Here is a 70,035-nt window from a genome sequence, read left to right as displayed (position 1 = left end):
CAGATAAACACACAGAAGACCCTATCATTCCTGGGCTCACAAGCCGGCGATAGAAGCTTTCTTACAGCTCGGACGGTGTTGATAACTGAGCAGGTAAAAGTAGCTCTCTTGACTAGAGAGTTACGTCCGAAATAACCCGTAAGACCAGAGAGGAGAGAAACACTAAGAGAGGGAGAGTGGGGAAAGGCAGGCAGAAGCCCGAGTTACCTTTGTTATTGTTTTCCTTCAACTGGGAGGCACTGAGGCTGGCTGGAGAGCGGAGAGTGGAGCAGCCCACCTCCACATCACTGTTCATATCTGCCTCTGGAGCAACTTCGGAATAATGACCCGTTTTCTTCCTGCTTTCTGCCGGAGGGATTTCGGAGGAGACCGTGCTTTCGCTGCTCGGGTGCTGCAGATTGAATAAAGTGTCTATTTCGAATTTCCCTTTGGCAGGGATGTCCCCTATAGCGCTATGCAAGGAGGCGGAAGTCAGTCTCGGGCTGAGGCGACCACCGTGCTGCGAATTTTCGAGGGCCTCCAGCACCGCATTTCCAGCTGAGTCGGACAAATTCGAAAACCTTTTGCCAGATGTAGGGCTGTGCAGCCCTCTTTCCATCAGAATCATCTCTTTTCTTATTCTTTCCATCATCTCAGCTTTATAAAAAATGTCAAAGTTGCAGGGCTGGTCCTTTCCTAATGATAAGCTGCAGCAGGGGCTAATTCACATTCAGCCCCAGCGAGCGGCTCTAAATATTATTATCTCTTTTTGAGGGAGGCGTAAAAATTGTGGGATGCCAAAGCGAGGGAATGACTGGTCAAAATGACCCATACATCCTTTCTAGCCCGAAATGTCATTCATCAAAAAGTAGCGCTCGTCATTAAGGTAGGAATGACGCTGTTCGAATAATCATTTATTGTAACAGGTTTATAAGCAAATAAATACGAGCTCTTGTCAGTGGGTAATGAAGGCGGCTTCGGAGCAGACAAATATATCCAGGTGGAAAGAAAGGAAAGAGGAGAAGTGAAGAGGCAAGCTCTTGTCCTTTGCCTGATCAGATCTTGCTTCAATTGCTCTGGGGTTTGGCCTCTGGGGGTGAAATTGACAGTCTGATTAATAAAATGAGCAGCGCCACATTTCCCCCTTCATTTAGGGACATCATTATGCTCTGATTTTTGTTTTGTTGCCTTTTAGGTCCTAATGATGCAGCTTCTTCCTCATTTTTTTCTCGGACAGAGCCACATGTTAAATAATAGATAATGCTTTTTTTTTTTTTCCAGAGCAGATTGTCTGTCTAGGATTAAAAAAAAAAACCAAACCATTTACAAGCAGAACCGGGGGTGGGGTGGGGGGAAGGTTGCAAGAAAGGTTGCGTAAGGAGAGGATCATTCTCTCTAGATCTGGCTTTCTGATTGAAGAGCCAAATATGATTTTTTTCTCCAGCAAAGAGGACTCTTAAGTCTCTTCTACCCACCCTGTTTCCCACCTCACTCGGGCCACCCTTCTTAGCAAAATCCTCCTTGATGGAGAGAGTTTCAGAACACTCTCGCTGTTCACTGAAAGAGTGCATTTGCTCTTGTGTGTCCAAATGGAAATAATTACGAAAGCTCTTACTTTCTAATACATTTTGGTTACTGAATTCTGAGCTCTGGGTCTAGGGTTTTTACTTTTATAATCCTGCTGATTGATGGTCCTCTCGCCTTACGATTTGTCCTCTGGGGAAAATACACTCTGCTATATGATTTGATAGCAAGACTCGACAAATAACTTTAAACACATTTGTGATTTAAGGTACCCTATGAGCCGACCCTTTGCACTTTTTACTTTACCCCCTTTTTCTTCTCAAATCGAATAATTTTCGGTACAGTAACCGAGTTTTTAGCGCGGTAACCAAAAAATAATTCGTCTCCTCGCCATCCTCCCTCCTCTTTTCCCTTTCCTCAGTCCCTTCCCCCGCCCTCTCACTACCTTTCACTACCTTCCTCCTCCTTTTTCTCCTCCTCTTCCTACCTCCTCGGCCTCCTCCTCCTCACCTTCCTCTTTCTCTTCTCCTTCTTATTCCATTCCCGCCACGTTACCTGTAGCTTCCCGATGCTAGTCCCAGGAGAAGGGAATTAAAGAAATGCCTCCGGGCTACTCTAAAGTACGGCGGTTTCCAAGCCGAGCCTCTCTCTGTGATAAGTTTGATAGTCATAATGACGCCGATGGCAACCATCTTAAGGAAGATAAATCCTCAGACTTGAACATCACTGAAGTCGCCTTCAAGCCCACAACACAAACCACTCTCCATCCCCCAATCCCTACTCCACAAACAACCAAGCTTCACCGCAGAATCAACTAAAACTAAGTTTCCGGGGCTCCCTCATGTGCTAGCTGAAGGAGAAAATAATAGCAACATTCCACCACCTTCTCTGGGATGGTAGATGCTCGGTATGGCGACTGGTCAAGCGAAAGCTAATCTCTTGATTCTAACACGTCCATGCCCTGTCCTCCCCAGCCCCCTCTCCCGATCGTTCAAATCATTGCGGCAAATAAAAGGGCGGTTTGCCTATCTTTGTCAATTCACATCTTTCTTTTCAGCTTGGCCAAGTCAGGGATATTTCTGAAACTGGGGAGGAGATCCTGTGTACGTGTAAACTTTTCAGTAATAGACAATAATGACAAAGAGTCGATACCAAAGTGTTCTACCTGAACTTTTCCGTTAGCGACTCACTAGAAAGTCATAGGCCTTACTTTAAAAAAATCCAATCATTTTTAAAATGAATAGACCCAACTTTGTTAAAGGTGAGGAATTTAAGGAAGTGGGAGAGAACATATAAAATGGGAACCATGGGCATCTAAGTGGGGCAAAGAGAAGAAATCTCTCTCTCTCTCTCTCTCTCTCTCTCTCTCTCTCTCTCTCTCTCACACACACACACACACACACACACACACACACACACACACACACAAACGCCCCTCTGCTATCTTACACTTCCACCACACTCCTTTTCCACCCACAAATTGCCCCACCAATGGCAACCGACTTTCCTTTCTTCCCCTCCCACCCCCCACCCCCAATTCAGGCCTGGACCACTGTTACGGGCTTGCTCTGCTGAAAACCCAGGCTCCTCTTTGCAAATTAATACCAAAGCTCAAAGACTCTGCCTCGTTTCCCCAGTTGCTCCTTCACTTACGATCTTACACCCCTCCCAGATCCCCCCCCGCCCCGGGCCACACGTACATATCCCCACTCTTTCCTGAAGCCTTCGAAGTCCTGATCAGAGATAGGACCTCGAATCTGTTGATATCTGTAAGCTGAGACATATACCCCAAACAAATGATTGCTTTATCGGGGCTTGGGCTTCCTCTTATAGACCCTGAAAAAGCTCTCTCCGCTAGATAGGAAAACTTTGTCCCTTTTTCCCAGGGAACCGAACTGAAAATAACCACAGGTTATATGGTGCCCCAAATCCTTGAACCAAACAAGCAGTCCAAAGGCCATTTGGTCCAGGCTGCGAAGTGAACGACCAATTATGGTAAGAGAAGCGGAAGTCTGCGGGCAGCTTTATTGCTGTCGTTTGGCGCCCCCATCTGTTTTCTTAAATGCTTTAACTGTTCTGAGGAGCTTTTCATTTTTTCAAACCACAGCCAGAGAACCAGTCTCCCCTAGAGCCACTGGTACGTGTGCGGACTCCAAGGCCTCACAGCCTGGGAGCCCTGGGATATAAGGGGTGAGTCACTGTGCAGAGAGAGAGCACCTTTTCCTGAGCAACAGCAGGGAAAGTGTGGCCAAGCCCAATGTCTTGTGGAAAGGCAAAACAAAACCCTTCGTGAGAGCCGCCAATGCAAGATCTTTATTGGTGGTTTAAGAACTATTTTGCACCTTTTAAAGAATGCTAATATTTTGTTCTATGGGAGCATTTATTGAGAGGAATACATTCAAGTTCATGTAAGGGAAATTACTCGCTATAAAATACATCAATCATCTTGCACTAAACCGTGTTTTGGAACCCCAAATGGTACACAGAATGTCTTTAATAATCCATCCTCACGTTTAATGTCAGTTGGGATTTTAAGGAATTATGATATTTCTATTCCTGGTGACTTCCCCATGTGGGTTTTGTCGTTTTAAATATTTTTTTTTTGTTAAATATTGCCAGTCTGGAAAAAATACAGTATGTGTTTAAAGAATTATTTTTTAAAGTCCATTTGAAAGGCATTAGATTGGTGTACCCAAACACAAAATTCTCCACCTCAACTCTTTACAATTTTAGAGTCAACGTGTTCTTTTAAATCGGTACAACCATTCAGAGTGCATAAGTATATTCCCGCCCAAACCTTTATTTCCTTGGAATTTATAGGGGGATAAAATCTCCAGAGAAATGTTTCAATAACATTTGTAACATATCTGAGAAACTTCATCCAATATGTTGAAAGATTTTTTTTTCAAAACCTAAAATGCAAGCTTTAAAGATGTAGCTTTTAACTCAGTCGAAAATTGTGAGGAATCCAGACTAAATATTTGTTTCTTGGTCAGCTGCGAGTCCTCCAAGGTGAAGTGGCAAGCCATTACTGTGATTGCAGGTAATAAAACGCCCTACCAGAAGATGCACTGAAAACGAGAAGGCGCCAATAAACATAGGGGTCTTCTTTAAACGCACGAGAGGATCTTAGGATTGGACTTGACTGCTTCATTGTTTCCCCAAGGGCATTAGGGATCCGTCGGTGTACAATCCATTAACTTTAATTATTCTTTACAGAGCTGAGGGGAAAAGAAGCATTCAGGAAGCTAAGATGATGTAGGCTAATGCATCTTAGCCTTCCTGACTTTGTCCTCTACTTCGCTGCTGCAGTGGGAGTCTGTGTAACATTTTATTTACTTATTGTGCTCAAGGAATCATCAGAGGTCTTGAAAGGAAAAAAGGAACTAGGTGACGATGACTCATAACAACAACAACAATAATAAGTAGCATTTATGTAGCGCTTTGAGATTTGCAAATCGCTTTACGTAAGTTAACTCATTGGATAAGTGTATGATTTTTTTCCCTTAAAAAGCATAGTTCGATTCAATTTCTGTAAAAATTCTCCCCACTCCTTCACTCTCTTTAGCACAAAGAAGATGACGGAGAAAGCCTGGGTGGTGGTGGGAGGCTGGGGAGGACTTTCAACTTGGATACTGGAAGCTGGAAAATAATTTTCTCCTTCAGGCAGCACCTTGATTCAAAACCCAAGCATTTGCTTTCCTGAGGAAAACTTGTAGAGCCATCTAGTGATGGAACCCACGTACTGCATGAAGAACTAATATGAAATGCTGAATGAAGCAATTTAAGAACCGTTTTCCCCTGTGTGTTTGCTTATGTCTCTGCTCTTGCAGAATTTTGCTAGTGTTTCCAAAACCTTGATTCTTTATGCAACACTAACATTAATTTTTCACCACAAACAACCCAGGTCTTTGAGAACCTGTGTTGTAATCTTTCACTTGTGTTCTTATACGCACAAAATACCCACATGTGTGTTCACTTACTAACTGAAAGATTGGTCAGAGCTAGCACTTGGAGCCGGAATTAAGGAAAACCGTTTTAAAAGACCAATGATTTGTTTAGAAAAAAATTCAGAGGTCAATTATGTCGTGATGTGGTTAATAACCATAAATCAATTAGGTGCATATTATCTTGTTTCCGTGAAGCCACAAGTTGCAAAAAACTTCCTCGTCTAGCCACACCTTAATTAATTCATTTGCTCATATATTTCGTACCTCGTGTAGATAGTAATTGTAGTTCAAAATAATCATCTGCATTTAATTCATCTTGGCAATGAGGCAGTTATTTAAATGTCTACACAGGGTGGGCGATTGTAGTGTATGCTAATGTAATTTTGATATCTATAGAACACACTAATACTACAACTGCTGGGTTAAACGTCAGAGATTCTTCCTGAGACTGCCTTACTCGACTTGTAGTTTTCTTTCTTTATTCTTTCTCCCCCTTAACTGTTCTAAAATTCCAGCTGTACCTAAAAAAAACTAGGCTTTTGCCTTAAGAGAGAAAAAATTAGCTAGAACTGACTATATAGCATGTACGTAGAAGGACTCTGGCTGGCACAGTTTTCTTGAAATTACTTTTTTATTCGCTTGAGAAGTCCATAGAAAACCCCGACGTCTCCCCCGTAGGGATAATCAACTGAAATACTTCCAGAGGGAGTTAGTTGGGTTGTTGTTGTTGTTTTTTTAAATACCACCACAAGACTCTTGTGGGACTATTGTTATAATTATCTTCCTCAAATTATTCACATGTATCCTTTATCAACAGTTTGCCAGATTTGATAGAGGATATTTTAGGGTAGTTTTTCCTCCAAACAGGAAAATGCTTTGAGAGACAGTCTACAGGAAAAGAGGCGGAAATTTTTGATAAAACAGAAGTGAAACTTTAGGAGAGAGGAATGACAAAAATAAATGTGTGTATAAATGGAGGGAGAGACTAGATCGAAGACACTTGTGAAGGTAGTTTGCTTCCTTTATTAATCCTTTGTATTGATTATATTAGAAGCGTGAGCCCTGAAGGTCAAAATGAATCTCTCCCAGTTCCCAGCCAATCTTCTATTTAAATACTGCAAAGAATATCTTAGAATGATTGTAACCAAGATTATACAACAAATTAGCTCTCTGTTGATACGTCTTTATGTATATAGTTATCTATAGTTCTCGAATATACTTATAAATGTATAAATGAATACATATGTATACACAAACTAAAGAGCTACACGATTGCTCTGAGGCTGGATTTTGTTGTATTGTTTTGTGTTGTTTTCGCTAGAAATCGTGTATTTCATAACATTGTTTGCTGAGTCCTTTGGATACAGACACAAGACTCATTGTTGCAGCAAGAAACTAAAAGTAGTCTCAAATCTGTACATGGCTACATTTTGTCAGACTATTTTGACGTCTGATTTTCTTGTTAAGGCTCCCAAACGTCAATCTCAGAAAAATTACTCTGTAGTCATTGTTACTGTAGACACTGAGTTTTCATACACACTGCAAACTGTTATTCTTGTCACTGTGTTCTACACGCATTGTCTAAAACAACCAAGTTATTGGAATGATGCTGCTAAACTGAAGTCCCTCTGCCAAAGGGAAGCGATCAGAGAGTGGCCGAGAATCGGACTGGTAAATCTTATTTCATTAGAATACTAATTAATTTTTTTTGTAGGGCAATTTAACTTTCTTGTCTGGAAAATACAATTAAAAGAGATAAAATCTTTAAAATGGTAACCTTTTTTCACTCAGTTTTAGGACATAAAAAGTCATTACAATATTTATCAGAGCAAAAATATAGCAGACACAAAGGGCAAAAATGCAGCTAATGACTAGGTTTTCTGAACTTCCGAATTAGTCTGCTCTGACCAGCACGGTAGCTGTTATAGATATAAGTTGGTTCTTTGCATTCAGAGAAACTAAATGTTTTGGACCTCCCTGACCTCCCCGTAATGGCAAAGAGAGACTAAGAGAAAAAAAAGAAGGAAAAAAAGAAAAATTTAGGCGTCTTTGCTGATAGAAAAGGGTTTTCTATAGTTTGATCCTTGGGATTTCTTAGCTGCTGATCAAAATGGATGAGATTTAAGTGCTATCCATATAACCGTCTATTTCTTGCTATTAATAGGCATAAGGGATTGTAAATATTGCCACCAACTGGCCTTTCTTCAACTCATTTCCCCAAACAAGTCAATAACTTCTTTCGGAAAGAGGGCTGTCGGCATTCTAAGTACAGGTCGCCAAACTACAAATACTGTGGAATTTCAGCAAATGCGCCAAGCCCCTCCGGCCAGAGATTTGATAATGAACATGGCCAAGACTTCAAAAAGGTCGAAGAAAGTATCTACTTTCTCCTTCTCACCTTCTCCTCCCATAACTTTCCCCTTTATTTGAGTCTTTTATGGGTACTGCATTATGCGTGTCAACATACAAAATACGATCAATGTAACCAATTCCATTCTTTGAGGAAATATCTCCCTTTTTCTCGCAACTAGGGGACGACAGGAATACTTTTGGCTTTTCTTATGTCCAGGAGTAAGTAGTAGGAGTGTGCAACAAGTAGGCACCGGCCAATCAAAGGCTAGTGAAATGGGTTTGCATGGAAATGGGCTGGACTGAAGGGGGTTTATGCCAAAGTAAAGTGAAAGAAGTGGTGATATTCGGGCCGCTGACCAATATTTACACCACTACCACCATATTCCCATTGGAGCTCTTGTTTCCCTTAGTATAGTGCCTTTAAAATCCCAGCACTAGGCTGCCTATAGAACCCATTCCCGTCTCCAAAGACTGATAGCACTTTCGAGGAACAGTTAAACTAAACTTCTCAAACAGAAATCAGTCTTCTCAGCAGGCGTTTGAATCCTACCCGGAGAGCTGGTGTGTCTTGCTGTAAGCTTTAGTAGCTGGCTATTTCAGAGGCACCGAACTACATACAATTCATTTGGTGAAAGTTCCCTGCCTATCGCCTAGCCCAGGGGAAAGTAAATGTTCTTGGTCCTGTCTAAAGATCGATTTGCTAAGAGTTCTAACCCTAGGGTAGAGGGCGGTGCTGCGCCCATTTTCCTATCAAAGTCGGGCTCCTTTGCTCCAAAGTCAGAGGGACCTCCCAAACCTCACTTCAAAACCTTGGCTTCCTTCTTTGTTTACTACATACGTTGTATCCCATTCACCGCTATGAAAAGAAAGTGAAACAAGTTTTCTGAGAAAGTGGAATTTCTTATTGAATTGGCATCTGTAATGTGAAGGGATGACAAGATGCCCTCAATACAGTAGTTATGGCAATCCTCTGTAATAAATAATGTGAGAAAGAAATCCTTATGAGGTTCGTTGTACTCCTCAAATGACTCCCAGAACTGGAGACAAATGGAAACAAGCACTGAGAGAATTATCGAAGAAGGCAAAATCTGCTCCTAAATTATGGATATGCTTCATGAAGAAACTCTTTGCATTGTGTGGAAGTGCATCTCGACATGGTGAGTCTGGGTGGATATCTCTGATGCCCGACTAAGCATGTTCGCTATCTGTTCAAGTGTTCGGGATAGGGAAAGAGGGCAATTTGGCCCCCACAGGGGCTAGTGCAGTTTGGCGATTTGGGATATGAAGTCCAATAATCCAATCGGGACAAACAACATGTTGTAAAACTAGATTTTTTTTTCTCCTTGAATTCCTTCTTCTCTGTCCCTCTCTTTTATCCAGTCACTTGCAGCCCATGGAGCCAAGGAAATCTGAAAACACCGAATGAAAAATTCAGGCCTCACAGCCTCAGTTACAAAAAGGGACACGGATGGCCCACAACATAATCTGCTTTTTGGTGCTGTTAGGAAGCAAACTCCTGGTCAAGGGCTATGGGGGAAGGAGGGAGATGAGAGCTCTGGGAGAAGAGGTGGAAAAGAGAGGAGGAGGTAGAATAAGGGGTGGGTCTAGACTGGGACAGGGTGGGGGGGGGTTGGGAGCAGCTCTCGCTCCCCTGCACCGCCGCCCCCACGTGTCCTGGAGCAGCCAATGACTCAACCCTCGGCAGCCACACTCTACTCTGGAACCGGCCCCCAGCCGCAGCCCCGGCCCCCTCCCAACCTGAACTTCGTTTTTATAAACGTCCCGCAATGATCTAACCTGTTGGAGGGAGGGCGGGAGGGAGGGAGGCACGAGAGAGGGGAAGAGAGAGAGAGTGAGAGAGAGAGAAAGAGGGCGGGAGCCAAAGCGAGTGGGAGGGAGGGGAGGCGGAAAGCCGTTCATCGAGCCATGGTGTCTAGCACGGGGCCCGGGCCGGGGCCGGCCCGAGCCGGGCCATGAGCCGGGCTGTGAGCTGGGACATGGATGGGCTGAGAGCAGACGGCGGCGCGGCCAACGGGGCCGCCCCCTCCTCCGCCGCCGCCACTGCGGGGCAGTGCCGAGGCTTCCTCCCTTCGCCGGTGTTCGGCGCACACTCTGGCCGGGCGGCCGCGGCCGCGGCCGCGGCGGCAGCAGCAGCAGCAGCAGCTTCTGGCTTCTCCTATCCCGGGGCTGCGGAACGCTCCGGATCATCCTCTTCCTCCTCGTCATCCGCAGTGGCGGCGTCGGCGGCGGCGGCGGTGGCTGCAGCGCGTGCCGAAGCACCCCCTACCAAGGATTGTCCCGGCTCCACTCCGGCTCCGACTCCAGCTGCAGCGCCTCCGGCCGCCCCGGCATTGGGCTACGGCTATCATTTTGGCAATGGATACTACAGCTGCCGGATGTCCCACGGCGTGGGGATCCAACAGAACGCACTCAAGTCCTCCCCCCACGCCTCTCTGGGGGGCTTTCCCGTGGAAAAATACATGGACGTCTCCAGCCTGGCCAGCACCAGTGTCCCGGCCAACGAGGTCCCCTCCCGGGCTAAGGAAGTGTCCTTTTACCAGGGCTACACCAATCCTTACCAGCACGTCCCCGGGTATATAGACATGGTCTCCACCTTTGGCTCAGGGGAACCAAGACACGAAACGTACATATCCATGGAGGGTTACCAGTCCTGGACTCTGGCGAATGGCTGGAACAGTCAGGTTTATTGTGCTAAAGACCAGTCCCAGAGCTCACATTTTTGGAAATCTTCCTTTCCAGGTATGCCGAAAGAGAGAGAGAGAGAGAGAGAGAGAGAGAGAGAGAGAGAGAGAGCGAGCGAGCTATATATCCCTATATAATTTTTGTCACCACATCCCCGCTCCTCCCACCCCACCCCCCAATATCGAAGTAGCTATAGCGATAATTCAGGTTGATTAGTGACTTTTTTTTTTTAAAGGCAGTATAGAGTTGGTACGGTTTGTGTCAGGTTCTCCGTTAACTTCAGCTTTGAACCAGTGCCTGCGGATCTGCAGTCTTAATTCTCTCTCTCTCTCTCTCTCTCTCTCTCTCTCTCTCTCTCTCTCTCTCTCTCTCTCTCTCTCTCTCTCTCTCTCTCTCTCTCTCTCTCTCTCTCTCTCTCTCTCTCTCTCTCTCTCCCCCCCCATTCCCTCTGTCTGCCTCTATGTATTTCTGTCTATAATTTATAAATTGGGGTCACTCAGTGGCTATGGGGAAAGAATTGTGCTTTGATTGGGTCCCACTGTTCCATAGGTTGTATTTATTGTCTTAAAAGGGGAGGAAAAGATTTTCCTAGCACTTTTCAGGATAATAATTGCCCCCATGGTGTCTTCAATGCTGCTTTGTAACCAAAGCACATATACACTCACTCACATACACACACACCATAATACCAGGAAATCAAACACATAAGGACATTAAGATGTGCATTTGTGTATGTCCACATAGATATAAGAACCTACACAGAAATTGTCCATGTGAAAACTTCTTAAAAAGACACCGTAAAATTGCAGGCTTGTTAAGATAGCCTTAACTTTGAAGTGCAAATAATCTTTCTTTAATAGTGTGTAAATAATGTGTCCTTGTAAATAATTATAAAATGGAAACAACTGGATATTCTTTATCTCCCTCCCTTTCTCTCCCCGCCCCCCCTCCTTACTTCCCCACGAAAGGCAGGACTCTCGCACTTACCCATTTGCGATTTAAACGCCTGTAATAAAAGTCTAATTTTTCCACATAATGTCGTTTACAATAGGGGATGTAGCTCTAAACCAGCCTGATATGTGTGTCTACAGACGTGGAAGGAAGAAACGAGTTCCATATACCAAACTGCAGCTGAAAGAACTGGAGAACGAATACGCCATTAACAAGTTCATTAACAAGGACAAGAGGAGAAGGATATCCGCGGCCACAAACCTGTCTGAGAGACAAGTGACCATTTGGTTTCAGAACAGAAGAGTGAAGGACAAGAAAATAGTCTCCAAACTCAAAGACAATGTCTCCTGATCCCGAGCCGAGGACAAATATACTTCATTCACAAGCCTTATATTATCTTCGTCCCAGAAACTTTTGGAAAAACTTGAATATATTTAATTCCTCTTCCCACCCCTACACCTCTTCTGTCAGCGACGGCGAAATTTTGTGAATTGTTTTTCGCCCCTCACCGCATTTTGGCTCTAAAACATAATGCTGCCCAACTTGACTTTGTAACTCTTCTTCTTACTGGTTGTTATTGCTCCTGTTGGTTTCTGTTTTGTTTATTATTATTTTTAATGTTCTGTTTCTCCCTCCAGGCCAGTATAAAGGACTGAATATTTTTTAACAGTTCCCGTAATGGATTTCGGATACACTACTCTGATTTCAGTTGTTGTTATTGTTTTTATCACTTGAAATGTTGTGCCAGCACTTGTCCCTATGCGTGTTTTCATAAACCATTGTGGTCGAAGGATTTCAAATCATTCGTGACCTATCATTGGCTTATGAAATCATTAAAGCTCAGCAGTCACTGCAAGGCAAGCGGAAACTCTGCCCAGTTACGTGTTATAAATGTGAAAGTCTATTGGAAACTGAAGGTGCTGTCCTTGTTTTAAAATCACTTAAGAAATAAAACTTGGAGCAATATTGGCAGTAGGAACATCTTTCTGATTTCAGATCTTACTGTTAATTGACAATTTTCACCATAGAGCTTCAATACATATAGTAGATTCTTATGATTTTAACTTAAAATAAGAGTGAAATGTGTCCTTATAAATGCCTTTATTTTTTTTCTGAACCAGGTACAGTGATTTAAAGGGCAGCAGTTTCTAGATTTTATATTTTGCTAATAATCACTACTGTCTTTCCTTCCAGTTAGTTAAGATTGACCTAGTTTATATAAAGATGCAGGCATGTTTAATCATCATTCAGATGTAGGACATGCTGAATAAGTGTGTATACATGTGTATTTTTATCTATAATATGCCCTCATATTAACAAATCTGTTTGAACAAACGCTTTCCCCCTCTCACGGAGGTTCAAAGCTTCTAACAAAAGGGGGGGGGGGGAAACAACCCAGAACTCTAAGTTCCAAGAATAAACTGGTGTTAAGGAAAGTAATAATAAATAATGAATTTCAAAGATTGCATATTTTATATAGCTGAGAGATTATTTTTTTAAGTAACAATGACTCTAATCTGTGATACCAATGCAGTGCTTCAGACATATTGTAATCAATTTACTCCTAGGGAGAAACTTAGCAAATAAACAAACAAACAAAAATCCCATTACTTCCTTTCTATAAATTCTTACTCTATAAAATCTTCATCTTATTATAAAACCGTGTTGTCTTTCAGACTATGCATATTTATTTAATGGCCTGTTTCTCTGAACATGTTGATGACCAGTGTAAGTGGGGAAGACTCACATCAATTCCTCTGTGTTTTCTTCTTTCCTCCTCACTTTTGCTACCCTCCCCTTCCCTCACATTTCCCCCTTCAACTTTAACAGTGATGTTTGAAATACCAGGCACACTTGCCTTGCCTTTAATGATCTTTAAAAAAAAAAAAATCCAGCTCAAAAATATTTCCAATAAAAATTTTCTTCTATTTCAATAGTAACCATGACCTCATTGTTGTATTGTTCTGTATTCAATTACTGTATTTCTTTTCATCAAATAGAGATTTTACCTGGGAATAAAAACCTTCTTTGACTTAGGTCTAATTTGGACAAAAAGGTGGGTATAAATATTGAAGGCTTTTAAAATGTCCCTAATTTGGAAAGATGACATTTGTATCTCCCTCAAAATTGAGGGAATTATACTTGATTGCAAACTATAGAAGGCCCATTTCTGCCTGCAAATGGCAAATGAATATTGAAATCATAATTCAACACCTTAGAAGTGCATTCAGTTGTTAGGCATCAGCGCAACTTTCTCTTCCAAGTCAAAGATTAATTAACTACCCAGGGAAACAGCCTAGGAAGAACTTGATGGCCTTTAGCTGTTAAGCACCAGGCAGAAAATCATCTGGCTTCCTTATTTGTTTTAATTACACATGATTTTAAGGTCCTTGCCCCCTCTTGAGGAACAGGACACTGCATAGTGCCCATGAAAAACAAACTACTTTCATTTTCTTTCCCTCATTTCATTCCCTTTCAATCGACTGGGAAGCAGAATGCTTCATTACCTCTTTCCTCAATTACTGAGCACTTGAAAAAATGCATATATAAATATGTATACATATTTGTAAACAGTGTGGGGAACACACACAATCAATGTTCTACAAGGCTGTTAGCTTTTGAACAAGGCTGTCTCAGGTCCAATCCTTTCAATGAGGGAGGCCATTGATGGAAGCTTCAGAGACATTTTCTATTATTTTCCACTGAGGCATGTGTTTTCATCTTAACATCATCTTGTTTTCTCATGTCCACACTCCAACTTGTTCTTTATCTTTAGACAAAAATATTCACAGCATATATCCTTTAAAAAGGAAGAAAGCAAGCAAGCTATATCGCTTTTTTATACTTCCCAGAATATTTTTGGCCTTGCTTTAGGTTTCAGTTTCACCTCTACTCAAGATCTCTAGTTTGCATCTCAGTTTACTTTAGCAGGACATTGAATTGCAGGCTTGTCTGAGATTAAAACCGCCTTCAAAAGCTCTACAGTGGAATTTGAATTGACGGTTAAATCAATAACAGATGAAGTGTTTGCTATTCATATGCTTTTCTCTTATACCCTGAATTACAGTGGGAGGAGGGAAGGAGAAATTGAGTTAGGGAAGCAGTGGGGTAGGGGGAAGAGATTACATTTTGAATGCATATGGACTTAACTAGTATGTATAACATGTGCATATGGCTGTTAGAGGGGCAATTCTCTTGAAAGTATCCTTCTGAAAGTCTGCAGTTCGAGAGTTTAGCGGATAGCATCTAACTCTATGAGGAAATATACAAACTATATCAACGAAATTAAAGAGACAGTGGACTGTATTGTTGTGCGTGTGATGCAGTAGTTCCATTAAATGTGCTTAAGAAAGGGATTCAAGGACTCTGCAATTCTGCTTCTACAGCTTCCTGGCTACTGGTAGCTTATCTACCACCTTACAAACTTCGGACTACTCCAGCCTACGCGGAGTCTTCCTTCGTTGCTCCCACACCTCCCCCCGCTCTCCTGGCCCCTTTCAACAGTGCAACGAAGTCGAGATCCTAGGACCGATTCAGTCTCCCACCGTGAGACAGTTGCGCTGCCCTTTACCATTGATCTTGACCGACTCTTTGCAAAATCTCTCAAGACTGCGCGGTAGAATAGAGCTATTCTGCCACCTCCTGGACAACAGAAGGCATTGATTGGAAAGGAGGCTCAGTTCAGCAGCACAATTCTTTCCAATGTCTCACTGTAGCCCTAGCTCGGTCTTGTCCCTACTCCTCACCCCATCCCCGGGACCTAGGCAATCTCCCCCTTTCCCGAGAGGGAGAAAACGTTAATTTCTACCTGAAAACATTTTAAAAACAAACTCAAGAGGGAAATAAACACAAACAGAGAGTGAGGAAGATCAGGAGTGAGGGAAAAGGAGATATTTGCCGATCTCCAGAAAGAAGTTTCTGGAGCTATGAAGTCATCCTGCCTTTGTTTTACCTGTAAACTTTTAATTTCATTTCCTTGCAAAAATAATTTTTAAACACTGTCTTCTCGGGAGCTAAAATCGTACCCACAAACACACATTCCTTAGAATTATAATCAAATTTCTCCAATCCCAAATTTCTTCAGAGCAGGCCCTGCAGCTTTGTACATACACCTAACCCAGGCTTCGGCTTGGCAGCTGAGCCCTGGCCTGATCCTTTTGAGGGCATGGGACCAAGGCCTTCAAGGAAATCCCGCCTATCCTTCCCTCTTGGGCCCCTCAGCCCCTATTATCAAGCTGAGACTAACCAGCTTGGGCACATTTCCTAAGGTTGAAGATGTCAGGTCTGTCCAGGCCTTGGGGAGCAAACTGGAAGGGTGTCCTTTTTCTGAATAAGGATTGAGGGTACAGAAAGTTTCCAGACCATACCCTATCAAAATGCTGCTGAATTAAGCCTTCTGTTCCCTCACCGGCCCGAGGTGAAGGAAGGAGAAATGAGGCAGGAAGAAGAGATCCCTTCCTTCCTAAGGAGATCCGACTTCCAAAGATCTAAAGGGGTCCCCCGGACATTTTTAGGCCAGGCCTCACCCAAGCTCTGAAGACTGAGGAAACCAATGAGTTCCCAAGAGCTGCCCAATTGGTCGACATAATAAACAATAAACGAGCTGAATGGTGGTCAACCGTGCCCTCCAGCGACTCCTGTGTGGTCTTCGCCTTTCATCTGGAACTTTTAACCATTTCAAGCTTGGTTCATGATGAAGCTGTGCCCGGAAAGGAGGTCCCGAAGAGAGCCCTTGGGACTGCACCAGCTTCTGAGCTAAGCCCTGGAAGATGAAAAGGGAGGTGGGGCGAGGGCGGCTTTGTGACAAGGAGATCCCCTTCCTGCCAGAGTGGATCCGACTTTGACTTGGTGGGTCCTGTCCATCCCTTCCTGACCTGGCCCACACACAGGCACAAACAGGGGCAGGGTGGTCACTTTTGGGGGGAACTAATCTCTGCTGGCACATTGGCCCAACTGTCTTCTGTTTAGAAACTGATGTACACCCCAATCCCAACCACTAGATCCACCCTTTGGTTTTACAGATGTAGCTCCATATCATGCAAACCCAATCTTGAATCGCTGGGATTGGAGAGTAATATCTTGAAATTGCCTTATTCCTCGGCTCACTGCCTTTCTTCCCACGGATACCGTGCGGTTCTGTTTTGTTTGGACCGATTTTCTTACCCTCCAGCCACAAGTAAATGCCGGTCCGGATCTTCATTCTGATCACCTCGCTTCTCCCATCAATCAAAGCAAGCTGCAGTCCCTGTACCTTAGTTCGTACCGCGTCACTGCCTGGGGTCTTCCACTCCTGGGCGGCTTCCCATGGATTTGACCATCCCAGTCTCTCTTATTTCTGGGACTCTCCGAATCTCACTCATCTCAACCCTACAAGCCAGAGAACTCTTCCCTGAAGATTCTCGCAAGCCAAAGACCACCCAGCCCCATAGTTTCCTCAGCTTTTCAGTTCCAGCTCTGCCAAGGTGAGAGGAAGGCCCAGAGCAGAAGGTGGAAATGAAGCCGTTTGGAGCAATTAGTGGATCCATCAGTCATCCGTGAGAACTGCTTTGGTTCTTTCCTCTCGAGTTTTTATTTCCCCTCGAGCTTTGGAGGACTTGATTTTCTGGTTTTGTTTTAAAAGCTGACCTGCCTGAGAGATACTTTCCCCCTCTAAAATCCAAAGGAAATTCTGGTGTTTGTGCAGCTACATTCATGAAGGACTCTTTCCAAGACTGGGGCAACAAAGAGATTTCCAACCACACTGGGAAAGCTTCAAATACTCCCAATTTCCCAGTTTGGTAAAGAAAACCCAAAATAGACGAAAGCAAATCCATTTCTAATGTTACAAAGCGTCATTAACTATACGCTGTAAACTTTGGTCAGACTAATGACCCCGGGCTAAGAGAACGATCGTTTGAGCCTTTAAATTAATTAACTTTATGCTGCCTAGCATTAGATAATGAAAGGGAAAATGGACCAGATCGATCTTTTCCAGAATCTCCCAGAAAATGTGCAGATGGTGACTTTTAAAGTGAGGTGATCACCTCGGCCCAGCACACTTTGATGCCACTAATAATGGTTTTTAAATCACTCCTGCGCCCTCTGCTCTGTGGTGTGTTTTGATGTGGATCAGGGCCCGATGGCAGTCCTTACAGAGTAGGAGAGGAAACAATATGGGAAAGCCATGAAAAGAAACACAGGCTCCAAGTAACTAGACTGGGATGAAGAGAAAATAACGCCAATCAGAGGGCCCAATGAAAGTGCCTCATGGAAAGTTGGGCAAATGGTTGGGCTCGCTTTTTTACCCCCCAGTCTTGGGGTCTCGAGACCCAAAGGAGACTCCCAGAACCCTCTCTTTCCACATCTGAAAGCCTCATGTCCCTTTTTCCAGCCGCAGAGTATTAGAAATATCTAATATTCCAAGTGTTATCATAATACTCTTTAAAAAAAAATAGGGTCAGGGGGATGTAGGCGGTGCTGAAATGACCGGCTTTGAAGAACCTGTAACGCAAAGTTTCGTCCAATCGTTTGAGCCTGTCCTCTTATTCCCTGTTGTAACTAAATACTGCTGTTAAGACCAGCTGAAGTCCTTTGTTGGAGATGTGCGATCGCAGTCTCTACAGATCCGGGTATGTGGGGTCTCTTCTGAATTTGCAATCGCCGGATTCCTTCTATTTCTCCAACCTTCGGGCGAATGGCAGCCAGTTGGCCGCTCTGCCCCCCATCTCCTATCCCCGAGGCTCTCTGCCCTGGTCGGCGGCCAGCTCTTGCGCCGCTCAGCCCCCAGGCCACGCTGCCTTCGGCAGCTATACCCAGCCTTACCTCCCAGGTTCCGTACCCCTCAACCTCCACCCCCCGGGCAGCAAAGAGGGCCCAGAAGATCAAGGTAAATACTATGGTTCCGAGTCTGGTTCGAGGCCGGAGGAGCGCAGCCGTCCCAGGCCGACTTTCACCAATGAGCCTAGCCTGGCTCCGGGCGTTGGCCTCAAGCCGGCCAAGTACGACTACTCAGGCATGGCGCGGAGCTTGCACGGGTCAGCGGCTCTTTTGGAAGGGAACCCCTGTGCCGCAGGCTTCAAGGACGACGCCAAGAGCTCGCTCAACTTGAACGTGACAGTGCAGGCGGCCAGCGTAGCCTCCTGCCTTCGACCTTCGCTACCCGACGGTAAATTGCTTTGGATCCGCTCCCCATTTTCCTCTCTTAACCTTCTCAATAGCTCAGGATCCCCCAAATTTTCCTTGCGCCTTGGGGTCCAGGTTATAGGCTGGGTTGCAGAGGGAGGGATGAATGGCGAATGTATTACAGTATTAGTGAAGGGGGAAGAGGGAAGAAAGATCAAGTAGGACTGGGACTAGCTTGGATACAATGTGGGCTGCGGGTGGGGAACAGGACTCCTCAAGTGATAACCCCCCGGGTCTATGTGGGGGGGGACTGTGTTGCAGGATTGCCCTGGGGGGCGGCCCAGGGGAGAGCCCGCAAGAAACGGAAGCCCTACACTAAGCAGCAGATAGCAGAATTGGAAAACGAATTCCTTCTCAACGAGTTCATCAATCGTCAGAAGCGGAAGGAGTTGTCCAACAGACTGAACCTGAGCGATCAACAGGTCAAAATCTGGTTCCAGAACCGGCGGATGAAGAAGAAGAGAGTGGTGCTGAGAGAACAGGCCCTCACTCTCTACTAGCCCTGGTCGCCTCCCGCCCACGGACTTGGCACAGGCTGGGAGCTCTTCACCTCAGAGGTGGGAGTACGGGTGGGAAGGAAGGGAGAATGGAATTTTTTTGGTTTCACCTCGTTCCCTCCCCCTTCTCCTTGAATGATTGTAAAGGACTCGTTTCACACTCATTTCTCCACTAGTAGGAGTTAGACGTGTCTTGGCCTGGCACAACCTTGGCCTTTCCTCTCTTTGCCTTACCCCCAAATGGTTGTGCTGGAGGGCTTCTCGAGGTAGGAGCAAGGGAAGGGAGAAGCTGATCAGCCTCCGACTGGAGGCAGACACAGAAATAAGGAAACCATAAGTCGGGAGAAATCACGGGCTTGGGAATTTCTATCAGGAACCTGCCTTTGAGTTTCGTTGTTCCTGTGCAGTCTTCTCCCTCCTCCCCTCTTCCCACCTGGCAGCAGACGTAGCCATGGCTAAACATATGAAAACCAACGAAGGAAGCCTTTCTTCTCGAGCAGAAAGACCTCCTTGTAAGATCCTACCCCTCCCGAGAGCCTGAGACCCCTGCTGGGGGAGAAGGAGGGAAGTGAGCTGAACATTAGAATTGTTAGAGCAGAGCGGGCCCGGCTCTCGAAACTCCAGCTTCTCTTCCCAGCCGCCTCCGGTCCGACCCAGCCCAGTTAGTGACACAAAAGCTTCCTCCGTATTCAAGGGGCAGTAGGACAGAGGCGGGTCCGAGGGGAGGTGGGGGAGGGATCAGGAGAGAAAGCCAAGGGCGGGGTGTGTAAGGGGTGGGTGGGAAGAAGCAAACAAAACACCTGAAAGATTTAGGGAATCTCTTGATTCTCTTTCTGCTCTTGGGTTTGTGTTTGTGTGTGTAGGTGGAGTGCTTGTGGTAAGACCTAGATAAGCTCGAAGGCTATTATCCACCTCCTTCCAGAGCCTGGGGGCCTGGGGAGGGGAAAAATAGCTTCAATCTTCAGTTCCTGCTGGCAAGAGAGCTACTCCCAGGCTTCCCCCCCCCCATCTCAAGCAACCTAGGCCCACAAGTCAAGTAAAGTCTTCCAGCCTCTGTTCCAGGGCACTGCTCCTCTGTTCCATTAACATGGATGCAGAGTATCTGCCTTAACTGTAAATATGGTTTTCCAGTCACAGTGAGGAAAGAAAGTGCCTCCTTTATTTTTTAAGTCGCTATAATGACTTAAGTCACTATAATGGGCTATTACAAGGAGAGGGAGAAATTAGCCTCTGCAGTAGGGGAGGTGTTAGTGAGGCCTCTTAGCACTCCAGCGTTTAGCTAGACCTAAAATAAAGTCCCAATTACCCACCCATCCTACCCCCTCTCTTAGAATCCTCTCAGCTACTCACAGGCCCCGTGAAAGACAGCTTGCCTGTGCCCAGGCTTTCTCTCCCAGTAGGTGTCTCTGATCCCATTATTCCACTCTCCCCAAACCAGTAATGCAGCCTGGCCCTGGGCCCTAAGCCTTTCTGTCTCTTCTGTTCGCTTTCTCTTGACAGAATCTCTTGCTCTTTCCCTCTTGTAACTCTTATTCTCATAGCTCTCTCTCTCTTTGAGGAGAAAAGCTTTCTTCGTTAGTTTCCCTGACCATATGTACAGTTAAGTGCTACCTTTACCCTAATGTCCTTTCCCAGTTCACCTCCGATAAACTGTGCAGAAACCTTCTATGCCTTAGCAAGGCTTGGGCCCAAGAGCTGGAGAAAATCACTTCCATCCCTTTGCTCCCTCCTTTTCCTTTTCCTTCTCAGACTCTTTTTCCTCCACCTGGGAGGAAGAAAAATATCTGATGGAGTGTAGGGGCTTCCTTCCAGTGGTCCAGTGATTTCTTTTCAATGTGTTGCTCAGCTGCCTAAATGGGGAGTGTTAACCTCAAACACGCTGAGACCCGGGTGATAACGCTCTGAAATCTGTGAATAACCTCAGCTGCCTAAGTAGAATAGTTTAATTTGTTTTGGCTATCTAATAGTGGTTTTGCATGTTTTGTAACGGAAACAATAGCTTGTATTTAACCGGACGAATAAAAACCGTTTCCAGTGGAAATAAATACATGGCGCCAACTGGAGCCCCTCACGGGCTGCTGTCTTTTTTTTTTCCGAAAGGATTTTGATCCCTTTTTAATATTTTTCAGACTCATGGACTTGTTTTCCTTCTCTGGCTACGTCTTGGGTGTTTACTATTCATTAAATGTGAAAATGGTTTCCAAGCCATTGTTGAAACTGTATATTAAGTCAACAGGAGGGAAATCGCATACAGATTTTTAGCGTATATCTAGGCAGAAGAAAGGATTATCAGTATATTTAGATACGTAAATAAAAATAGGCACCTACCCTACATAATCTTAGGCTTTTCATACATGCTTATGGGTCACTTATGGTCACGGTGCCAGGGAGACCAGGAAACGGGCTTCCTATCCTTTAATATGGTTCTGATGTGGATGGGAAACTTCTGAGCCCTATCTCTTGCAAAGCTGTTCTCTAACAATGGCAAGCCACAAGGCTAAGCTTGACTGGCATATTCTGCTACAATATACATCCCCAATAATGGGGGGGGGAACATAGAGATCACATTGGGGAAATGGGGACTGAGCTTTCAGAAATAGTCTGAATAGGAAGACAGATTGAATATATAGGTCCTGACGGAGATTAACGTACTTACTAATCACACCCAAATTCTATGTTACTTAGTGCTGGAGTTCAGGGAGAACATTGAAATGATATATTAACAAGTGAATGAATTAGCAAAATCAAGAGTTCCTGATATGGAAGGCATAAATTGCAGACTCCCACTCCGACTCCCTTCTTAAAGCCCATTTGATATATTTTAAAACTGTTTTCTTTTCTGCATGCATAATGTCGAAGAAAGAATGTTGAGGCAAACCCGGTTTAGGAATATTTTCATAGAGCAAAAATAAAGGACAAGCGACAGCGTCCAAGAAGGGGCAGTCGTCCAACTGCCCCTTGTCCGTATTATTTGGTTTCCAGCAAGGAGACCAAATGAACAAAGACAGAGGCAGACAATAATGCACTGCACTTGGTTTATATAGAGAGCACTTGTGAAAAGACATGGAAACATGGATTTATTCTAATCCCAGTCCCAGAGCTAGCAAGGAGCTCTTCTTGAGGGAAAAAAAAAGTTTCCAAAATTCAGCAAACAGCTTCCTTTCAGATTCTTGTGGGGTTGAGAGAACACTGAAAAATGCACATCTTAAGGAATTCCACAAGTCCCGGACCCCACCCCAAACAATGCCAGAAACAATTCTAACTGCAAAGCCCTGCTTTTGTCTGGTTTGGGTTTCTTTCTTTGTGTGTGTGTGTGTGTGGGTGTGGGTGTATGTTTTCAAATCTCTCTTTCTCCAGAGTCCACAAAGACTTTGTCCTCTCTTTAATCTTGGGTACACGCTCCGTAAGCCTGGAAGAAATTTCAAATAAAAAAAAAGTAATAATAAACAAAAGATTACCAAATGAAATTTGAAAAATGAGACCAATCTGGCCTCTAATCGCTTCCCATACATAGTGGAAAAACTCTCTCCTCAGAAATCTTGAGGTCTTTTGTTTGTTTGTTTTTAAGGTAGATTTTTCTCCTTATTAAGTATGATCCCAAAAACCCATCGAGGGGCTTCTGGACTCGGATAACGGACTTGGTATCTCTAAATAGATTGAGAACAACTCAGGAAACAAACAAACTGGGGCTCTTCAGTGCCTCCAACTCGAAACTATGGCTGCTTGGCATAAATAGACACAGGGTTCTACACTGTGTACAAATTAGTGGATCCCTAATGCCGAAACCAAGTAAATATTAACATCCGCAGGTCTTTCTCGGACTCTGAAGATGTAATAGATGAGCACCCTGTCACAAATCCTCACCCAGGACTCCCCAAAGCTTATCTAAAATTCTTGATGGGGGAGAAAAGGGAGGAGGAAGCGTATAAAACATATTTACATTCGGATAGAAAAACCAGTTGACATAAAGATTATCTTTGCACCAGATATTTCCTCTTCCTCTCCGTTTAACTCAAGAAGCAATTCAGAAGCACAGAAATGGGTTTAAATGGCTCTGGGTGCTTTTCTTTCTTCTTCTTTTTTCGTTTCCTAAAAGAGCATAAATAATTAAAGTTTGGCAGCGAGGAAAAGCTTTCTTGCAGAACTGTAGTGGCAATAAATGAAATGACTCAGAATCTCTTCCCCAGTCAGTTTTTACGAGAGCTGCCAGACAGTGTCTGTTCACGTTCTCCAGATACTAGGGGCGCCATAACAAAGTTAAGGTCAAGTTAGTGTCTTATCTTGGGTGGCACAAAAATACCGCATCTTGTCCAGGCGTAAAAGAGAGAACGTCCCCTCTGCGAGAACTGCGGGAAGCCGTAATTCGCCCCCGAGGGCTAGCGGACATGCCAGTTGGATTAGGATGCAATCGATTCCCGCGGATCTGGAGCCAAGGGAGCCAGGATCCTCATGGTAAGGTCCGCGGTTCGCGTCTGTTAGAAGGCTGTGGATTTTTCAGGGGGATTGCTGTGAGGACCTGAGGCAGAGAGAGAGACTGCGGCAGCTGCAGTGGTCTCAAAGCTGAGAGATGGGCGGGGGGCGGGGTAGACTCTGAGGGAGGAAACCAGCGAAATAATGTTGTGGAGGGTGAAGTTCGAGACGGATTGCATCTCTCTAACGGATGCCAGGGGTGATCTACCTTAGGGAGAACGACTGTGACCCAGCCACCTCGCCCTTCCCTTCTGCCAGCCTTTGCAGATGGCGCACGGTCCCCGCCTAAAAAACGGGTTTCCACTAACCCCAGAGTCGCCATGTCGTTGAACTTGAGTTGCTTGCTCTGGTCGAATTTCTTCCGCGATGGTCAGCGACCTCTGTATTTTTGAGGGGAGGGAGGAGGGGTAGTAGTGGAGAGGGGCATCTAGGGTCTCTAGTGAGAGCTTGGGATCCCTATGCCCCACCCAGAGGAATCTTAGAGAGAAGCTGGGGGGCCCGAAGTTAGATTTCCCACAGTCAGAGAAAGGAACCTCCTAGAGTCCCCGGAGAAATAGCCCTGGACGCAGAGCTCGCTGTTATTCCGCTACTGAGTATCTGGGGAGCCATTTTAGGAACGAGGTCGGGGGCACAGCAGAAGAGTCCAAAGAAGGGAAGGTTTGGGATGAGGCTAGCAAACCGGGGAGAGTACCGCCTTCCTGGGGGGTCTGAGCTTCAGAAGATAGGGGAAAGAGGAATTATAAAGAGAGAAGAGGGGGCGGGCAGGAGACCTGGATAGAAGCTGTCGGGGAGGGGAGGGGGATACCGCAGAGACACCCCCAGGGGGCGGCTCTGTCTCGAGGGAGGACACTATGCCCTCCAGGCTTACTCTCCACAGACCTGTTTGCGCAGTGCGTGGGAAGGAGGGGACAGGGGGCGGGGAGGGGGGGGAATATGGAGGAAGGGAAAAGAGGGGTGGGGAGGAGAGAGATATCGGCCAGAAATTAGATATGAGCTTCGACTACCTCTTTCCTCCCTGGCTGTCGGCACAGTGGGCAGAAGAGGTGATGGGCATTGAGGCCAGCCCCGTGAGTTCCCAGGAGCTGCTGCCCACGCCCCGCCGAATTTGCCGAAGCTTTAAGGCCTCAGCGTTTCGGGGTGAGATCGGATGGGGGGAGGGGATCCGCTATCAGAAGTTTCCCTCCTGCCGCCCAGTTCCTCTTTGATTTAAAAATCAAGATTTTTTTTGAGGGGGAGATTGGTCTCTCTCTCTCTCTCTCTCTCTCTCTCTCTCTCTCTCTCTCTCTCTCTCTCTCTCTCTCTCTCTCTCTCTCTCTCTCTCTCTGTCTCCTTTCACTTTGGAAAGCACCCTACCCTCTGGGAGGTGAAACTCAGGTAGGAAGTCTTGTTAGTGGCCTCTGGAGCGGGCAGATCCAGTTCTAGGTTTCTGAAAAAGAAACCGAGGGGGATTAGAGACGCTGCGGTGGCAATCAGAAAGCGCTTGTGTCTTTGCGGCAGGAGCGTAGGGGCTACAGTTCTCTGATCGACCCTCCACCAAGAGCTTTCGGGCCCAGGCTGCCAGAATAAATAATAGTTTCCAAGGCTGGGTGACGAGGCACGGGGGGGTGGAAGAGGGGGAGATTTTGATGATAGAGTGTGTGGATTGGCTTCCAAAAAGCCTCCCACTCCACGACATATTCGGGTTGGCAAGTCTGAGTGAATGCATTCAAGTCCCTGGATATGCCCCCGAGAGGGAGCGGGGGAATTGGGTAAAGATGAGTGAGGATTTACCTGGGGAGCTTGAATAATCAGGGGTGAAAACGTGTGTCTTCACCTTGTAAATTGAACTCCTCATCCCTTTGTTCCTCCAGAGCCCTAGAACATCCAGGTTCCAGAAACGTCAGAGCCAGAGAAGCACTTTTGGTGGATCTGTTTGAGCAACCACCTCTTGCTTTTAGCACGCTGGAGTATAGGGTAGTGGTGGTGGTGGTGGCGGTGGTGTGTGTGTGTGTGCGTGCTCACGCGCTCGTGTGTGAGAGACAGATACAGAGACAGAGAGATAGAGACAGATGGAAAGATACAGAGAAAGGCAGAGACAGAGAGACAGAGAATCAGAGAGACAGACAGAGTGAAGGTGTGTGGGTGCATATGGGTAGATACTTGTCTGAGTTCCATGGTGAGATATACCGAAAGGGCAGGCTGGCCCTTACTTTATTTCGAACCTTTGTGCTGTGGCTAGCAGAGGACTGGGTGACTGAAGCGAATTCGCCGAGCAGACTTAACATGTAAATCAGGGCTTTCCTAGCCTCAGTGAGTTGCTCCTCAGTTACGCCCACTGAACAAGAAGCAACAAGCTTTGAGTGAGACTGTGAAAGAAGTGGTGGTCATTGGGGGTGAGGGACGCTGGGCGAGGAGGGGGCGTTGTTTGGGTTTTGTTTTTTTTTTTAAAGAGAGATTTGAGAGTCTCACACCTTCACACCTCGTTCTTACGCTTCCTCCGGACTTTTCTCCTCCTTGTTATCTCCGTGTATTTAAAGCAGAGCGGGGAAGGAGGGCGCCCGGGAGGCTGAGGCTGAGGGGGGCTGGAGGCTGACTGCAGACGCACCCAGCTGTCTCTCTAGCAATGTGGAAGCCAGAGCCCTGAACAGGCGCCGGCGCTCAGGTGATTCGCCTCCAGATCTACCTATGCCTCCTCGCCTCCCAGGGCTGGGCGGAGAAAACCGTCCCCTCCCCCTCCTTTGGGCTCCCCCCAAGTGTGTGCCTGCCTCGGCGCCAGGAGAGATCCCGGGAAGTCTTGGTGAAAGACTGATATAGATATAAGGACATTTCTCCATGGAGTCACGTGACATAATTACCACCAGAATCAATCAAGATGAATTGCACGTCAGCACACGGTGGGGATTTTTTCTTAGTTGATCCTGTCCAAAGCCTCTTGTGCAATAGATGGATCTTGTTCAAGGCACGGAAATCTCCCGGTCGCTCACCATCGCCCAGAGGAAGACATGACTGAGTTTGACGACTGCGGCCCCAGCGCAGCCAATATGTATCTGCCGGGCTGCGCTTATTACGTGGCCCCCTCGGATTTCTCCAGCAAGCCTTCGTTCCTGTCGCAGACGTCGTCTTGTCAAATGACTTTCCCCTACTCCTCCAATCTGCCTCACGTCCAACCGGTGCGCGAAGTGGCGTTCCGCGACTACGGCTTGGAGCGCGGTAAATGGCAATACCGGGGCAGTTACGCTCCCTATTACTCGGCGGAGGAGGTGATGCACAGGGACTTGCTGCCGCCCGGGAGCCGGAGGCCGGATATGCTATTCAAGGCTGCCGAACCCGTTTGCGGTCCCCACGGCCCCTCGGGCGCCGCCTCCAACTTCTACAGCACCGTGGGGCGCAATGGGATCCTGCCCCAGGGCTTCGACCAGTTTTACGAGGCAGCGCCTGGACCCGCGTACCAGCAACAGCAGCAGCAGCAGCAGCAGCAGCCTCAGCAGCAACAGCAACAGCAGCCGCCTCAGCCCAGCGGCGAGCCCGAGGGGGACGCTGAGAAGAGCGGCTTGAAGTCTCCGGCCAGCGCGAGTCCCTGTGGCAAAGCCCCCTCGGGGCCGGAGCCCAAGGGGGCAGCGGAGAGCGGCTCCAGCGGCGAGGCCCCCCCCAGGGGAGGCGGGGGCGGAGAAGAGCGGAGGCGCAGGTAGGGACCTATATTGGGGGGGAAGGAGGAGGTAGGGAAGGAGGTGGGGGTGGGGGTGGGGGTGGGGGTGCAGCCGAGCCCGGGCCCACCCTTTAGCAGCCGGGGTTTTATGTGCCATTTTATAAGCATTCGAAGGAGTTTATATATCCTATAAGATTTCTCTACCCGTTGTAAAGCGTGTTTACGATAGGAAACCAATTTAGGTGGGCTTAAGGTATTCTTCGAGGGAGATATTAATTGTTGCAAAGAAGATTTTGTTGGGGGGGACGGGGGACGACGAAGAGAGAAAGAAAAGATTTCTTGCAACAGTTGCTAGCAGAGCCACTAATGGCATCTTCGCTCCGTCTTGGTTTCTTTTAAGTGGGGGAGGGATGGGGGAGGTTGGTCATTAAACTGGACCTTATCCAAGTAACTGGAGGAAAGGCACAGAGAGATCTAAACAGCTCTTTCTGCACATGCACATATGTGTACACATATACATATGTAAATATATGTCCCTCCATATGCATGTGTGTCTATATCCACGCACACACCTATTAGATCTATACAAGCCTGCACTCTAATTTCTCCTGGCCCAATATATCATTTCTATAGAGACACAGGGTCTTTTCAGAAGAATGAGGGGATGTCACTAGCTATAGAAGGGGAGTCCGGTGTCCTGCCCTGGTCCCTTTTCCCTAGTAGAGGAACTGACCAGAGGCCAGTACACAGTTGGCCAAGTACAAGAGAGCTCGAAGTTGTGGTCTGGGTCTGGGTAGCGAAAGAGAGCGCTGGGTGGTCTCAATCTAGTCCTCTAGTTTTTTTCCCCCCTTCCTTTCAGTGGTCCCACAGCGATCGAGGAAAAAGAGGTGTCCCTACACCAAATACCAGATCCGAGAACTGGAACGGGAATTTTTCTTCAACGTGTATATAAACAAAGAGAAAAGACTCCAACTGTCTCGAATGCTCAATCTCACTGACCGACAAGTCAAAATCTGGTTCCAGAATCGCAGGATGAAAGAAAAGAAACTGAACAGAGATCGACTCCAATATTTCACTGGGAACCCCTTATTCTGAAAGATCAAGAAATCTCTCCCCCTCCCCCTCCCGCAACTCTCACTCACACTCACACTCCTCCCCTCACTCTGCCTGCCCGCCGGAGGCAAAAAGTCATTGGGTTTACATGAGTCATCTTCCCTTCGGAACTCCAAGCTTCATTTTCACATTCAACTCGGTCAACTCGGTTACTTCCCAGAGATCAATGCCTGCAGAAGATGCCGGTGTCTTGGCGGATCGGATGCCTAATGAGGGGAAAATGGTAAATCCAAACATCCGTTTACAATTTTACCACCAAAGTGTTTTTTTTTTGTCTCCCCTCTCCTCCCCCCCACCCTAAGTCTTCGTGGTGATGCAGATGGACCTGTAGTGCGTTTGGCCCTGTTGCTTAAGGTGTTTTGTTCTGAGCTTAGAGTCAACTGTTTCCTTTCACTAAAAAGAATGGCGATTATTTAAACTCTGGGAAATGTTCGGTCTCTAAGTTTCCACTGTCATATAAACGCATGGGCCACTGTCTTTTTCATGTGAATAAATGGTTTCTAGTAAAACGAAGGTTCCATCCTCAATGCACTGTATGGATTTTCCTCTTTGAAGAACTTTAGCGTCTGAACAGGACATTTGAGGGAGCAAAGAGAACTGGCAGGAACCCCTTACCCCCATCCCCCAGCCAAAATGGAAGAACATTTGCAGCAGAGTTAAAATCAGGGTTGATTTCTATCCCCAGATGGCTCCTTTTCAATGTAACTTTCAGTTAATCCCTTCAGTGTGAGACACCAAAAAATGGCTCTCCTGCCTTCTATCAGAGCTGATGGGACAGAGGCGGCAGGGATTTCTAAAGGACTAATAATTCGTTCCTCCAGCTTGAAAATTTGGAATTTCTGAAAACAGGAACTCCCCCTCACCACCATTTTTAGTAGATATAAGGAAAATGCAAATTCACTCTTGATCCTTTGTACAATGAAAGAGAGAGACAGAATCCCTTAAAAAATTAAGATCACCACCCTAAAAAGTTCAAGAGATACCAGTGTCCCCTGTTTGTAGAGTAGTGTTGCTTATTTCCCAGTCAGGATAAAGTAAGTAGACAAAGGTAATCCCCTGCTCAGAACCCAGTGCTAAAGATCTCCTTGCCTTTATTTCGTAAAGTGAAAGAATGTAACTGAGGTCTTCTCTGCACTTTATGTTGCATGACCTGGCTAAGCTGTTTACAAAACCTTGAACTGTCTAGACAACACCATAAAAACCAAAGTTCTAAACAGCTTAATTGGGTTATATTATACACCTTCTGGTGGGCGAAAAAAAAGATTTCCGCAATGTGCAATAAAGTGGAGTGAGAAAGGGTTGTTTTTTTAAGACAAAGTAGATCTTATGACTCTGGCTTCTTATAAGCCCAAAGTCGAAAAATGAATCCACAACAGCAGTAAAACCTACTAAAAGATAGCCGAGAATGCTATCTCTAAAGGAAAAATAAAATTAAAATGGCGAAGTCTTTTTCGAGAAGCAAAAACATAAGTGTATGCCTTTGAACTTCCAAAATGTCAAGGTCATCACCTTTAACCTTTCTGAATAATTAGGCGCCCTAAGGTTCTTCTGTTTTTTTCAACCACCACCCACTATCACACACATACACCCACACACGCGCATTTATGACTTTGCAGAGAATCATATCAGGGGAATTGCCATAAATCTCTGAGCAAATTCCTAATTTCAGGATCAATACTCTTAATTTCCTTCCAAATATTTCTGTAAGCTTAATGGCAACAGAGTTCTTTGCAAAGCTCTATTCGATCACAATGTCTCAGAACAATGTCTCCAGAACAGTTATGAAACACCATTTTGGGGGGCTTAGATTGCTATCACCTTTCCTCCAATGATAGACTGTACTTGGGGGAAAAAAAGGGAGCCATTTGAAAGGGGAAAGTTATTTCCAGACAGTTAGTCTTTCATTATATTTTAAACCAATTTGTCGCCCTGTCAAATAAATTATTGCACCTTCAATAATATTAAACCGCAGGATTTAATAGAATTTCTATATGCATTTTTGAAAACCTCTCAGCCCTGGTTGGGGCGGGGGGGGGTGGGGAGAGAAGAGTCAATTAGAGGGGAAAGCACACGATCGAATTATTAGCTTTTTGAAGGTTTGGCTTTGTTCCTGACATTGGAAGGCCACTAAAATCCCAGTGCCCTCATACAATCACTCCAAAATATCAAACCAGTCAATGGCTTATTTCTGAGTTTTTTTTCCCCCACCCCAGGGTTTAAATGTAGCAAGTTTGCCCCTAGAAAGAAAAATCTTGAGGGAAACCAATTCCAGGTTGCATTGTGAGAGAGAGCCACGCGAGGGCGCGCTCATGTTCTACAAACCTCACTTTGGTTCGATTGGTGCAGTACGTTTTCTTCCAAATACTGTAATATGAATTTCATTGATAGAGGCGCCACAATAGGAGTATTCTTCTAAAAATCGGCTTTATCTGTAGTAAGGAGGTGCAGGGATTTTTATTAAGGGAGTGAAGAGAAAGAGAGTAAGAGGAGAGACAAGGTTTTTGAAACAAATGTCTAACGGTTTCAGAGAAATGAGGCGTTTAAAAGGAATTATTTTTCTTATAACCCGGCGGATCACAGGAGAGATCTTAAAGGCCAATAGGTGCACATTTTAAAAGGGAGATGCCGTATTTAAAATTCCTTAAGTAGATGGAAATATTGTTTTAATATTTCGAGGAAAATGGAGATGAAAATAAAAGCCCACCATCTTTTATTTTCTTCAAGCTTCTAGAGATTATCGAGCTTTTGTTCTGAATTGACATGATGCCATCAAATGGGATAAGATTCAATTTTATTAAAAATATAGGAAACCTTAGATTTGGGAAATTTATTTGTGGTGTGAGAGTAAAAAACAAAAACAACTTGAAACCTTGTAATGATAGTAAGCTGGTAGGTTGGCTATTTGAAATGAATAAAACTGAAAAGGAGGAACAAAACGTGTAGAAGCTGGTTAAGAAAACGTGTATTCTATATAATTCTAGGGAGAGTTTTGGAAACAAAAATATCTCATATTTGCCAAAAGATTTCCGTGAAATTTCCGAGTCCTCTGGGCGGCCTTGGGGAAAGTCAATCGGTTTCCCAAGCGCTTTTTCCTCTTCCCCTCCCTTCCATAGAACCCGGCCTCACTCCTTGCCCTTTGGGGATAGGGGAGAAAATTATCTTAGTGTTAGGGGAGGTGTTGGTCTCCTGGGCTCCCATCTACCGGGAGCTAATCCAGGCAAAGTGTCTAAAGGACCACTGGGATTTTATCAGTTTAACTGAATTGACTGGAGAGTTTTCTCCCCTCCTCGAAGTTCATTGTTAACGCAGAGAGTATCTCCCGTAATAAATACCATTCCGCCGTCCCTGTTCATTAGGGTGATTCCCCCTATTGCCAGTCCCTCCTCCATCCATATCCTTCCTGGCCCTTGGTCAAAGGCGCGAGGAATGGGGACGCCCTTTCTCTAACCCTGGCTTAAGGAAGTAGACAGCTTGGTTGGGAGGGGGAGCGGCGTGGAGGTGACCCAAGCTACTCCATTGGGGTTCTGTGGGTCTCTTCTTAAAATATCTTTCGTCTCTCGCCACTGGCAACTTGTCCCTCAGAACTCTCGTTGCCGGTCAGGGCTGCCCCACTTGAGAGCAGAGGGAGAGAGGGTGGCGGAAACTGAAGCTTTCGAATTTGATACAGGAGGGCAAATACGAGACGTTGGCTTGTTGCTCGAGAAACCTCGGGGTTCTGTCTGTCTGGCTGACCGGCCCTGGATTTGTTGAGAGAACTGCCCGAGAGGTGACTGGAAAACCTCATTCGTGGGGATCCTTTCTGTCTTTCTTGACCACAGGTCTCCAATTGCACAACCCCACCCCCCCCTAGTTTCCAATGGACTGGAGCTTGACTCCCAGTGTCCCAGGGCTCGCTCTCTGACCCCTGGATGGTTCTAGGGTACTCGAGAAGTGTACTGAGAGTAGGGCATCGGCGTCCAAGTCAGGTAGTTGAATTAAGTTAGAGACACCGGAGGCTCCGCCAACCCATCTGGATGGCCAGCAGCCCCTTGGCCTTGGGCTGGGTGACGGAGGCCAGAGAGGCAGCTACTGTTCAGGGCAGTCTGTCCCAATTTCCATTCCAGAAGAGCTTAGTTGCGTTGGCTTGACGCCTGGGAGAAAGAAAGGGTCTGGATTTCTAAATCCTACAGCCTAGTTAGTTAACGAATTATTGCTTCTTTCGAAGTCAAGCACTAGGTGTAGAAATTCGAGTGACCTACAGGATCAGGGAAGCGAGGTCGAGGGGCGGGAGAAGAGGATAAAAAGCAAGATCTCCTTTAATCTAAAGAAAAGCGTTTCCTATTTTCACGGATATTGGATGTTTGACATTGGCAGAAGGCAATACCTGGTCTTAGACTTCTATTTGGAGGGAAAATGAACCAACTTGCTTCATTTTTTTGTGTCTGGAAAAGAAGGAGACACTCCTTGGTCTCTCTGGATATTTGAAAACCGCTAATTTTCTCCTACCCCTGTGCTTGGTGGTTGTGTCTCTGAAGAGCTCCCTGAATTCCCCTTTAACCCCCTTCTCCCTTGGCCATGAGCTTTCACCCCGAAGAACAGAGAATTGGGAAGGGAGGTGGGGAGGGAGGATGGCCAGAAGACTAGAGTCTCGACCTTGGTGCAGCCCCGAAACTTTCCCGAAGGCTAGAGACGGTTTAGGGCTTAGAATCCAGGGCAATCCCGGTCGCAAAAAGGTCTCCTCTCAGCACGGGGTTCCTTCCTCATTTTCCTTGAAACAGGAAATCGAGGAGACAACCTACCCCCTTGATTACAAATGCTAATTTAACTGTAAAGCTACTCCTTTATTTTTCCCTGGGAAAGTAGTATGGCTTTGGGGAGCGAGCCTTGCGTATGAATGTAGGGTGCGTATCTAGTTTATAGCTCAATATTGATTTATTATTAATGTTAATGACTTTGCCCTATCTAAATATGATCTAAAACTATACTTACATTAAATACTCATAAGCGAAATAACTGCTTGCTCCCCAATACGGCCACATTTTCATTCTTCTCCTTGTGCAGATCAGCCTCCGATTCCTAATGATTGTCTCATCCTTTCCTTCTTCCAGTTCATTTGTTCTTACTATTTCTAGTTTGCTTAATTTTTTATTTTAAAATCGAGAAAGCCAAAAATCCCCATCTGCTCTTAGAGCATGCAGACTATTTCAAGTTAGAATTTGGAGGAGAGGGGGAAGGAGAAATAATTGGATCTAGGCGAGAAAATGTCAGATATTCATTTTGAGGAGAGTGAGGAGAAATTGAAAATGAAAGCTGACTCCGAGGTAACTGGGTCTTTCACAGCCACCTGAGTAAATATCCGATACACCCCAAATGCAAGAATAAGACCTCAAGTTCTTCTTTTAGGAGAACTCTTACGAAACCCGTAGGCAGACCTGTAAGCTAAAAACTTGCATCGGATATTTCTGACTGCCCTATTTTCTTCAAGTGTAAATAAAGATTATGAAAGACCATCTGATGGGCATAAAATTCCTGATTAGATTTAGCAGTCGGAGTTTAGCCGAAGCCCAGGAAAATAGTATTTGACTTCTTTGCACTCTGTGGGTTGCCCGGCATTAGTGTAAAATAAAGGGGGGGGGTAGTGATGGAGGGATTTCTAGAAAGCAAAATAACAGCTCTCAGTGATCAGCACCGTGAAGTCCACGGCACTTTGTTTGTGACTTGGGCAAAGCCTAGCATTGGCTCTGATAATGATTTCAACTGGGAGAAAATGCCCTTTGAGAGCCTACTACCCAATTGCCCCTAAAATAGTAACGGAAAAGACTGTTTCAGGCAGCGTTGGAGGAGAGAATGTTAAAAAAAATTATCAAAATAAAAACGTTCTTATTTATTTGTTCATAGCTTAAAACAGCTACTCCTCCATAAAGGTAATGTTTAAGCTCTCTGGCCAACACAGAGCTTTAGACTGTAGCTGTTAAAGGCGTCGGGGCTTTTAACCTGACAATGATGTTGTATTTGAACAGCTGCGATAAGGTTTTAAAAGGTCTGTCTCATGGCCACAGCGGAGATTTTAAATGGGGTTATTGTTTCTGACAATGCCAGGCTATGGGGGAAAGGAAAACAAACTCATCCCAGAAAATAATGTAAAATTCTAACTTCCACTAGGGACAGAGGAGATTTATTTGGGGGGGGGCGAGGTGGTTTGTTGGGAAAGAAAGATTTGAATCGCCTTTTCACGTGGAGGTCTGCGAGGCACAATCTAGCTTGCATCCCCCAATAATACAGAAACATTGAATGCGCTTTGAAGCTGTTCAGGCCCCAAAGACATGTTCAGCTGAACCGGAAACAAGATTTATCCACAAGTTCAGTGTATTCTCCTGAAATCCAAGTCCAGGGAACCTCCTCAGAAGAGGTTGAGGTTTAGAAAAAGAAAACCCCTTCGAAAGAAGGAACTGGTTCACGGTCAGTGTTTCTTTCCGTGCTTTATCCCCCACCCTCTTAAGAGTGGGAGAGGGAACTGTAGCTTCGGAGGGAGAGGACAAGTTAATGCCTTCTAAGACAAGTCTTTAGAAATCCAAGTTTAAAGCTCCCTACTGCTGCCTTCCTGTAGCTGGAAAGAGTGGCGGGGATCAGGGCTGCCTGCTCCCAAAGCCAGAGAAGGAAGTTGCCAGAACAGTTTTCTCATAAAACTCCGAGTTTCTGCAGTGTTGTCGTTGTCTTTTTGTCTTGTTTTTTAATGTGCACGACCACAGCTCAAGACCAAGTCCTCTTTGTGGGACCTCGCTTACCAGAGGAAAACAGAGGATTGAGATTTTCCTTTCCTCTCCTCTCCTCTCCCCTCCTCTCCTCTTCTTTCCTTTCCTTTCCTTTCTTTTTACTTCCTTTCCTTTCCTTTCTTTTTTCTTTCTTTCCTTTCCTTTCCTTTCCTTTCCTTTCCTTTCCTTTCCTTTCCTTTCCTTTCCTTTCCTTTCCTTTCCTTTCCTTTCCTTTCCTTTCCTTTCCTTTCCTTTCCTTTCCTTTCCTTTCCTTTCCTTTCCTTTTTTTTCCTCACAAAGCAAAAGCTCTTATCAAATAATTTTAGGAATCTTAGAGAACTATAAAATTCAACTTCTGACAAAAGTATAGCTTTTAATACTTGACGATTTGTGTTAAAACAAAAATTGACCTCCTTGGTTAGTAGCGAGGGGAAAAATCAATAGTATAATTTTCAATAATTCATAACGCGAACGCCATTATGCTAAATCTTAACTATTAATCTTATCCTTTACAAAGTCTCGATTGATTTGTTAATAAAATATCTTCCCGTGTGTGGCAACAGAGGGTATAACTCTTTAAAAACCTTCAGAAGCAAGAAAATTACCAAGTAGCCCAAGAATGTAGATGAGAATTTTATTGATCGCCCTGATTCTTCTTAATATGTATTAATAAATTCCACAACCTTTTGTACCTTGCACTTGTCAGAAACCAATGCTTTTACAAAATCCATAAAAGGAAAACATATTTTTCTTTGCATAATAACTGAATGACACCTTAGCATTTCCCTCCCCCTCCCCCAGCCCAGCCAGTTACTGAAAACTTTCAAAGTCTGGATTGTCAGGGTTTTTTGTTGTCCCCCCATTTCCTTTTTTTTTTCATTTTCTTCTTCATCACCCTCCCCCCTTTTAAAAGTGTGTGGGGATGAAGATCCCAGCTTCATTCTCCTGTAGGAAGCCGGAGGGGTGGTTTCTCTGACAGCACATTGCTGGCAAATAATTGTCTCCTGTATGAAACCACACAGGGTCCCAGAGTGCATGCGGTCAGGAGAAATCCCCTATTTCCGCTGGGGAGAAATGCTTATGCTGAGTCCCACAGCGAGCAGAGTCCTGAGCCTAGGATGGAGAGGACTTGGAGAATGGGGCATTACTTCTGCACCACTTTCCCCTAGACTTCATGTCGAACGGATCCTTGGCCTGTTTGCCCTTTTCTTCCCCCTTCTGTTTTCCCTTCCCACGTTTACTAACTAGGATTATCATCACCACCATCATCATTATCATCATCACATCATTCTAAAGCCTAGAGACAGGAACTCAGGATCCCAGAGAATTTTGACTCACCTCTCCGAGAATACCAGTCCTAAATAAATCAATAACTGGCCCCCATTCTGTCTGTCTTGTCACATGTCTGTCTTCCTCTCTCTCTGTAAGTATGTATACATGCATAAGTACATACGCATATATGTATAATACATAATCTCCCTCCACTTCTCCTCTCCTTTCCTTTCCTTTCCTTTCCTTTCCTTTCTTTCCTTCCTTTCCTTTCCTTTCCTTTCCTTTCCTTTCCTTTCCTTTCCTTTCCTTTCTTTCCTTTCCTTTCCTTTCTTTTCCTTTCTTTTTTCCTTCCTTCTTTCTTCCTTCCTTCCTTCCTTCCTTCCTTCCTTCCTTTTCCTTCCTTCCTTCCTTCCTTCCTTCCTTCCCTTCTTCCCTTTTTTCCTCTTCCCCTCCTGTCCTCTTTCCCTCCGGCTCGGCCACCGGACTGCCCGGTCGCCGAGAGCTCCGTGTTTGCCGTGGGCGTAGTGCACCAGGGCTGCCTGACCGAGACCAGCTCCAGAGGAGCGCCCTGCTCTCCTCGCACTATCCCTTGCGCGTTGTAGATGTCGCTGTTGTCCGTAGTTGCTCCGCGGACCGGCCGGGCCCGGGGAGCACGTGACCCGCGAGGAGGCAGCGGCTCAAGGCCATTTTCAAATCTCATTGGCTTGGTTGTCATGTGGTCGGGCAGAGGCATCCACAATTACACAGGGAATGTTTTCCTAGAGATGTCAGCCTACAAAGGACACAATCTCTCTTCTTCAAATTCCTCCCCAAAATGTCCTTTCCCAACAGCTCTCCTGCTGCTAATACTTTTTTAGTAGATTCCTTGATCAGTGCCTGCAGGAGTGACAGTTTTTATTCTAGCAGCGCCAGCATGTACATGCCACCACCCAGCACAGACATGGGGACTTATGGAATGCAAACCTGTGGACTGCTCCCGTCTCTGGCTAAAAGAGAAGTTAATCACCAAAATATGGGTATGAATGTGCATCCTTATATACCTCAAGTAGAGAGTTGGACAGATCCGAGCAGATCTTGTCGAATAGAGCAACCTGTTACACAGCAAGTCCCTGCTTGCTCCTTCACTACCAATATTAAGGAGGAAACCAATTGCTGCATGTATTCCGATAAGCGAACCAAACTCATTTCTTCCGACGTCCCTTCTTACCAGAGGTTGGTCTCTGAATCATGCCCCATTGAAAATCCCGAGGTTCCTGTCCCAGGATATTTTAGACTGAGCCAGACCTACGCCACTGGGAAAACCCAAGAGTACAATAACAGCCCCGAAACGAGTTCAACTGTAATGTTACAGTTAAACCCTCGCGGCTCTGCCAAACCGCAGCTATCTTCTGCCCACCTTCAGATGGAAAAGAAAATGAGTGAAAACCCCAGCAACCAAGACTCAGCTAAAGTCCCTCAAGTGGAAAGCCCCGAGCCCAAGTCCACTTTGCCAGAGGAGAGGAGCTGCCTAGCTGAAGTGTCCGTGTCCAGCCCAGAAGTCCAAGAGAAGGAAAGTAAAGGTCGGTATGATCAAAGTTTAAACCATAGCGTGGTGTAACTTGAACACGGCAGCATCATAAAACACAGTATAAAATACTAACAAGCACCACAGCCATAACATTTAATGATAAGGAGGCATCGGGCTGCAGGTGCTGGCTCTCTGGAGCTCCTAGGAGGAGAAAGAGAGCAAAAATCAGTCCCCATAGAGTGCAGCCATCTCTTTTCCTGTTTTACCTTCTCTTATTGTGTTTACCTTCTACACAGACTGATGGGGAGACGGAGGAAGAGGTTGCTTGGATTTGTTCTTTGCTAGGCTAGTCCACGAAAAAACAACAAAAGGACTAGAAGGAGTTCTGGAGGTTGTAAACATAACCAATTACTCTCCTTTATCCTGGTAATATCTTAATTAAATATTTTAATTGCATCCAATTATGATTTTATGGCATTTAGAAGCATTGTGTTGATATTCAGATGTGTGTGAGATGTGTCCTGCGAGCTTGTTAAAGCTTTCTGAAGGCCGAAGGCTGAAGCCAGGAGACCAGGGCAGTAGCAATGCGCCTGGGTTTCCAGGGGACACGGCTGCTCTCCTGAGCTGTTTCCAATAATCTTGGATTTGTTGTTGTTGTTGTTGTTGTTGTTTTTAAGGGTATCAGGCTCTTAAACTCTCTTTTCAAGATTGAAAATATGGAGAGTTAGATGGTGGCTCCCATTAAAGAAGAGCCAGAGTTTGCCTTGGGAACAGGCAGAGGGTGAGGCGACCAAACCCCGGGAATTCACCTTGTGAAAATGGACTTTGCAACCTCTCCCTTGCCTTCTCTTCTCATACTCATGAAATATTGCAGGAGGCAGCAGTGTATACATTTACCCTGAACAAATGTCTTTATGGGGTGGTGTTGGAGGGGGGAACATTCTAAAGGAAACAATGCACAGACAAGTATGTGTGTGGGGGTGTATGTATGGGAGAGGTTTTTATTTCCAAGAGATAATTTATTAAGAATAAAATGTACTTATACACCTATAAATGTGGCTGGGGTGGGTGGGACTCCAAGTCTGAGAGATCGAGGGGAAAATGATGGAAAATAGAATGTGTGAATACTGTGGAACTGGCAGGTTTTCTTAGGAAGTCACTCAGTCCCAGGTTGTCACGAGCAACCCCGTTAAAATGTGACTGAGGAGACCCTAGCAGGTTAAATATTGTTTAAATGTTGTGTGCGAGTTGGAAACTTTAGCGAGAAATCAAAACACAGGCGCAGAAGTCGAGGGTGCCCTCACATCGTGTCGTTGGAACTATTTAGCACTAATCTGGCAACAATTAGAAATCCTTTCCAGTGTACACACCTCGTGTGAGTAATGTTTAATACCAGCATTTCACTGAGCTACCAGACATTATAGTAGAGGGGTCATGGCCAAGGGTACACTCTAACAGACTGAGAAAAAAATTTTTTTTTGATTTTTTTTCTTCTCCTTTTGATTTTGATAGAGGAAATCAAGTCCGATACTCCAACCAGCAATTGGTTAACTGCAAAGAGTGGCAGAAAGAAGAGGTGTCCTTATACTAAACATCAAACACTGGAATTAGAAAAAGAATTCTTATTCAATATGTACCTCACTCGCGAGCGCCGCCTAGAGATCAGTAAGAGCGTTAACCTCACTGACAGGCAGGTCAAGATCTGGTTTCAAAACCGCAGAATGAAGCTTAAGAAGATGAGCAGGGAGAACCGAATCCGAGAACTGACCGCTAATCTGACCTTCTCTTAGACTCTAACGCGGGGACAGAAACAGTGAGGATATTCGGCACAACATTCCCCGGGTGCAAAATGCAGGAGAGACTTGGAAAACACAAACAAAATCTTCATTTTTTTCTTTCCTTTTTTTTTTGTTTTTGTTTTATCCTGATAGAATGTGACTTTGGGGTCATTATTTTAGTGCTGCAAGTGAATCTGTATACCTATGGAGATATATATATATATATATATATATACATATATATATAAAAGAAAACTAGCACGTGTAATTTATTTTTTTTTCATCGTAATGCAGGGTAACTATTATTGAGAGTTATCATTTGGTCTTAACTTATTGGAACTGTGGAGTATCCAAACAATGTGACTTTTTCATGTTTTTACTCACAAATATGGTCTGTGCGTGTGGCTTTCACATTAGCCATGGCATTATTGAATAATCCAATAGTTTAACAATATTAAGATCACCCACAACCTTCTGGGGGGAAAAAAGCACATGACAATGTAACTATCCTCGCAAATGAACTTAGAGATTGTCTTTCGTAAAGTGGATTCTTGTCTACTTATCCATTGTAGATATGTTCTTGTGGTGTATATGTGGTATCTTAGAAGTACAAACAGCAATCTGTCCTTTCTGTGCATGTTCTGTTAGCATGTATAATGCAATAAACTCTGTAAACGATACTGGCCCCTTTTGTTGTCTAAAATGGAAAGATCAGTCTGGATTTGAGAGCCTTCACTGGGAATATCAGCTGCAGCCTGAAAGACTGCTTGAAGGGGGAGGAGGGCATGAGGAGTGGGAAGTGGAGTGGAGGGGAGAGTCAGAGGAGGGAGAGAAAAGGAAAAGCCCCCAGGAAATGAAAGGAGTGGTACCAATGATTAATCCGGGAAATGTTGTACAGTTGTTCACAGTTTGGGAAAAGGGAATCACTGCCCCCTTTCCCTTTCCTAAGGATAGTAAAATATCATGACCTAAACTGGATGCCTGCTTCCTACCAACTTGAGACTGCTGAGTGCCCCCAGATCCCTTCTTCCTTCTATTCCTGGCAACACTGAAAGAGCCATTTTCCTGGACTTTTGGTAGATAAAAATGCCATTTAAAAAAAATTCTTAAGAAGGTTTGATTTGTGTTTCGTGGTAAGGTTCCAGATTTGAAACCAATGTTCCCCATGGTCGGGTGAGGTGAGGATAGCTTGTAGTTCATTAATAACTGAAGGCTATAGCAAGCTGCCTAACATTTAAACTCGATCTCTTTCCTCTCCCCCCCACCCCCACCTTAATGGCCAGGCACTTATCCTGTAATGTAATTTAGGAAAAGAGTTTTGCAGAAAACATTTTGTTGTTGCTTACTGGAGAAGGAATTTTATGTGTAGTAATTACCTTTTACTAGTTGAGAGAGAGAGAGAGAGAGAGAGAGAGAGAGAGAGAGAGAGAGAGAGAGAGACAGAGACAGAGAGACAGAGAGACAGAGACAGAGACAGAAAAGGAGCAAAGAAGTTTGCACAGTCATTCCTCTCCCTGCTTAATTGCAAAATACTGCTGGGAGCCACCATATAGGAGACGGGAAGTAAACGCACTAAAAGGAACTTTAGGGGATTTGCAAATGAACATGACTCTGCGCTGAAGTCCAATGTTCGAATAAGCCAGCACTTTCTAGCAGGGTTTGAAAGAAAACAGTGTAGCCCTTCCAGCTCCTATTCAAGCAGGATTCTAATCTGAGAGGACCCCCAGCATGATTAACCACCATCCTTTAGACAGGGCACAAGAATATGCCTTGGACAGAGTCTACAAATTTTTTGTTGTCTCAGGCCTTGGCTGTAGTTTTAAAGAGTTTTTAATATCATCGATTACACTAGACAATTCCTTTTTGATTTCCTTTCCTGGAAGGGGAAAGCAAATCCATTTAGACATTTTAATTCACTGCATTCGTTCAGTGAAGGATTCTAGACAATCTGCAATTAAGTAAATTAAAAACAAACAAACAAACAACTCCTTGCTAGGTCCAGGAATGTTCATCAGTTTAAAGCACTACTATTTTTAAAACTTCATTTGAAGAAGGGAAGGGTCCTCTTACAGGAAATTGTAAACATGATGGCTATGAAAACTGGGATCTGCCAGCCTCACCACCTTTAAGTAGCCAAGTGAAAACCAATCATTTCTGGGGTGCCAGTTCATGTAGTGGAATCTCTTTGCTGAGAAGGGAGGAAAATGTTTGTTGTATGGAGGAAAAAAAACCAGCCTGACCTGTCCTAACCCAATGTAGAATTTTGGAAGAAGAAAAAAAAGAAAGAAAGAAAGCCTTAGAAAAAGGTGATCAACCATCAACCAAATAGTAATTTCTCCTCCCCCCCCACTCCGCCCCTTTTATATTCCTTTGGTCTATGTAGAATGCATTTCCAACACGAGTAAAAAGACTGTAGAGACGAACCTTCGTGGACAGAAGTACAGAGAGTAAAGGGAGATTTAAACACACACAAACAACAGAGCTTGAAGTAAAATTTTGATACAGCTATATTATGAATTTTGGGAAAACAGTTGGTAGTTCCCTCAGATTCAAGGCTATTCAGTGTCGCCTTTGAAGAGAGGAAATGCTCATGGGGGAGGGGGAGAGAGGGAAGGCCAATATTTCTCAGATATCCCCTGAATACTCTTAGCAGTCCCTAGTAACAACAGAGTTTTTCCCTGCTTCGAGACATGCTAATATTCATTTTTCCTTCAATAATACAGGAGAGAGAGAATACACCAACTGCCCTATTTGCACGTTGAGGATGAAGGGGAAAGTTTGGCCCGAGTGAGGAGGCTGGCACTTGGGTCTACAATCGGTTGTTTGCCATGCTCTCTTCCAGGGCAGATTTTTCTCTTGCGCTCACCAGGAGAACATCTGCGTTTTGCCCGCTTATACCATCACGTCTTCCTCCAGCAAAAGCCCTGTGTAAAGTTCACCCTCTCTGATCGTGTTTGGAAGACGCCACTGCAGCTAAAGACCCGAAGCGCTACCCAAGTAGGGGAAAGAAAACTCCGGAGTTTCACCTTTGGGGTAGTTGTGTGTGAGCAGAGAGAGCAACACGTCGTTGCTGTGTGTAGATATCTGTTGGGGTTGGAGGGGAGAAGCTGTCGGAGCTGCTCCATCCGTCCGTTTTATTAGGGACACATTAATCTATAATCAAATACACCTCATAAAATTTTTATTGAAAGGCATAATATCATTAAAGAGGTCTTCCACCTGTTTTAAACAACACGACAAGCATTTTTTTTTTTGTTAGGTAGGGGAAGGGAGGCGTTGAAGGGGAAAGGAGGAGAAGGGAAAAGAATATTCCTTCAGTTAGGAAGGTGATTTCCACAAAAATACAAGCACATGCATTGAAATGGGGAGGCGTCCTCCCCTCCCTCGGTGGCTCCGGACTGACTTTCTTTTGAATCCCCCCAACCCTCGTGTTACTTCCCCATTTCTTCCCAGTGCCTTGCCCTCTCATCCTCCACCCCAAGGCCACCAGTCTGAGATGAGGAGACGGAAAGTGAATGGGGGGCTGCAATACAGAGAGTCCCCAGAGAGGATGGGAGTGGGGGTACCGAATGGAGGGCAGAAAGCACAGAGAGGAAGCGAAGAAATAGTCCCCACTGTCTCCTGCCGGGACTCCTCGGCACGACCACGCCTGCCTGGGTTCCATTCACACCCGGTGGAAGACAGGGAGCCTGGGCTTGCCCCGCCGGCGCCCTCCCCACAGCTCCAGTTGCCTTTTTTTTTTTAATTGTGGTGTTGATGATGATGATGATTTTTTTTAATCACAGCAGCCCCCAGTTTAGCGGATTGATTTACTCCCCGTATTGGTAAATATGATCACGTGGGCCCCGCAACCAATGGTGACGGGTTGCAGTCTGCAAAATACTCGGATTGCGCTCAGGGAGGGGAGCCGCTACAGTTAACAGTGTAACCTTTTATATGAGGGAGAGGGGAGCCTAAAAAATGTCGTCCAGTGGCACCCTAAGTAACTACTATGTGGACTCTCTCATAGGCCACGAAAGCGATGAAGTGTACTCCGGGCGCTTCGGGCAGGCGGGGCACGGCACGGCAGTGAGGCCGTCAGGTGTGGCCGACGGGACTGAATTCTCCTCCTGTAGCTTTGCCCCCAAATCCACCGTGTTTTCCGCCTCCTGGCCCACCGTGCCCCCACAGCCCTCGGCGGCTATGACAGGGATCTACCATCCCTACGTACATCAGCCCCATTTAGCAGCCTCCGAGCCCAGTCGGTACGTGCGCTCCTGGATCGAGCCCTTCCCGAGTTTCCCCAGCAGCACCACCGGGAGCAGCGGCACCGGGAGCAGCGGCAGCAGCGGCGGCGGCGGCGGCGGCGGCGGCACGTCCTCCACCGGGCGCCACTACGGAATTAAGCCTGAAACAGGAGTAGCTCCTGCCTCCTCCTCCTCCTCCTCCTCCTCCTCCTCCTCCTCCTCCTCCTCCTCCTCTTCCTCTTCCTCCTCCTGTCCCTCCTCCACCACCTCCTCCTCCTCTTCTACCAAAAGGACTGAGTGCTCCTCGTCCCGGGAGTCCCAGGGGATCAGTGTCCCCGAGTACACGTGCAATTCCTTCCTGCAGGAGCCCCGGGAGAAGGCGGCAGCGGCAGCAGCGGTAGTTGCTGGAGTGGCCAACAGCAAGGAGCCCTCGGCTTGCAGCGACCACCCCAGCCCGAGCAGCCAGCTGAAGGAGGAGAAGCAACAGCAGCAGCAACAGCAGCAGCAGCAACAACAACAGCAGCAACTTGACCCAAGTAAGTAAAAAAGAAATTGCCCCCTGATTTATTGCCGAAACCTGTAAGGCTCGAATGTGCAAAACTGATAGTTTTACTAACCTATAAAAACGTCTAGACGCCTACTCTAGCGCAGGCGAGCAACAAACGTCCATAAAAAAAAAAAAATAAGAGAGAGAGAGAGTTCACATAACCACCTACCATCGGTACACAGTTTGTACAGTAAACAGAGCGGGGGCATTAAGGCTTTTTATGATAATTCCGCCAAAGTTGTGAAAACCGTCCATCCTTAGTTAAATTAATTTAACGACCTCTCTCTCTCCACCCCCTCTCTTCTCCCACCCCGACTCCCCTCCCCTCTCCTTTCTCTCCCCTGCTCCAAACCCCCCTCTTTGCAGATAACCCTGCAGCAAACTGGATCCACGCACGTTCCACCAGGAAAAAGCGCTGTCCCTACACAAAATACCAGACCCTGGAGCTGGAAAAGGAATTTCTCTTTAACATGTATCTCACCCGAGACCGCCGCTACGAAGTAGCTAGGATTCTAAACCTCACAGAGAGGCAGGTCAAAATCTGGTTTCAAAACCGAAGAATGAAAATGAAAAAGATGAACAAGGAAAAGGGCAGTAAAGGAGACTAATGCCCCTTGGAAATGAATTGATTTTGCCAATGCATATTACCCCTTCCTTTTTCAGAAACTCTTCACCGAGCAGGTCTTTTTAGGTAGAAGTGAAATGTTGTCTCTGTAAGCTATTTTTTGGGGGAACTCGATTATTTGCTCTCTGGTGTGTAAAAAGTTGCTTTGACCTTTCCTTTCCCTCCCTTATTCCGAAAGGATCTGGTTCCTAGGGGAAATTGTCTATTGTGAGTGCACGCTAGCTTTTCGGAACCCTCTAATGTGTAAATGTCTGACATGTTTCTGAAGTGATGTAGTCTAGATTCCCCCTTTGCTAGAGTAAAGGCGAGGATATATAATAATCACATTAATAATAAAATTATAGTAAAGGCGCAGTTACTTCCATCGATGGCAGTACAATGTTGTTCACAGTTATTCAGAGAAACCATTCCCCCTGCCTCAGCTTTGCCTTAGGGATTTCTGCATTTACTTAGTTTGCGTTAGGTGCCAGCACCAGGCTAGGAGAGCCTGAAATTGATGTGTGTATGTGTGTGTATGTTTGTTTTCTTCTGCACTTTTAAAGGGTCATCTCATACTTGAAAGGGTTTGTCGTGGGCCTGACATTATGCTGGACTGGGCCCAAAAGAGCTTTGGTCACTTGTATTTGCCTTCTTATTTTTCTAAATGGAGACCAGTTGTAAATGTTGTCAGTTATTACCAATAAAGCTTGAATTGACCAAAAGAAAACCATCCACAAGCTATGAAAACTGTGAGCGCTTCCTTCATTTCTCTATTTTAATTTTGCTTTTATTTAAAAAGGATCATCCTCCCCTTCCTGGTTCCTCATGGCTGTTTTTGGTACACCATTTGTACATTCCCTCATTACAGGGAATTTGTAAAAAGTACTCCGAATACAGAAAGTCTTTTAAAAACTAAACCTAGGCTGTCTCCTCTTATTTTGGAGACTGAAAGCGGGCACTGGACACAGACTCTAGAAGAAATCAGACTCAAAGTTTTTAATCCTACTATAAGTCTCTAACCTAATTTCTCACAGACCAATAAAGAGGGGTTTTTGTTATAGTTATTTGCTGGTTGCTGTTTTCAAGCACCCAGGAGTATGGCATCAAGGTATTGAAAAAGGTGAAATTCAGCGAGAAGCCATTCAATATTCGGAACTTCTCTGTAAAGAGACACTTATTTTAAGGCTCACAGAATAATTCTTTGTTGGTAACTTTACCCCGTCAAAAGGAAATTCCAAAAAGGAAATAAACAAAATCCTCTATAATTTAGAGAATTCTGTAAACGATTCCTAGGACGACACTTGGATAATACCTTCATCTTCTCTCCCATCCACTTTTGGCCCCCAACACACAGACACACAGACAGAAACACACAAGTTCCCAATTGACCTTTTCCAGATTAAAAATGGTCAAGTCTTTCCTGCTCAGCCTCTCAGATACCCACCACACCACTCCCCATCCCCTCCACCAGCCCCAGTGTGTTTTTAGCCCCTAGTTCCGCCATGCTCTAATGGCATTATTCAGTTGGCTAAAATGAAGTTCATTGTAAAAAAGGTTTTGTCCAGAATTGAGCTCATTGAATGGAAGAGGCCAAAAGCACCAGGGCATAAGTCTCCAGTTTTGCTTATTTCCAATGTAAAGAAAATCTTTCTGAAATCTTGGGGGTCATGATGCTTCTTCTTGGAAAAAGAAAAAATAATAAAAGAAAAAGAAAGGGGTAAAAGCCAAGGCCCAGAGGGCAGCAAAAGGTGTTGCCTTGCATCCCCCATTCATTGTCAATCCTATACCTATAACTCTTTTAAAACAGGAAGAACCAAGGTATAATAAAGCCATTGAGATGGCTAGACGTCTGGACCTAATGAGTTTACGATATGCCTGGCGCTTTGCTTTGAAACCATCTTATTTTGATGTTTGTGTTTGTTACAGGGGAAGAAGAAATGCAGACAAAACTAGGTCTTAAAATCCAGACAATAAAATATAAATAAGTCAGAGTTGGACGAGGATAGCACAACTTAAGGAAAGCTGGGGTTGAGGTGTGGGCACTTACAAAAAAAATAAAGAAGGAAGGAAATGAAAAAGAGGTGGAGGACACTGAAGGCTTTTTTAAAAAACGAGTTTATTGCTAAGCATAGACCATCAATAGTTCCTATATTTTTGACAATTGCCACCATGCTTCTGGTACATTTAAATCTAACACACCGTCAGTCATTTCAAGGATGTAACCCTAATGTGAACTTGGTTTTTTATTTGTTTATTTTTGTTTTTAAAATTAAGGCCATCTAGTCCACTGACAAGCAACTGTATTGGATAGCTGAACGTACAGTCTCCTGTCTCTAGAAACATCTTGTCCATAATTTGGATTCTTCTCAGTTAAAATACCCTAAATTCACCGATATCCATTCAGCTTTCACCTTGATTAAGGGGGAAATGTTTAAACTAGTAGAAAACATTAAAACTTGTGACAGCTTTTGTTCTTCAAGTCCAAGAACTGCATAGAATTTCAATTCCATCTGTGCCTTTTGGAATTATTACAAAAAGCATATTGTTATGCATTTAAGTCCAAACATACAAATGGGAGAATGGAGCTGTTCAGCTGTTCTGTTCATCAGTCCTATATTAGAAAAAAAAGTTTTAAATCTAGCTTAGAGGGCAAGGAATCCTTCAACAAAGGAGGCTCAAGGAAGTAAAATAATAAGAATTAAAATAGCAGAATTCATTATCGACTACCTTCAGTAGCAACAGTTTCTTAAGGAAGAAAGTTAAGATTTTTTAATTGTTTATAATTAGTGGTAATCTTCAGTCTCTTTACTTGAGGGGAAAAAAACTCATGCAAACAGTACTTAGAAGATTATGGACTTTTTTAAAAATTAAACCCAGTTGATAAGTGTGCTTGAAAAGGATAGTAGGGCCAATATTTAATCAGAAACTTTAAAGCCTGCAAGGACTGTGTCAGAGCATTGTATAAAGTTTGAACTCAGATCAATCTCCATTCAGTCCCTCCTTATTTTGACTTAGTTCTCTGTTCACTTCACTTGTTATCATTATTAACCGAGAGAGAGAGAGAGAGAGAGAGAGAGAGAGAGAGAGAGAGAGAGAGAGAGAGAGAGAGAGAGAGAGAGAGAGAGAGAGAGAGAGAGAGAGAGAGAGATTTAAAATTGGCTTAAAAGAATGAATAAAGACCAAGGTGAATTTGGACTGATATAGATTTCATTTGGGCACTAGAGAGCGCTGTTGCTCCACTTTCCGAACTCATAAAGCTTCGGGCTCCTGCCCAGAAACATTTTTATTAAAAGTATTTACATTGCTATTTCAATTCCAAATTAGGATGATTTTAACCAAAAAATACAAACTGCACCATTCAATCCTTCATGCGTATTTGTGTGAAATAAAACTTTGAGTCAGTCAATATTTCTTAAAAGTTGGAAATTGCATCGTTGAAATGATAAAACAGGAAGGTATTTGAACATATTTTATCAAAATAGAAATGTGTAAAACAATATATCCTTACTTACAAAGCTAACAGGACTATATTCTATTCTGATTATAAATATAATTATTTTTTAAATGTGCCCTCCAGTGTTTTTTCTGATGGAAATGTAAATGAAAATCTGGAAATGTTTTCTGAATTAGGCCTAATTGTATAGAACGAATTCTGTGGGGCTCCAGTTCAGTTTCCAGAAACTCCGAACTCCTGGAAAGTACCGAAATGCAATACTTCCATCATGTATGCTTTTAATTTAATTTGGACACATTGATCCATTACGAGGCTTAAAAATACACACACACACACACACACACACACACACACACACACAGCTAGAGAGACATGAAAAAATAGACAGCTGATTTTCTAAGTCCTTTTATTTTAATTGAAAATTATTTCTGAATTTGTTTTGCTGAAAAAAATTTACAAATTGGTAAATGTTAGAATCAGGCTTTAGGATTTTCAATGTTCAATGGAAATATATGAATAATTACTGCTCAAAATTAAATATCTCTTCCTGAATACTAAAAAAATCCATAAAATTTATTTACAACTTGTACATTCATACAGCATCAATCTAGATAAAAACTTCGAACTACATAATTAGAACAATCTAAGTGAAGCTTTTTCTATAAACTTGAACATGTTTTTTTTTCTATTTGCAAAGTATAGAATCAAATATTCCAGGAATTACTTTAAGACCATGCTAGCGGTGTGGACCAACACAAAAGGAGTATCGATATAGTTGGAAATAATTTCCCTTAAGTCAATTTGGGATCGTCTCCTGTTTTAAAACCACATTTCTTCTTTAGTTTGCAACAATTCCTGAATGCATTTTAGGGTAAACTGGAAACTTCCGTGGTGGGTTTTGTGAGTCTTGGATTTCTGTTCAAAAGGCCGGTCAGCTTGAAGCGCTTGTAACATAAATTTATACGGCAGAAAAAAATTTGCTTGGTAAACTAGACAAACCGGGGGGTGGGGGGAGGGGGAACACCCATTATATTTATTGGACATTTTAAAAAGGGGAAGAGAGAAAAAGAAGAGAGAGAGAGGTGGGTGGAGAAGGAGGTTGACTGTAATGCGAATCAGCTTTGGATTATGTTTTCTGGAATCATAAATATTTTTGCGGATTCACACCAGACTTCGCCACATGGCCCAAACTGCTTCTCCTTACAGCCTAGATCACAGCCCAGGCGTCTTTCTGCCCCCTTTTCTTTCTTTCCTTCCTTCTTTGTTTTCTTCCTCCTTCCTTTTCTTTCTTTCTCTTCTTTCTTTCTTTCTTTCTTTCTTTCTTTCTTTCTTTCTTTCTTTCTTTCTTTCTTTCTTTCTCTTCTCTCTCTCTCTCTCTCTCTCTCTCTCTCTCTTTCTTTCTTTCTTTCTTTCTTTCTTTCTTTCTTTCTTTCTTTCTCTCTTTCTAACAAAGAAATCCACATACTTATGCCTTTATATGCGGCACATCAAAGACTTCGAAGAACTAAAATTTTAGATAAATGAAAGACCCCTTGGAGCAGATTGGAATTAGTGGTATCCTGAACACAGGACCCTAATCCCTTTTGTTTCCAGAACTTTATCACAGTTCTGTTTCATATGGAGGGGACTTGGGGAAGGCTTTAGGCACCCCACCCAGCCTGAAACAAAGCCTAGCCATGCTAGAGCTCTGCACTTGAGTCGATTGAGAGCAGCGTGTCCGGTACCTGGAGAATTACCAACAAGCTGGAATGTGAGTTCTTTTCCTCTTCTCAGAACATTTCTTTCTTATTTTCTATTCCATCCTCAAGCAATGCTAATTTCTCACCCACACATTTTTCTGTCCTCCCCGCCTCACCCCCTTGCCTGGAGAATGACGTCCACCACGGGTGAAATGATAGAAAGTATATTCATAGGCATGATTTCCATTAAATATCAATTAACCTGAGAGCTTCAGCCATGCATGCAATGCGTCAAGGGTAAATGTACATCTCATTTCCAAACGACCTGCTGGGCTGGAAAATAGTTTTGATTCGCTTTGATAACACCCAGGATTTTAGACTGCTTGTGTGCATTTTAATGAAACTACTTTTAAATTTCCAGGCAGAAACTCTTGTCCACAGGATACAATGAGCTCCTTCCCTCGGATACATATTAGTTTCTGGCCTATGTGCCGGGTTATTTTGTGTACATTTATAGCAGTACAAAATAAACAGAGGGCTCTCGATGGCGTGTTCCGAGAGTTCAGGGGACAGTTTACTTTGTGCCCTCTGGGAGTGACCTACTCGCCTCTCCCAAGTGTAAGGCTCTGCCTTTCCCCCTTCTCCTGCCTCTGGGACTTGCCATTCCCGTCCCATCAGGGAGGGACAATAAGCCCTTGGCAGTGCTGCTTTATGGGCCTCCTTTAAGGCCAGCGGAGGTATCCCGTCGTAAGGGAGTGAGCTGTCCCGTTGAGCTTCAGTGGCCTTCACTCGAAAACTCTGGATTACTCCGCGATTATTATCTCGGCCCCCATCTCTCTGCCTCTCCGCTCAGTGGCGTTGTGTAAAAATGCCTTGCCAGAGCGCACTGAAGCGGCAGCCGCGGCGGCGGCAGCGGGGGTTGTGGGAGGGGAGAGCGGGGGGGTTATGTGAGGGAGGAGATGAGGGGTGGCGGTGAAAGTTTTTTCTTTTTTTTTCTTTTTCCTCCGGTGCGGTAAATGTAAACTGAAGCCAAAGATTCCCCCCTGTGCTTAGGTGCACTTTTTTTTCCCCCTGGTACGCTCAGGGCCGCCTTGTGCCTAATAGGAAACAGTGGAGGCAGCGGGGCAGGTCACCCGGGGCGCCGCCGATTATATTGCAGCCCCGGCCGCGGCGCGCGCGGAGAGGCAGAGCGAGTGGCGCGCGGAGCAGAGCCAGGAGGGCGCGCGGGGGCTGGGCGCAGCCGGGCGGCGCACTGGGGTCCCAGACCTAGAGAGCGAGCGCGAAGGCCACAGCGGCGCGCAGCGGCGGGGTCATGAGCGCCCAGGCTTAGGGCCCTCCGGCTCCCCGGCCCTCGGAGGTGGCAGCGACGTAGCGGCGGCGGCGGCAGCAGCATAAGAGGCACTCGGTCGCTCCCTCGCGCTTCCTCCTGCGCGCTCTCCCCTCCCTGCTCGGGGCCGCCCTCTCGCGCCTTCGTCGCCGCCGCCCCAGCCCCAGCCCCAGCCTCAGCGCGCGCCGCTCGCTCCGATGAGCTCCTACTTTGTGAACCCGCTGTACTCCAAGTACAAGGCGGCGGCGGCGGCGGGCGAGGCCATCAATCCCACTTACTACGACTGTCACTTTGCACCCGATGTCAGCGGCCGCCACGCCGCCGCCGCCGCCGCCGCGCCGCCGCCGCCCTGCAGCTGTATAGTAACAGCGCCGCCGGCTTCCAGCATCACCACCATCACCACCACCACCACCAGCCGCAGCAGCATCCGCAGCAGCCGCAGCAGCAGCCTCACCCGGGACCCGCTAGCGGAGGGGGCGGCGGCGGCGGGGGCCCAGACTATTACCACCCTGCCGGGGGGAGTCCGGCCTCTGCCTACCAGCCGGCCCCCCCTCCTCCTCCGCATCCTCCTCCTCCGCCTCCTCCTCCGCCGCCGCCTCCCCCCTGCAGTGGGATTGCCTGTCACGGGGAGCCCGCTAAGTTTTACGGATACGATAACTTACAGAGACAGCCGATTTTTACGACCCAGCAAGAGGCCGAGCTGGTACAATATCCTGACTGTAAATCGTCCAGTGGTAATATTGGCGAGGACCCAGACCACTTAAATCAGAGCTCGTCTCCTTCTCAAATGTTTCCCTGGATGAGACCACAAGGTTGGGATGCAGTTTAAAAAAGAGAAAGTATGAGAGAAAGAGAGGAAAAATTTGTTTCCGTATCACGTTTTAGCTTTAAACTCCTTTCCCCCTCCTTGGCTTTTTTCTTGCCGTAACCTCAATGGCTTCTGGTTATAAAGTAATACAGTGTCTATATGCACATATATATTAAAAATAGAATAGTGTAAGGATACAGTTGCCAGAATAACTTGTGTATACTTTCTCACCCTTCATACACACACACACACACACACACGCACACACACCTATTTATTACAGATCTAGAACATAGCAATATAGGTGTTTCCCTCATGCATAAGATAAATCTCAACCAACATGCAGAGGCACCAACAAACTCTGTGCTTTTAAAAACTGTTTTTTTTCCTTTTTTGTTTGTTTTAATCAGCAGCTCCTGGTAGGAGGAGAGGAAGACAAACGTACAGTCGTTTCCAAACGCTAGAGCTGGAAAAGGAATTCCTTTTTAACCCTTATCTGACCAGGAAGAGAAGGATTGAGGTTTCCCACGCTCTAGGACTCACCGAGAGGCAGGTAAAGATATGGTTTCAGAACAGGAGAATGAAATGGAAAAAAGAGAACAACAAGGACAAATTTCCCGTATCCAGGCAGGAGGGAAAGGAAGGGGAAACAAAAAAAGAAGCACATGATCTGGAAGAGGACAGAGCTGGGGGCCAGACAAATTAACTTATGCCTTTAAAATTTTACCGTAGACTATTAAAAATAATGATCAACATATGCTGGTGAATGCCACCTGTTTTCTTTATTGTAAAGGATTCTACCTGTATTTCAAGCTACCATAATGTCACTGCTCTTGATGTTTCTGTGCTTGAGAGGTGTTTGGGTTAAAAAAAAATTCAGGCAGAGCATAGAAATAATTCAGCTGGGTTTTTTTTTTGTGGAAATTTGATACCGCCTTTATAGCAATATTTTTAAATTGTAATTTTTAATATCTAAGTTGATGATTGCCTCAACAACATAAACTTCCTAATGATAAGCATGAGTAGTTGAACCTAAAATGCTTTATTAATCGAAACAAGTGCACTTGAACATTTTAAAACTTTTTTTCTTGTGGTGAGTAAATTAAAAGAAATCTATTAGTTTTTTTTGAAGAAATTATGTCAGCAGAATATTTACTTTATATTATTTGATTAAAATAAATGTAAAATGTTTTATTTATGTTTTTTTCCCTTACTGCTTTTGTAATGAATGGCTTTGGTGCCTTTTGTTTACTCTTAAAGATTCTTTTTTGGCATTTTTATATATGTAATATCTCGGGGAAAAGTTTGGGCCAAATATCTTAAAAGCACAATATAGTTGCAAAAGGGCACTCTATATATGGTCTTGGGACTTGGAAAAGCACTTAAGTTTATGGAAACTGTACCAGTGACTAAAGTTTTACTACAATGTCAAAATTGACAATTAATCTTTTGTTAAAGTCCATGCAAATTATGGCAACTAAATCATCTAATGAATGAATACTTGAAAAGCAAATGATATCATTCTTGATCACTATTCATGCCGGGCCAGTTGCTCGGTCAAATACTGCTTATTTCTCAACTTTCCTCCTACTTTCAGTTTGAACCACTGTTGTAATTTCCTTAAGTCACTTATTTGTACCAACTCCATGATTTTTCTTTGTTTATAGAGTAGGTGCCATATTTATTTGTATTACCTGCACTCTGTTCATGAAATCATGTTGAGCCAACTAAAAACTACGTCTCCACTTATGTTGGCTGGTACGTCTTCATGTTTCATCCATGAAAACAATGGCTCCACCTATTTGAAATGAACACTGTGAGCAAACATCTAAAATGCTTGTGTAACAGCCGCTAATAGAACATATCTATCCCTTCAATAAAAACAAAATAAAAGAGGAAGGATCTCCTTCAGTGAGCCTGTGTCTGTAATGCCGCAAAGACTTTCCCATAAGCCACAACGCTTCAGCTGAAAGCAAAATTAATTTTGGTCATCCATTTTATTTTCGCACACACGACCCCGAAAAAAAAATACAAGGAAGCTTTCAAAATGATGTTGTCTGGTGCCCCCAGTTCTTCTCTCTGTAAGTAATTTTTCTAAGATTCCATGAAAGGCTTGAAATTACTCAAACAATACATTATGAGCTGCCTGAGTCATACCTAAAAGCGTCCTGGGTTCCTGGTTTTCCAAGACCGATACAGGAACTACAACATGCATTATTACAACATACTGAATGTCTGTCTAAAATAAGTGAAACTACCACTCACACAAAAAGGACAGTCGTGTAGCATTCCTATATTTACTTTTTGAATAAGCCACAGTTTATTTTCATCATTTAAAAATTTCCCCTGTGATTAATTTCCATTGCTTTGGACTTAAGTATAATCTTCGAATTTGGGAAATCTAGGTTACCCACAGGGAAATGCTTACGTTGACAGCAGATGAACAAGAGGACATAAGTATCCTAATAGGAAAAAGAGACTGTGGGGCTCATTGACATAAGCCCAGGAGAAGACAAGTTTAAGTCATGGTCAACCCTGGCTTAAGGAACATTTGCACGAAAAGAGACAGCTGCATAAATGTATGATGGATTTATGAGCATTTTTTCTCTTAACTGTGCCAGATTTTGTTCGATATGATGAAAATGTTCCTTGAACAGAAAAAGCTTTCTAATGAATTTTCACAGATGAGAATTTTTCATAGTTTTCTGTTATCCAGACCCCACTAGCCCAGTATTTAGGGGATTTTTCTTCACATCATGAAGAACATTAGGTTGTTGTATTTAATGATTCTCCCAAAGAGATACAACCTAAAAAAGATCTGATTTAGGCCAGCAACTGACTTAAAACAGGAACCCATATTAAAAGAGAACCATTTGTCGAATGGAAATGTTTGAATGAACAAGTTCAGTAATTAATGCATGCTCTAAAAACATACAAAGTTGAATAGGAGGGATTCACTGAAGTGGGAAGGAAAGGTCAAAATACACCAATTTTCTAGCAATCTAGGTACTGAATCTAATCTGCCATGCTAAATACTGCCTTTTCAATCCTCCTCACCTTCCCTCTCCTATATATAAAAAAAAAGTCCATTTTGACCTCACGTATAAAAATCTAGTTAGTGAGCTACTTTGGGGAAATATTGGAATATATATATATATAACATATATATATATATGTATATATAGATATATATATTTCCATATGTGAATATATACATACAGATACATTTGATAGATACAAGGCAGGTAATTACATAAATATACAGGAAGAGAGATTGCACCTATGTACACAAAGAGATTGAGAGAAATCACGCACTCTGCCTGTGTGTACATTCATATACATATCACGTTCTTTCTCAATGCAGAAGGTTGCCCTTGGACATCCACCTACAGTGGTATTTCTTTCAGAGAGACTCAAAATGACAGGCATTCAAGAAGCACTTCTAATTGGTTAGAATCTGTAAACATCAGAGCACTGCGGCAAGCTACCAAGCAAACATTTTGCTGCAGAAATTTGCATAAACCTTCAGAGAATTCCTAGCCTACCAAGCAGTACTTAGTAGCATTCAGATACAGTAGTTTCTTATGAGAGTTTTATATAGTAATATTTTATTTCTTTAATCATATACTATAATATTAAAACCATATTTTTAAATGCTTTAGATTCAGTACCATTTAGGACTTCAGGGTGAACATAAGGGCACAAAGGCAGATGGGAAACTTAAAGATCGTTGATTGAAAAGCAAATTCAGCAACAGCCACTTTGTAAGCCCTCATGCAATCCAGGATGTTACTTAACACTTCCCAGAAATAAATGTGCAATTGTGGAGACCTTTTTGGTGAGAGGAATTGCCCCCACTATAATCTGAAAATGAGACAGGTGGAAATGTGTCTTCTTTTAATAGAAAACATCTAACCACACCTAACAGCACAAAAGGAAGTAGATGAACTGGTCTTTGAGATTATTTCACAGAAAATTTTGTAAATGATCATACTTTGGTTCTTAGTTTCAGCATATACAGTCCACTGTCAGAGAGTTCAAAGCCTTCTTAAGAACCCTTTCCACTTGTTTGAATGCTCAAAAGTATTTTTTTTTAAATGGTCTCTGTTCTTATGTTGGAGTCCAGTGCCTATTTTCATCACCCTGTGAATGTTCATTGAGTCCCGTGGGTATGTAGAAAGGAGACAGGGAAAAGGTTATTTAATAAATTAATGGATGCAACTGTAATTACTCCCTCCTCAAGTCCCTCAAGCCAATATATAAGGTTGTTAGTTGGTACTTTTTTTTTTAAGAGCTGAAGATTTCATGTCTGATGGAAACAAAGGCTTTACATCTATGTAATACAAGGTCAACCCAGTTGCAGACAGGGAAAATAGACACATTATAGAGGAGGATCTTTGTATAAATGTATATTTAAATTGCATAGATTAAGACATTTAAGCTTATTGGGTATGCATATATAAATGGTGGCTGTGTGCACATCAAAGACATATCTAGCATGGCACTTTCTATAAACTCCATAAAAATAACCCAAGAGAAATCACACTAGTAGAGTTGGGGATGGGAGTGGGAGGAAAGGGCCATATTATGTGTGAAATATTTTGAGCTGATTTTGAGGAACTGATGGTTATTTCTGCTAATGATTGGAGGACTGCATCATGAAATCTAGGCTCAGTTTCTCCTACATTAGTTTTATGCACACATGTACATATACATATATATTCTTAGATATGGGTATCTGTATATGTTTTCTATTAAGAATCAGAAGGATTTATGCCTCTTGCAATTAAGGTGGAAGGAATCAATTTGGGGTTGATGTTTAAAGAACTGATGGTAATTCTCTTTAAAAGGAGAAACAGGCTTCTCTCATATTTTTTTCTCATTTCGGTGTTACGGCTGTTGTTGTTGTTGTTGCTGTTGTTGATTTTTAAAAAATGGGAGCGGAGGAGATAGAGTTATTTGACTATAATTAAGTAGGCATGAGGCCTTTCCTCAGCAAAGAGATAACACGCACACACAGAAACAAAAAAAAAAAATTAAAGAGTCGGAGATACCTGTCCATCCTTAAATATTAAGTCGCTTAGGCTGACATGTTTCCTGAGATAAACACAGAAGCAGATTTCCGTAGTGAGTGCTTAAATCAATATCTTTTAGAGTTCGACAAGAAAAAAAAATTCCTACCCTTTGGCCACAATATTAACTTCCCTAGGGATGATCTTATACCCCAATTTAAAACAAGGTGTTGGGAGGTTTTCATTCTCTACAGAGCTATGGTTTGGATGAGAACCTAATGTGGGGGGTGTCATTGCTTTTAGTTGAGGGCAGTGAGAGCAAACTACTCCACAGTCTTTCAAGTGGCTTCCTTGGGGTTGGGGGAGGAAAGAAGGAGCTTAGGCAGAGAGAGGGAGGGGGAAAATGGGATGGCATGAATTTAATTTCCTCTCAGCATCTAGATTGAACGGGCTCAAATCTCTCATTGAAGCTGTGACACATTATCCAACTGGTCAGAAATGTTGGGCCAAACAAAAAAAAAATTCATACTAAGGGAGGGGTGAAGAGAAGAGAAGGGAAGGGAAGGGGGAAGGAGGAGGAGAAGATAGAGTGAAAGGTGGGGAGAGAGAGAGAGAGAGAGAGAGAGAGAGAGAGAGAGAGAGAGAGAGAGAGAGAGAGAGAGAGAGAGAGAGAGAGAACATGGCGCTTGTGAGCTGTATGTGCAAAATCCGCAAGGAATTGCAGTAAATTCCTTTTTGTTTGAAGAAAATTTACAACTTGGTAATAGACCTTTTTATGACCTATTTGCGGTCGTCATTGGCTGCGGCTGGTCATGTGCAGGCTCCGCTTGCCTTCATGGCCTTTTTCCTGATTTCCCTGGCGAATTTCCCCCTGCATTCTGCCTTCCAAGAGCCTCACCCCCTCTTTTTCTAACCTTTGTCTCCTCAGAGGTGTATTCCAGTCGCTGGGATGCGTGTGTGCCGATTTCGGGGCGGCCAGCACCATTAAATCCCTCCCGCTCCCAGCGGCTGGCTGCCTCTTGCTGACTCCAAGCTCTTAGAAGACTCACTGCGGAGTATCTCGCCACCCGGTGACTAGCAGCTAACCAGCCAGCCGGGCGCCCATAGCGAGGTTGCTCCGCAGTCCAGCGCTTTTAGTCCACTCCGGACCCTACCTGTTTGCTCCTCGCCTATTTTTACTTCCTTCATTCTTTTTATTCTTAAAAAAAAAAAAAATATTATTTGGTTTCGGTTGCTGGGATTGTCTTCATCCCGATGCCTAATGGATTACAGCAGCCGCCGAGGTGTTTCTCCGCCTCCTCCTCTCCAACAATCGGGTAAGAGTTGCTTTTATTCTTTCTTTTTAATTTTTATTTCATCCCCTGCCCCACTCCCTGACTACCCCCACCCCCCTTAATCCTGGCGCCCCACTGCGGCGCTTCCCGGCTAGGGAGGTGCTGTTGAATGACTTGAGAAAAGTCATAAAAGTGGCTTTTAGGTTGGATTCGCCTGCCTACGGATTTGTCCTTAGCTCCCGGACATAGAGTTTCCGAAACCTGATTGACAGTTCCCCGCCCCCTTTCACCTCGGCCAAAAAGACCCTAGTCCCCACCACCTGTCCCCGAGATTACTTCCTTTCCCTGGGTGGAGTAGAAAGGCAGGGTACTGAGTCTGGCCTGTAGAGCAGTGGTCCAAGGTGTTAGAGTGCCCGTGGGCGCTGCGCATACTGAGAGTGAAGGTGCTGCAGAATGGATACCCCCACCCTTGGCTGGCGCGCGTTAGAAGAGGGGGTGCTGAGATTTTCTTGTAAGTCTAAAGCTTGATTTTGGTATAATAAAGCCCTTTCGACGCATTGAATGATTGTAAGATGTTTTTGTGATTTGTCCGTGATTCTGAGAAGTCAGCCCCAAACCGGAAAGGTTAACAGGTGTTTTATCTTAGATTCAGGGTTAGATTGGTGTGTGTGTTAGTGTCATTAACATTTTGCAAAGCTCGATGTCACTGTAACGTTTTGGAAACTGTTTTAGTGAAAGATGCTATCGGACTTCAATGATTTTGCATTTATTTACACAGTGGCTCTCAGATGGGCCGAAAATGGTATTGTCTCCTTATTTCCTGATAATACTCAAAGGTTCCTCCCTGATATTTTGTAATGCAGCCTTATATTTATTCTACAAACTCAACCTACGAAGTTTTCATTTTCTTCTAATCATGAAAATATGGTTTAGGACTCGCATGAGGTCCAATAGATATTTTTAAAATGCTAAGCATCTTTATGATTAAGGGACTCTTATGTTTCAGTGTATAGCAGAGTAGATTTTTTGCTTTCTATACACATTGTCAATCTTGTCTAAGAGCAAACACCGTTTATAAGATTAAAAAACTCAACCTGTTTTAGAGTTATTGAACATTGAACAAAATGTTGCAGCCTTCCCTACTTATGCTATCTTCCCATTACTTCCCAAATCCTTACTGCCAAAAGTACTAAGGTGGTTTTTAAAAAGATTTTAGGATTCAATTTTCAAGCACTTATATGGTAACCTTGTAATGCAAGGACAACAAAAGATTCGAAATTATGCAAAATACACCCTGCATTGCGTAATGTACCTTACATCGACATGTTGCGGAAAAGTGGACATTTTCAACTAGCCTATATATTATGCTTTCTTTCTAATACTATAATTTTCCTAAATATCTGTATTGACATTATCCCCTTAAACCTTTGGAGGAATGAACATATTTTTAGAAACGTATTTATTAGCAACGAACACCGAAGTCACTCTGATTTCAAAATGGGTGTTAACAATTTGTTGGTGAGGTAGCTGAGGAGAAATGACTGTCATCGTTCAGACATCTCAGGAAATAATTTGTTTCCTGACCTACTTTATAAGCAGTTCTTATTCTGAGAGAAACGCAGACACTAATATTTTTCTTTGATTTTAATAACATAATCCTTTGGTTATAAAGAAGTACTGAACTATGTCATTTCACGCTCTCTCCCCTTCCCCATTTCCACTCTTCCACCTTTAGTAAGTTATATAACAAGACCAGAAAGGTCTATAGAGGAATATTTCATAGCTATGTCTAAGTCCACTACATATTGTACTAGTTTCCGTTATTCATTATCACCGAACTCCTCTATAGATGTGTATCCATAGAGGAATCAGTGATGGAGGCATATGGTTTCACACAGCTGAGGATGATGTCATGGATTCAGACATGGTGGACCTAGAGATAATTTCAAGTGCCACAATACATTTTCAACCGCTTAGTTGAAGTAAGAGACCAATTGCATTTAGGGAAATGAATAATTTCTAAAACGTGTTTGGATGGAGGCTCTTAAGTCAATCAGAAACACATTTAATACCTTTGCTGCAGCCAAAAGAACCACTTAGCTCTTGGTCTATCAACCAATGCAAAAGGAAACGAAACCAAAAATGTCTGGAAGCTGAAAGCAAATGCTTGCTTTGTAAGAAACTCCCTTCGTGCTTGGCCAAAATTTCTATCTATATATAGCCCATGTAAACGGAATGAATTTGTGCTTTAGCTCTTTGTGGGGGTGTTTCACGGGTTGTCAGCACAGTAGAAAGGGGGCAAAAAGAGAAAATAAACGTGTCTAAGTTACAGGATCCAAAATTCAGCTTATTTCTTTGCCAGAATTCCTTCCAAATAAGCATATTTTGCATGAGTTCTGCTTTCTGAGTCCTGGAAGCAGGGAAAATCCGAACAAAGACAGTATTTCACCCCTTGGTTGGCAGGCAGCTGTTAAAGGTATTTACAACTCTGCTGCAGTGCGGCAGGGAAGGCAGAATTTGAAGGGGGTGGGGGAAGGACAGGAAGTTAAAGGAAACGCAAAACGTCATAATGGTCCTAATTCCAATTTGTATCCAACTTAAAACCCTTTCCAGTGCAAAGCCCTTCTCAAGAGATAGTCACATATGTTTGGTAAAGGTTGGAGGAATCCGGAAGAGAAGCATTCACCTCAGTAGGGTTGTATGGCTTTAATTTTCTAAAAAATGGCTCTGAGGCAGCTGCAACTAGACTTCAGATCGCTTATATAAACGAGAGACTAGAGTTAGACTGCAGCTGTCCTCCTTACATGGAAACGTAAATTGGGAAGGACGAGGTTTATAATTATTTTTTAAATTTTCTTTGTTTTTTTGGAGGGGGGACAGGAATGTATGTTTCCTGGATTTCTGGGGTTGATTTAAATTTCAGTTGTAGTGAATGACATCAAGCCTGTATTTTTTCCCCCCATTCATCGTTGTGGTGCGGTGTAGGCGCAAGAACTTTGCACCACAACCAGATCTAAGACTAGGGCGCAGAGCTATAAGCGCATGCGCAGTGAAATGACTAACCAGTCAAACACAGATGGGGGAAGGGGGAAACGGGGGAGGGGAAAAGAGAAGAGGCTGAGGAGAAAGATTAAACTTGATCTTTTCCCCTCTACTTATTGGAGAGTATTTGCAATTCATCTTTCCTTAACTCCAGGCTTCCATTTACAGGAAAAAAATCTTTCCCACTGGTATTCTTAGGATTTGGTCACGTTACTTTCAATCATTTTAATATCCTTTCTCTTAGTCTACTCATTGCAAACCTATACTTAAAAAAAAATCAGAACAGGCTTGGTGCCAAAGGAAACCCAATCTTCTTTCCAGGTGTTTAAAAAAATATATTGGACTCTCCAAATATTTATGGGCTCATTCTGTCTGCTTCATCTGGTTTGGGAAAATGGGTTTTCTCTTGGCCCAAGTTCAAACCACGTAATTTAAGACCAATCCCACCATCTCGAATCTTCTCGACACTTACCACCGCTGTGTAGCAAGTTGCAAAGCTTAGGAGGCGAGGGTACAGCTCAGCTGATATCGATAGAAATAAATAAACAAACAAGTTGTAGACATCTCCTGGAAGGGTTTCCTATCTGCCCACTGTCTTTGGAAACAGTGGGGCTGCTGTGGTCAAGATGTAAATGGGAAATCTGAGGGAATAGCGGGTAAGAATGAAGAGGCTTGATTTACCAGGAGCTTTTCTGCAGAAAACAGTAGTATCTTCGGTTCAAACGAGCTGCAATCTCCCAGTTAGAGAAAGTCACAGGCCTTTCTTTGATGGTTTCTGGATATGGGTGCCTTTTTTTTTTTTTTTGTGCTGTCTGGTCTCTTGTCCAGGAGAAGGCGCTGTAGGACAAGCCTCACGCGGTTTCAGCTCTGCACAAAGTGCCCTGAGTTAGCAGCCGGGGCGGCGCGGTCTAGTGGGTGGTGGGAGGGGCACGTGACTCACCCCCAGCGAGCTCCCTGGAGCCATACAGAAGCTGCGGCAAGTGCACCAAGTACCCGGGCTCTGCCCAAGCTGCCTGCTGGAGGCCTCCGGAGGAGGCTGCTTAGAGTCAGTGACCGACTGGGCTACAGGCTTAATCCCTCTTTGGTCTGGACTGAGAGCTGGGGGTATTTGCATGGATACAGACATCTTCATTTTATGTCTTCCTCCTTTTCCTGATGGAGGTAGAGAAATTTTACACAACAGCAGTGAAAAATGTGCTCCCAGGAGCAATTTCTGAGGATCTGCCTTTGCCTTGCCTACGCCCTCCTACAGGGGGCGCGCTTTCCTGCTGCAATCCCCAATGCCCCCAACCACTTAATCCACTCCACGCACACTTAACATCAAGACAACGAAACTGATAGGGGAGGATGGAGACAGTTTACAAACTTAAAAGAAACAAAATCCAAACACAAATGTGTCTGTATTCCTTTCCCACTCTGCACCATTTGTTGCTAGTTTCCTAGTCTTGTGACCACTTGACCACATACAAAAAAAGAACAATACTAAAACCAAACCTAACATGGTTTCTGAGATCCCATAGGAACCCTGTTCATCTTAAAAACCGTGCCCAATACTGTACTAGGATTCCCTTGGGTTTCAGATCCCTAGAAGAGTTCCCTTATTTACTCTACATATGTACTCTATGGCTCAGATATCTCTAAATTGCATCCAGAACCATTAATGGAAGTCTATGCTTTCCCACCATATGTTCCCCTTTCTTCCCAGATTCTATCCTGTCTCTGCTTTAGGCCAGTGTATACTGATGATACTCAGACTTGATAGGTTTGTTAACTTGTCCTAGTCTATTCAGCCCAGAGTTTCCTAAAAGCTCTGCCACAGCATCATAGCTGGAATGGAACTCAGAAATCATCAAGGAACACCTCTCTGGGCCTCACTTTCCTCTTTTGTAAAACAATATGGCTACATTTGAAAATCTCTAAGGTCTCTTTTAGTTCTAACTCTATAAGTACCTAGAATAGTGCCTGACAAATTAACAAAAGCCTGTTGAATTGATTTGAACTATGATTCTATAACAAAGTTCCAAGGGAAGATACTGGATTCAGTAGAATTGGGTCAAGACAGCAAACCCATTACACATATGTACCATGAGTATGTGTCCTTAGTATATGACTAAAGCCTAAGAAAAATGTGTATGTTTCCATTCTTTTCACCTGCACTGCTGCCATTTCCTTTTCTTTCTCCCTCCACCCCTCCCCGGCCTGGTGTAGCCTCTATCTCTTTAGGTCACAGAATCAGAGTCCTAGAACTGGAAAAGACCTTCAGGCACCATATAGTCCAGACCATGTCAAGCTACCAGTGAAAAAAACTGAGGCTTATAAAACTGAAGGCACTTGCCCAGGATCATGCATCTACTTAATGACTAAAACTTAGTAGCAGAACTCAAGTCTATTGAATACCAAGCCAGACTTTCCCTTTACACTCTACCACCTCCTTGTCTATAGACTTCCTCTCAACTAGTCAAATGCTTTGATAATTTGATGCATCTCACCAATGTTGGTCTTCTTTCTAGTGAGGTAGAATAACAACATATCCATTCCAATACCTCTCCTGTTTGACTGTTTTCCATGACCTCCTGTAATCCTCTATAGGAAAGTCACCCAACCTGCTAGGGGCCTTTGTTTACATCTCTTAATGTTGCATGGTGACCAGCAGAAAACATTTGATGCCTATTAGGGCAGCTAGGTGGCACAGTGGATAGAGTGCTGGGCCTGGACTCAGGAAGACTTGAGTACAAATCCAGCTTCAGACACCTCCTAGCTGTATGAGCTTTAACTACTCTCTGCCTCAGTTTCCTCAAATGTAAAATAGGAATAATAATAGCACTTACCTCACTGAGTTATTGTGAGGATAAAACGAGAGCTTACTTCTGCACCTGGCACATAGTAGGTAGTTAATAAATGCTTATTCCCTTCTCTTCTCCCCCATAGACTATCACTTACTCTCTTGTTATCACCAGCCCATCCTCCACCCCATCACATATTTCTCTGAAGATATCATTTATAGCACTATAAAAAAGAGAGAGAGAGAATTAATCTTGTTTTAGGGATATCTACTAAATCTTCCTGAGAAGTTTGTCTTTCTCCAAAGTTTCTGTTTCATGGAACTATGAATTTATAGAGTGTTAGAGTCAGAAGGGACTCTAGAGCGCATTTAATCCAAACCCCTCATTTTGCAGGGCCCTGCTTTCTGAAGCACAAATTTCCTCAGTCTTTATAGTAGTATTTTTTTTGTAATAGCAGCAAAACACTGGAAACAATGTGGGTGCCCAACTACTGGGGAATGACTGAACAAATTGTGGTATATCAATGTAAAGGAATATTATTGTGCTGTAAGAAATAATGCATATGAAGAATTTAGAGAAATTTAGGAAGACTTGTTAAAACTGATGCAGAACTAAGTGAACAGTCAGAAGAACAATTAACATGATGACCACAGTAATATAAAGGAAAACAGTTCGGAAAGACTTCAGTATTCTGGTCAATGCAGTGACTAATCATGACTTCAGAAAACTGGGTGGCCTTCACTTCTGGGGAAAGAGGTGGAGGGCTAGAAGTATAGGATGAGGTATACATTTTCAGATAGGAATAATGTCAATTTCTTTTGCTTGACTATATGTACTGGATAATAGGGGATTCTTAGAGAAGGTGAGACAGTAGGAAATGAAGGGTAATTTTAAAAAAAAGAAAAGGGTATTTTAAAAAAGAAAACATCTAAAGAACATTTCAAAAAACAAGAATAAATTTTCTCTGTCTCTATGTCTCCTTTTACTCCATTTCCAGGTAGGAGTTTTCAAAAGGAATCCCTACTCATGATAAGTTTCAATTTTAGTTGTCTTTTGCTCCTACTTTTCTCTTTGAGATTGCATTTCCTTCCTGCTTAGCAAGCAGGTTCCTGCATCCTTGCCTTTTGGGGCCTAGTGAAGGGGGAAAGCAATAGATCCCACCCTTCCCTTCCTTCTTTTTAGTTTTACATTCTCCCAGCCTATTGTCCATATCCTAGGGACCCACAGAGCTTATGGGGTCCTTGATGAGTTGAAGCCTTCTGTGGGTTGTAGAAGTCTGACATCAGTGGGATGTAAATGATACCTAGTCTTTCACCAATCTGAAAGGCCTGAAAGTCTCTGGTGCAAAACTGAGGCAAACCACGTGCCAAAAGAAAGAGTAAAGATAAGATAAAAAAATCACAAGGTTCAGAGCTAGAAGGGAACCTTAGAGATCTTTTAGTCCAAGACAATGATGACACACTGCATTGTGATTTGGGTTAATGCTCTAACTATTCACATTAAGAATCTCAGTCCTCCAGCTAATTTGTATTTAGCTACTTCTTATATATTTGTACTTACTCTCTTAATAGTTACTGTATATTCATGTATATGTACTTGTTGTCTCTGCTTTTAGAGATTGTGGATTCCTTGCAAATAGGAATTGCTTCTTCTTCTTCTTCTTTTTTTTTTTTTTTGTATTTGGATCCCCAACAGTTAACCCAGGCCCTTAATAAACATTTGATGTTGGCTTGATTGAAAAAAAAATCCCAATCCTGGCTCCTCATTTGTGATAGTTCTTATGTTTTAGGTGGGAAAGGGGAAAAGTTAATTAAAGCTCTATACCCCAGAAAGCATAGAAACCTACATTCACCACCTCAAAGCATTTGACCCCAAGTCAACCTTGTCAGTGTGCCTCCTCTTCCTCCTCCCAGACAGAACCTAGCTTGACATAGCCTCTCTGATGCAGTGCTAAAAAGTGTGGGCAAATATTCTCTCCTCAATGTTCTCAAGTTTTAGGAACACAGTTCCCAATGTAGCTTAGGAATGAAGAATGAGGACTAGAAAGGATAAGGAAAGATGATTTAGGAGAGGAAAATGACCTTTGAAATGACCTTCTCTTTCTTCTCTCTAGAATCTTCTTTTAGTTCAAAAGCAAATGCCAGTAGACTAGAGGAAGGGATCACATTGAATCTCAGGCTCCAGGCCCTATGACTTCCATTTCCACCTTCTGCACAGTGCCCCCCCCTCCCATTCCTGTCCCCTATGGTCCTCTCCCTATAGAGGGAATCTCTTCTCCCATGGAAGTCACTTCTTTTCCAATGTGGCTTTCCTTTTGTTTCTTCATAGGGTTGTCTTCCCTTGAACTTTTCTAGGTGCTTTCTGCTGAGAATCTAATTCCTTTTTACTGTCATGTCTTGCAATAAAAATCAGTATGTCCCTTTTCCAACATCCCTCTCTATTTCTTCCATTTCTCTGTCTTAAACTGGGTTTTGCTGGTAAAGTCAGAGGACTTTCCTTAACTGTTCTTTTATTCCAACTGCAAAAATATTTGCCAGTCCTTTGGCTTAGCCATCTAATATTCTCTTCGTGGTTCCATCCTCCTAAAATGCTTCGTCTCACAGTACACATTCATTTCCTCTTGGTGTCTTTCCTCCTAAAAGACCCAATATTTTGTAACTCTAGATAGCTAAACCCAAAGTCTACACCATCAGTAGAACTAGATTTCCCCTCTCAGGGAAATATCAATTCCCCAGGAACATTCTCAATATTTGCCAGGAATCTGGAGTAGGATTTCTTTCAACCCTGGGATTTACTACCTTTTTTTTTTGTCAGACAACCTTTTCATCACTACACAATCCATCCCCAAGTAAAATCCATACCTTGCCTCTTTTTTTTCAGAACGTAGAACACATCTTCACATAAGTGTTTTACCATGAAACCCCTATGTTTACCTATTTCCCTTTTTCAGAGTTCCCTTAGAAGGAGCTCAACACCACTTCTGATGATTCCACTTTATACATAGCTGTAAAGTCCTTGGATTCTTAGTTTGTGGGACCAAAAGGGCTAGGGAGCAAATAAGGTGCTGATTAGAATAAACTGTATTTAGAATGCTTCTGATTCCTTGGTCATTGCATAAATCAACCCTGACTCAACTCCCTGTTCCCACCTCTATGTAATCTGTTAAATCTTCCTTGTTGGGGAAGCAAGTGGTGTATTAGTGAATCAACTTCAAAGTGTTGGGTTTAGGGAAAGGCACAAACCGTGAGATTTAGAATTTAGACATCACATAGTCCCGTGCCCTTCTATGAATGAAAAAATTGAAACCCAGGGAGGTGAGGTGATTTGTTCAAAAACACACAACTGGTGAATAGTAGAGGTGAGATTTGAATAAAGTTCCTCTGAATCCAAATCCTCAACTGTTTTTACTACACAATACTGCTGATAGTAAGCATGAATTTCTAAACCAGGCCAACCAACTGAAGAGTACAACTCATTGTTCTTGGATTGTTTGGTTCGAACAAAACCAGGAAGGATAGTTCTCTTGTCTCATGAAGATACCAAGATTCAAGTCTCACTTCAAAAGGAAAATGACTATTCTAGATTTTCATTCAGTTTCCTCTCCTCAATCTGCTGTCTTCTAACCTGCAGTGCCCAGTTCTAGGGGTGAACCTTTGGTCAACTTTCAGTACATATGATACTTTCTGAACCAGTTCTGCACCATTTTACACAGTGAACTGAAAGTTCACCCTTTTCATGATAGAGGGAATAGTGTTGCCTTTGTCTTCTCCCCTCTCCCTAGTCATTTTTTCCTAGATGTTCATAAGAAAAATGGAAGATGTTTCTTCTCTCCAATTAGTTTACATATATATGCATGGTAGACAGAGAGTATTTTTGTTACGCTATCCACCCTGTGCTAGGAAACATAATGAAGGCCCTAATAAAGTTCTACACCACCAATTCTTTAATTCTATATTCTTAAAAAAAACCTTTTTATAATTGCAGTTACAAGCTACACCTTTGGGGAATGGTTAGTTGGAATTTTTACATTTGATCTTTCTTCCAAACTCTGACCCCCACTAAATTTTGAATCTGGCATATCAACTTAGTAATGATGGGCTCTAAAACTACAAAATCTAGTTTCAAGAGATACAGGAACCTATTTTAGGGGATGATTTAGGGGATGATCTGATTTCTGACCCTATTGGCTATGGTTATGAAGAAGAATGGGCATAGAAGGAGAATGTTAAAACATAACTATCAGAATAAGGAGAGGGAGAGGATAATGCTAGTGATTTTTCAGTCCAACAAGTCCTATGCTTTCTATTTAATGGAAGTCAAGTAAGAAGAAAGTTTAGAACTGCATGTAGAATGGGAGGAAAATAGATGAAATGATATCTTTTACAAAGAAATGCCTTTTTCCAGAGCAACTTTCATCAGTTTGATGGGAATTGCTGATGGAAGTTAGTTGTTGCTTTAGAATTACATATGTGTGTGTGTGTGTATATATATATATATATATATATATATATATATATATATATATATATATATATATATGTATATATGTATATATATATATGTACACAAAACATTCATCATTTATATAGAGATTGATTTTAAAATGTATGCTTCAACTCGTTTATATTTATATGGGCTAAATCAAATCCCAGGTTTCCACAACGTCCATAGAAACACACACATGCTTCTATTTTGAGGTGTGTGTGGTGAGGGTAGGAGAGAGAAAGGAGCAGTTCTCTTTTCTTTCCAGATCCTTCTGGTGGTCTGTGAGTTTGTTTTTCCCATAGCGGATAATTCAATATTCTCCTTTGGACGAGCAATCAGACCAAAGCCACATCTTGGATCTCAAAAGTGAATAGAAGTTTCCTCTTTCCTGAGTCACTCAGTTGTGCCCTGAGCAGGGCTGTGCCCCTTAGGCAAGGATCCCTTCCCCTCTGAGCTCCTTGTGCCCAGTTTTTGCTCCCAATCGGTTCTAAGACCAGTGGTCTCAGTGGCAAGTGAGCTGGGACATTTGACTTCCTGTGCTTAGAATCCTTGAAATTCTCATTTGCCTCCTCACACCCTGTTGCCTTCACACCAAGACTGTTTTATTGTTTTATAGCCACCCTTAGAGGTTCAGTTCTCAGAGATTTCTTTGGGGTTATTTAGCCACTTCTCACTTTACCAACCCAGAGTCTTTCTGGTTTCAGCAGTTTGGTCGATTACTCAGGCTCCACTTTCAGATCTAAGCAAATCATAGAAATCCCCACGCTTTTGACGACCTTCCTGTCTTACTAAATCCATCCTGAACTATTGTTCAGCAAATGTGTTCGTTCAAACCCATTCTCTCCCCACCTCCTCTATTCCTAATCCCCACTCTCTGTGTATCCTCAAATCAAAAGCTACATAACTTCCAGGGAGGAAACTAAGGAAGCATGCGGTGTGTCTTATCTTTCCTCTTTATTTCTTTTAAAATTATAGAGCTAGAACAGATTTAAATAAAGGAGTTGATGATACTCACAGCGAATGCAGCGAAAGAACCGTAAAAAAATGCCCACAGTCCTTTTCCCAAATAGCAAATTTGGAGCACTATCTCTCAACTTAAACAGCCTTCTCTGAAAAGGTGCTGTTTGAAAAGACCCGGGTATTGATATGAATATGGCCTCCCATGCATCCTGAATATTTGG

General features: G+C 43.7%; 7 protein-coding genes across 7 annotated transcripts in view; 6 read left to right on the top strand and 1 right to left on the bottom strand.

The window, feature by feature from the left end:
* Nucleotides 1-631, bottom strand: part of EVX2 (even-skipped homeobox 2) — a 4,353-nt gene extending 3,722 nt beyond the window's left edge. Inside the window, exon 1 of the mRNA XM_020990915.1 lies at nt 208-631. Within this exon, the coding sequence (XP_020846574.1) occupies nt 208-631 (424 nt within the window). The remainder of the gene's footprint in view (nt 1-207) is intronic.
* Nucleotides 632-9,778: 9,147 nt separating this feature from the next.
* On the top strand, nt 9,779-12,326 carry HOXD13 (homeobox D13). The gene is made up of 2 exons (XM_020990916.2): nt 9,779-10,565; nt 11,560-12,326. Exons 1-2 carry the CDS (start codon nt 9,779-9,781, stop codon nt 11,808-11,810), a joined length of 1,038 nt encoding a protein of 345 aa, XP_020846575.1. The 3' UTR covers nt 11,811-12,326.
* Nucleotides 12,327-18,038: 5,712 nt separating this feature from the next.
* HOXD12 (homeobox D12) lies at nt 18,039-19,120 on the top strand. The gene is made up of 2 exons (XM_020990827.1): nt 18,039-18,603; nt 18,882-19,120. Exons 1-2 carry the CDS (start codon nt 18,039-18,041, stop codon nt 19,118-19,120), a joined length of 804 nt encoding a protein of 267 aa, XP_020846486.1.
* A 5,498-nt stretch (nt 19,121-24,618) lies between these two features.
* HOXD11 (homeobox D11) lies at nt 24,619-28,838 on the top strand. Its single transcript, XM_020991023.2, is given in 3 exon segments — nt 24,619-27,210; nt 27,212-27,251; nt 28,072-28,838. Coding segments are annotated over 3 exon segments (918 nt in total). The 5' UTR covers nt 24,619-26,568; the 3' UTR covers nt 28,308-28,838.
* Nucleotides 28,839-36,866: 8,028 nt separating this feature from the next.
* On the top strand, nt 36,867-40,293 carry HOXD10 (homeobox D10). Its single transcript, XM_020991022.2, has 2 exons — nt 36,867-37,887; nt 39,348-40,293. Exons 1-2 carry the CDS (start codon nt 37,143-37,145, stop codon nt 39,623-39,625), a joined length of 1,023 nt encoding a protein of 340 aa, XP_020846681.1. The 5' UTR covers nt 36,867-37,142; the 3' UTR covers nt 39,626-40,293.
* A 2,055-nt stretch (nt 40,294-42,348) lies between these two features.
* Nucleotides 42,349-45,737, top strand: HOXD9 (homeobox D9). Its single transcript, XM_020991021.2, has 2 exons — nt 42,349-44,375; nt 44,753-45,737. Exons 1-2 carry the CDS (start codon nt 43,574-43,576, stop codon nt 44,992-44,994), a joined length of 1,044 nt encoding a protein of 347 aa, XP_020846680.1. The 5' UTR covers nt 42,349-43,573; the 3' UTR covers nt 44,995-45,737.
* A 5,910-nt stretch (nt 45,738-51,647) lies between these two features.
* On the top strand, nt 51,648-54,169 carry HOXD8 (homeobox D8). The gene is given in 3 exon segments (XM_020991025.2): nt 51,648-51,788; nt 51,791-52,262; nt 52,669-54,169. Coding segments are annotated over 3 exon segments (909 nt in total). The 3' UTR covers nt 52,965-54,169.
* Nucleotides 54,170-70,035: the final 15,866 nt, after the last annotated feature.

Source organism: Phascolarctos cinereus, unplaced genomic scaffold (genome assembly GCF_003287225.1).
Source record: "Phascolarctos cinereus isolate Bilbo 61053 unplaced genomic scaffold, phaCin_HiC Scaffold_726;HRSCAF=1367, whole genome shotgun sequence".
Taxonomy (NCBI): domain Eukaryota; kingdom Metazoa; phylum Chordata; class Mammalia; order Diprotodontia; family Phascolarctidae; genus Phascolarctos; species Phascolarctos cinereus.
This window is presented reverse-complemented; position numbering and strand designations above follow the sequence as displayed.

Bases quoted from the DNA above. Each gene is read 5' to 3' on its own strand.
- HOXD13 (XM_020990916.2), top strand. From the start codon at position 9,779: ATGAGCCGGGCTGTGAGCTGGGACATGGATGGGCTGAGAGCAGACGGC. The intron at 10,566-11,559 runs GTATGCCGAAAG...CGTTTACAATAG, and splicing joins TTGGAAATCTTCCTTTCCAG to GGGATGTAGCTCTAAACCAG.
- HOXD12 (XM_020990827.1), top strand. From the start codon at position 18,039: ATGTGCGATCGCAGTCTCTACAGATCCGGGTATGTGGGGTCTCTTCTG. The intron at 18,604-18,881 runs GTAAATTGCTTT...ACTGTGTTGCAG, and splicing joins TCGACCTTCGCTACCCGACG to GATTGCCCTGGGGGGCGGCC.
- HOXD10 (XM_020991022.2), top strand. From the start codon at position 37,143: ATGTCCTTTCCCAACAGCTCTCCTGCTGCTAATACTTTTTTAGTAGAT. The intron at 37,888-39,347 runs GTCGGTATGATC...TGATTTTGATAG, and splicing joins CCAAGAGAAGGAAAGTAAAG to AGGAAATCAAGTCCGATACT.
- HOXD9 (XM_020991021.2), top strand. From the start codon at position 43,574: ATGTCGTCCAGTGGCACCCTAAGTAACTACTATGTGGACTCTCTCATA. The intron at 44,376-44,752 runs GTAAGTAAAAAA...CCCTCTTTGCAG, and splicing joins ACAGCAGCAACTTGACCCAA to ATAACCCTGCAGCAAACTGG.